At 40.2% G+C, this 51,014-nt stretch overlaps 2 protein-coding genes across 3 annotated transcripts; both read right to left on the reverse strand.

Annotated features, from left to right (window-relative positions):
* Positions 1-12,548: 12,548 nt before the first annotated feature.
* COPB1 (COPI coat complex subunit beta 1) lies at positions 12,549-28,607 on the reverse strand. Its single transcript, XM_062495985.1, has 21 exons — positions 28,467-28,607; positions 27,571-27,800; positions 26,694-26,863; positions 26,374-26,488; positions 25,740-25,832; positions 25,055-25,192; positions 23,952-24,071; positions 23,408-23,515; positions 23,169-23,315; positions 22,601-22,746; positions 21,505-21,601; positions 20,745-20,905; positions 20,087-20,207; positions 19,502-19,729; positions 19,145-19,324; positions 18,204-18,348; positions 16,674-16,793; positions 16,207-16,352; positions 14,894-14,983; positions 14,036-14,191; positions 12,549-12,884 (listed from the first exon to the last, which is right to left on the reverse strand). Exons 1-21 carry the CDS (start codon positions 28,555-28,557, stop codon positions 12,825-12,827), a joined length of 2,862 nt encoding a protein of 953 aa, XP_062351969.1. The 5' UTR covers positions 28,558-28,607; the 3' UTR covers positions 12,549-12,824.
* Positions 28,608-32,879: 4,272 nt separating this feature from the next.
* PSMA1 (proteasome 20S subunit alpha 1) lies at positions 32,880-41,369 on the reverse strand. 2 transcript variants are annotated; one of them, XM_062494973.1, is made up of 10 exons: positions 41,272-41,369; positions 40,253-40,297; positions 37,997-38,098; positions 37,398-37,501; positions 36,538-36,626; positions 36,234-36,304; positions 35,242-35,371; positions 34,507-34,586; positions 33,714-33,818; positions 32,880-33,232 (listed from the first exon to the last, which is right to left on the reverse strand). In XM_062494973.1, exons 1-10 carry the CDS (start codon positions 41,272-41,274, stop codon positions 33,176-33,178), a joined length of 786 nt encoding a protein of 261 aa, XP_062350957.1. In that variant the 5' UTR covers positions 41,275-41,369; the 3' UTR covers positions 32,880-33,175. The 2 variants fall into 2 exon arrangements, with proteins under 2 accessions (XP_062350957.1, XP_062350958.1); XM_062494974.1 differs by lacking the exon at positions 41,272-41,369 and adding an exon at positions 41,150-41,167.
* Positions 41,370-51,014: the final 9,645 nt, after the last annotated feature.

Genomic DNA, 51,014 nt, shown 5'->3' on the forward strand with positions numbered 1-51,014 from the left:
GCACGTGCAAAGGTGTGCTACCCCCCACCCTGAAAACTTAGAAAGGGAAAACATGGACAGTCCTCTCTTACTTGTCCTTGATGGGGAATCAGTTCCATGCCAGCATGATCAGAAGAGAAGTAGTTGTTAAAAACAACAGAGGAGTCAGTTGCCATCTTTTTGAAGCTGCTGTTTCTCCCAACAACGCACAGAGCACATAATTTCTTTGGGCAGCAGCCATCCCCATGCCAGGACCTGGCTCCCCTCAAAAGAGAAAAGGAAAATCTCAGAGCAAGAGGCTTCAAGCAGCAGTGCTCTCCTTTCCTTCATGGCACAGGCAGTGCCCTTGTGCACAGCACAGCCCTTGAGGGAACTGACCACTGCCTTCACTGCACTCTGCTCAGGACCCCAGCTGTAATTGCCTGGTGGAAGAAGAATCATTTAATTCAAAATGCAGTAATATCTTAAAACCCACTAGCTATGAAAAAAAGGACACTGCCACAAGATTCCTACCTTCTATGAGGCATTGGAGCAGTAAATCCAGGTCCTTTTCTATTAAAAACAAAGCAAAAAGCAAACCCGACAAAGTAGGTGCATGAAAGGGTTTTCCCCTATGGCTGACACTGAATCTAAATTAAACCAAGTTGTTTTCATAATTTGAAACCTCTGGTTTCTCCATAATTACAATGTTGCAAAATGAGCAGGAACAGCTAATATATACCCACAGGGAAAATTACATTTAGTGACCCTATAATGATCCAGGATAAAGAAGATGCAATAAAGGAACCCACAATATTCACTAATGAATAAGAGCAGTAAGAAAGGAGGAAACTAAATTTAATGAATGTATATAGGATTTTGATATAGAACCTGCAGGCAAAAGTAGCCAACAGTTTTATTCCAGCAATGGTCTGAGCCATAAAACACTTCATTAGTGACAACTCCCCCTCTGCAGAATGCTTGACAAAAGTCTACTTCAAAAATATATTGCCTTTATAATGTGCTATAAAGAGATCTTAACATCTATTAAAAATGAAATATTCTGCTAAAAACTAATGTAGAATCACCTGATTTTAGAATGGCTGCTTCCATCTGCTTTCCCTTGCATTGCTGAAAAGTCTTTCTGTTGACCATTAAAATTAAAAAAAAATCTCACAGTGATACTCCAGAGTCTTTTTTTTTTTTGTTTTGTTTTGTCTAGGCCTTTATTATTATTTGTTAAGCGCTTAGGAAAAAAAAAAAAAAAGGTAAAAGCAAACCACTTACCACTTACACAGGTGATTATGGAAAATCAGAGAATTACAGAATGTTAGAAGAAATTTCCCTTCCTATACACAATCTTTCCTTGTTTCTTTTTCACAATCCTTTGCTTCTCATAGTATGAGAATATTCATGACAGTAGGTGATGAGAAGGTAAAAGTAATTTCAAGGCCTTATTATGGTATGGCTCAGCTAATGCAGTGTTAGCTGATGGCACAGCATATCATGGTCCATACGTGTCTAACACATATTACAAACATACCATGCCTGTCTCCATAAAACCTACCTGACAATCTACAGAAGATTCAAATGACAATTTTACAGTGGGAATCGTTGGTCTGTAGTTAACACAGTGTCCTGACTAAAGCCCAGTGTGCAGGGTTCCTTTTGGGAAAGGCGAGTTCCCTCTCACTGACACAGTTTGCATGAATTTGCATTTGCACATCACATTTGCACTGTACCAACACTGATTCATGTTCATGCTGTGACAAGTAGAGACAAAAGCAGAGATGAAGCTTTAGCCTGCTCAGTGAAGAATGCAGTAGTCCGTACAGGCAAACTCTACCCTGCCTACCTAACACTCCTATCCTTCAGGATCAAATACACACTTGCCTCTAGAGTATACCTGGTATCAAAACTTGACATTCTATCCTAACAACTTTATAAAATTTCTGAGAAGGGTGAGCATCGTGGCTGCCATTTTCATCCAAGTCCATGAGAAACCCTTCTCCCACCTCTCAGGAACTATGAATCCACCAGTGTTCTTTTGAGCTGGCAGAAAAGATTGATTGTTCAGAAAATAGAATTCCAAATAATTTCCTAAAAATTCTAATTTTTAGAAATTTACTCTCAGAAAATTTGAATTCTTTATTAAAATAGTCTGATGTTACAGAGTTATAGGCAGCAGACAAATAGATGATTGGCATTTTGACTGTGCATTAGAAACTCCTCACTGATAAACAAAGTGTACAAAAGTTTCTGTACAGAAGTTTCAAGCACTTGCCTTTCTTATATTCAGAGCTGCCCACAGAAGTTAATAAATACCTCAGAGACTCATTTCATCTCTCAGCAATCTGCTAGATGAAGAATTGTGAAGCCATTTATTCTGCAAAATCCCATTAGTTTTTGATAAACTCTTTCAGACAAACGGTAATTTTGAGTGATTCACCTGTACAAAATAACGCACCCACACTTTCAAAATGCCATTGGGGTGAGGTCAGGCAGAGAATGAGTCTGCCAGGGTAAATGACTGCATTTGTCTCCTGTCACAGTCCTTCTCTTTGGGCACAAAAAGTACTTCCATAAGATTACAATTTGACAGAGATCGAGAAAATGGATTGATTTTTAATTTTCAGGAAGTTTTCAAGAAATTTAGAGTAACAAACCCTTTTTAAAAGCTTCAGAAACTCTGAGAGTATGTGGGGCTGTGTGTGAATTGGGAAGTGCTCATCCCTGTGGGTTTTGATGTAGGGGAACCAAGGAGCATCCTTGCTCCAGTTACACATTGCTACATTAGGGACAGTTGTGAACATTTGTGGAAGGAAGCACACAGTACCTGGGTTTCAAAACATAACAGTCCTTGGTAGAGATCCCTAATCCCTGGCTGCTAAGCTTTTATGCAGAAACAAGCTTCAGCAAATCTGTGAGAAATACAAGAGGTTTGTTCTAAGGATGTCAGCTGTGGCCCTACCCCACCCCACGACAGACAGGAACAACTGCTACTCCCAGCATGGTTAGCACCTGCCTTTAGATTCTGTAGTGAATGCACTAGAGGAAAAACCATCCCATTGGTCCAGTCCTCCTTGTCCTTCTGTGGGGAGCAACAGCCCAGCCTCAGCCAGCCCCAAGACTCTCATGCTCCAGGTTTCAAGATTCCATCTTGCTCATGTTTCCAAGAAGCTCTGACGTGGTTCTGACCGGGACACCAGCAAAGTTCCTCATCACTTCAGACCAACTTCTAGGGAATGACAACCTTCCTTGTCTGCCTTATCAATGATCTGATGTACTAGCCCCAAACCTAGCACTGAGAAAACTTCAATTCACACTCAGTTACTGCTGTACAGACTTTACAGCATGGCTGTGCATATGGGGATACTTGCTTGGATCCTATCAGGGAAGATATGATCATCAGTCAGTTATTCCCAAGCTCAAATCCTGTTTTCATCACACAAATTCTGCATGGAAACAACTAAGACAAGACCCATTTCTCTAAGTAGCTGCCTGATATATGAAACCTGAGGTTTAGTGGAACTTCAGAGAGACAGGTATCATTTTCTCAGTCACAAGCACCAGAATTCATTTCAGACATAGGAACATCACATAGATACAAGCAGTGAAACAAAATTGCATTGAATCTCCATTGGGCAATCTACACAACCCAGCTGGATTTTGAAATGATTCCATTGAACTCCTCTATGTGAATGGCACCAATTCAACATACTTTTGAGATGACTGAATTTTTTTGTGATAATCTACAATTTTAGAGCTCTATCACATTTAAGGCTGCCATCAAAAAACGTGACTAGACAAGTGGTTGGAATACCTGCATCACTTACATCACCCAGGAAAACTCTGATACAGACCTCTGCTCCACTGTCATTCACACCCTCCGTGTAGCAGAGGTTTAGGACAGAAACATTTGTGAACGAGCACTGCCAGGAGTTTAGTGGACAGCAACGTTTCATCAGATATCATTGCACTTCCAGCTCTTAATCATTTAAGTTCATTTTTAGGTTACTTTAAAATGCATCATATACTGCAAAACATAGAGCTAAAAGGCTCCACCTGAAATTCAAATAGCTACAGTGATTGCACATAACACATTTTAGGCCAGCAAAGTACATATGCCCTTGCTTTGGTAAGATTTGGGCTCTCTGTGGCAGAAGACAATGCCATTAAAGGATTCCTGAACAATTTGGGGCTACTAACCTTTTTCACGAAGGTAGATATAGAATAGTATCACAGAAAGATGAGGAAATTACCTCTCCCCAAAAGTTTATCATAATCTAATCAAACAGGGTCAGCTAACCTTTCAGTGGGCATTTAAGAGCTCTTAGGAGGAAGATCCAATTCCACTACTCTTCCCTTTTTCTATGAATACAAAGCCCTTCTGTCTTTCCTTGTGTGAAGTGTATGTCAATTTGAAGATTTTCCTTCAAACAACAAAATCTGGACCTCTAGGCTTCCCTTGGTCCACTTGGTTCCTTGCAACCTGAGGCAACAGAAGACTGGTGGAATATACTGAAGCATTGAATCACGGAATGGTTTGGGTTGGAAGGGATCTTTAAAAGTCATCTAGTCCAATGCACAGCCCACACCACCCTGGCAATGAACACAAGGATTGCTGCTGCTGGCAGGTGGGCTGGGTGAGCATGGCCAGGGTCAGAGGCTGGGATGGGTGCTCCTGTGACACCAGTCCCAAGGTGACATGGAAGGGACGCCTGGCACGGAGTATAGGTGCCAGGGAAACCGTGCTGGATGTGCACCCTCCTCTGTGGGCTCCACACCATCAGCCAGATGGTCCATGGGGCTGATGCTTTCCCCATCCCCTCTTCTTTCTCTGTGCTTCCTGCAGCCACATGTCTTCCGTCCCTTCCCACAAAGATGGGGCAGCCGCGTTTTTTTGGTTTTGGACCTCTTGGTTTCGTGCATCCTTGGAACCTCAGGGCTTTAACTCAGCCAACTCTGGGCTCACTGCTGAGGTTCCTGTATTTTTAGAGCCCCCAAAAAAGAAAGCAAGACGGCTTGTGACATCAGGAGACCACTCCTATGGCATGTATGTGGCCAAACATGGCTGTTTGGGGTCTGTGGCCTAAAGAAGGGGGAGAGCTGAGGGTGCCAATTCCTGAGGATTGCTCTCCTGCCTCCCCTTCTTGCGCCTGGGTTCCCTGGGACAAAATGGTGACAAGAAGTTTGGGGTCCCTCAAAGGCAGTGAAACAGACAGTTGGTGCAGCCCTCTAGAAGTGGATTTGGCCCCCTACATCCAGGGATATGCACGTGATTTAACAGGAACAATCTAGCAAGAAGAGGAGCTTCCAAAGCACTGCCTACAAATGTCAACAGGATGATTGCATTTGCCTCCAAAAGCGGCTGTGCCTGTTGCTGTTAAAGACAAACCAGAAAGCAGAGCTAGAAAATATGCTTTCACTGTAACAAACAAGGTGTTGCTCAGGTCTTTTCACACCTGGTGGCATGGGGGCAGCAGAACAAGCTGAGAAGCCCACCTTCCAATTATCTACCCCTTTCCTTGCCTCATGGGAAAGGTCACTTGAAACACACCAGGCTGTCTCTGTTGCAGCTTTGTCCTGCCACTGCTAAGCAACACATCACATACCTGACTGCTTATTAGCTATTCATGTCAAAAACTAGTCTTGCTGTACTGAGAACTTACTGTCTTCACATGAAACTACAGCAAAATGTAAATTATATCATGGAGCTGGCAGAGCCTCTGTTCTTCAGTGTGCTGCTTATCAGAGCAAGGTGTTCACAGCCATCCAGCTCCTGGTTCTGCCTCACTGTACTCAGCCAGAGCTGTCTCTGAAATCTCTCTAAGCTCAACGACCTGCCCATTTAGCGATGAGGAAGAAAGTGGGGATGGCTGACTACATTTTCAGAAGCACAACAGCAACTGAGCTTTTATACAGAACTTTACACCAGCAGATCTCAGAACACTTCTCAAAGGTAGCAGCCTACCTCCACAGCTATGAAACTGAGGTCCTATGGTGACTTCCTGTATGTATGAGAAAAATTGCCTTGCTCCCAGGTACCATCTATTAAATAATGCTACAAAAATCAGTTACAAGCTTTTGAAAACATGGTTGCCTAAATTACAAACTCCAATAATTTCCAAGAAAAATGGCAATGCAAAAATACATTGTTAAAAAAAAACAAAAATCAAAAAACAAAACAAAACAAAAAACCCCACCAAAGTTTAAACAAAATTTTCAGCTTTGTTATTTATGTGTTTTAATATATAAAGCTTGGGAAGTTACAGACTACATTGCTTCCAGGAATAAAAGTATACCTTTGTTAGGACTTGTATCTTCACGCTTTACAGCAATATGTGGGGAACTGGCAGGAACACACACAATTCCTGATTTTTCACTTAATTAAGAAATGCATTCCATAGTCTCACACGATTCGTATTTTCCATAAATATTAAGTTTGACTGATTACCTGATAAATGTCTTCACGTGCTTTTAGCACCTGCCTGTTGCAAGAGCAGGTTTCTGTGGTGTTCTATACCTCTCCCAGTGATGGTGTTTCTATGGTAACATTCCCATTCCTTGAGGCTGGATATAGTAGCACCGCTGAACTTGTGCGTCTGAAAGTGCAAGTGAGAACAGGCGTAGGAAAAAAACACCTGTTCTTATTTATGAATCAGGCATCCAAACCCTGGAATAATTGTATCTCTTAGCAAAGATGCATTAAGGTAGTGTTACATGCTTGAAAACACAAGCAATAAACCATCAGCTCAAATACATTAAAGTTTTAATAGCTTCTTTTCTTGCACCATTAAAATAAAGTTTGATATGGCATTCAAAAAATCCCACTTAAGAAACCAAGGCAATACCTGAAAATCTGAGAAAAAGGTCAATCTGTTTTTCATGATGGAAATATTTCATTAAGTAAACTATAAGAAAGTTGGATGAGCCAGAAAAGAAGAATGCTCCTACACCAGGGGTTTTGCTAGCAGGTAGGTGCTCTCTGAGCAGGTAAACAGCTACCTGAATGCAGCCTGGTAAACTGGGGAAGACTGGATTTACAGAAACTTCACAGAGGTTTATTTCGAGGGGTATATTTGTGGAAAGTTTATGGGGTTTTAGGAGTGCTCAGCAGGACACAGGTGTGGGACCTTGCAGCCAGTCTGAAGCCACCAGTGATATGTGCTTTTGCTGCAAGCACTACCAGTTGCAGATTCGAGCTCCCTTCTCTTCTCCGTCAAGCTTAAGCGTGAATGAAGGCATATGGAATCCTTGAAGATGACAAGACTTCAAAACCCCACTCCTTCTCATCAGAACAACAATTCATGTCAATGTGGATGTAATTGTAAGGAGCCAGTGAACACCCTCACTTTCTAAAAGGTGACAACACCAGCTGCAATAACCAAATAAACCGGGTCAATTGCCTTCCAGGCTGGTATCAAACCTGTGCATAACACACAAGAACTTAAGTGGACCATTTCAAGCTGCAGTTTTCAGATATTAGAGTACTGTAAACAAGCAGACATGGCACTTAAGATTGAATAGATTGAAGCCCAAAGCATAACTCCCATCCGGTACAGACAACTGTGCATTGGTCTCTTGACAAGATGCCTGACAATGTAGAACAGCCTCTTACTGACAGGAATAGCCTGAAAGGTCTCAGAGCATGGGGTAATGCCTCAAGCAGGCAGCTACTTCTCTGCATGAGGTAGGGAACATAGAGGTTAGTTCATAGCTGAATTGAAGCTCAGACACAAGACTGGAGATCAGCTTTGATCTGGTCTGACCTGTTGCCATTCTGGTACCGCAAATCTAGGCTTGGTTTTGGCCAGGAATGAAGCAGTTGCCAGGTCCTGGTCCCAGGTGCACATCCCACAGACAGACCTAACTGCTGGAGGTCCTGGCAGCCACGGTGCAGGTGAGGCACAGGGTGGTGACCTGGGTCACAACCTCAGGTCCCAGCAGGAGAAAAACTGCGCTGAGTTCGAGCCCGTCCCAAAGACTACTGTACGTGCAAAGCAGGTCACACCTAAAACCATGCACATTAAAAGAGATGAACCCAGAGGGTTTTCAGTGCCCACAGAGCTCTGCCACAAGTTAGGACACCTCTGAAGTGAAAACTATACTCTCCCAAATTTGAGGGGCTTAGATAGGCCTGTCATTGACCATTCCTGGCCTCAAAAAAGCATCTCCTGCTAAATGGTGCATGCTTCTGCACACGAACAACCCTTTCAACTCTTCTAGTCATAGCTCAGAGGCAACTGGTCCACCAGCACCATAGAATTCAATGGATATTAATAAAAGACAGAATTTCACTTGAAAAAACAGAAGAAGGGATGCCTATACAACACATCATAGTAGTTTTGGACAGATCATCTGGAGACCATTGTCAGCAAAAAGTATTTAAAATCCAGGAAGGAAGAAACAAAATTATATGGGGAATCCCATCTAAGTGAAATTTCTACAAAGTAATAAAATATTTACATATATCTTAAGAACAACACAGCAGAAATAATTGTTTATTATTGCGTCTAAATACGAGTGACAGAAGTTATTCAGAAAGATCAGATTAAGAACTCATTACTGCATTTTGAAATTCATCTCAAACTTTGGACATAACTAAAATTAGTAGCATGATGCAATTCTTACAACTCTTTCTGGTACTGTAAGACCTTATAAAAGGAAGAGACCAGATTTTTAGTGAAAAGATGTAGTGTGACCATCTACTATAGAAGACTTTAATCAGCTATTACAGGAAAAACCTAAAACATGATACCTGAAAACCACTGTGAATAAGATGAAGGAACAGTGAGACCCACTAATACTGCTTCTGTGTTGGGGTCAGGATAGCAAGCAATAAGCTTAGTATGTTCTGCTTCCCCTAAATTAAATTCCAGTGAAAGAAAGAGCAAAATAGGCACTTATAAGCCACAGAAACTGCAGACCTTGTACCTGTCTAAAGTAACTGGTTTAGACAAGTATAAAGTGCCTACAAATATAAAATATTTGTACTTTATAACCAAAGTATAAAATACCTACAATCTATGGCTGGAAGAATTGTGCTCATCTTTCAAAACAAAAGAAATCACATTTTGGTAGCAATTCCATTGTAGTCTTAACAATTGTGGATTACTGATGAAATAAAAAAAAAATATACACAGAGTTTAGAAAAGGTTAAAATCACAAGTTACAGAATACACACACACAAAAATTCCAAAGAAATATATAGTGAAACAGTGGATATTTTATGGCTTTGCTCAAACAGAAAATGGCCTGGGTTAGTATTACAAATGTATAGGCAAAGTTATAGCTGGAATTTCTTATATTTCTTATATCCCTTTCTTAGTGAATTCATTTTCATGTCTCTCAAATGGGAGATCCTCCCTAGGCCAGCTGTGTACATCCAAATCTATCTCACAGTGCTTTAGAAAAGTAAAATCTCTAGAGAAAAGGCAGTGTTTGTACAGATGTACTGTATTAGTAATCTGAGCTGTGAATTGGTGTGCACTGCTTACATTTAGCTAGGCAACCCAAAAATATACAAAAGCCAATGGAAAGTGACCCTAAATGTGGGCCAAAATTACTCTCTAGTGCTTATATGACCAAACTTGCAGCATATCCCTGCATGAGATCCTTTACTTTCTTCCTTAACACTTTAAAAACAAAACACAAAAAAACAAACAAAAAAAAACCCAACCAAAAAATAAACCTAAGACCTCTGAAAATTTATCAGTTACAAGACAGCACCCCCTGGTGTAACAACACAAGAAAACTTGGAAGAATTTATAAAATGCTTTAAATTGGTGCTAGGGTGCTGCTAACTAACAGGATTAAGTGACTGAGTCTTTCAGCTGCAGCTTTGTGCCAAAAAAGCACACGATAGAGAGCAAACACCTCACACAAGGCTTCACAATTCTCAGAGGTGCATAAAGCTGTCTCTACAGAACCACTTATAAATATTTCTGAAAGTCAGCATACAAATTATATTCCTCTGTGACCTGATTTTTAATTTATCTTTTTACATTACCTATGAAGTTCCTATAAATCCAGTCTCCCTCTTCATGCTTTCTTAGGATGAGCCCTTCAACTCCCAGAAGAGTTGCTCATATCTGCCTGTCCTCAGATAAACATTCCTGCTTTTCATGTTAGCATCTAAATAAGACATAAATACAAATCCTCATGAGGCCCTGAATAAAGAAACCTGGCCCTGATTCCTGGCAGCAGGGACATAGTAGAAACTGGCTTCCTGCTATTCTAACCTGCATCCTGCAATGACTTTCTGAAACTTTTAATGGAAAAGCAGCAAGCTTTCTTGCTCCATTTACTCCTCCTGGCAATTTATTCCTGTTCTTACAGAAGTTTCTGAAATCAGCACTGGAATAACACTTCCCCTAACCCTAGCACAGTGCATGCAATACACACTGCTGTGTAGAAGACAGGGTATAACAACTTCCTGATACCAAGTTTCAAGGAACAATTCAGAGCCACAGCTGTACATCAGCTTTTACTGCAGTGAAAAAGTTGAAGTGGATCCTGAAGAATGATGGTCTGTGCAAGATATTCCTTTGTATGCACAGGACCAGAATTAATTTGTTATCTGAGCTGCTGAGCAAAATCTCAGCCAGAACACAATAGGATGGATGTAGAAAAGGGAATTTCATCTCAACCACAGACATGAAACACAGATTCAACATTTTTAGTGTTCAGGCTACTGAAAAAATGCATGCCATCAATGAAAACATCCATACTAAACCAGTTCTGCAGGAGAGCTACTGAAAAGCATGGCAGGTGGGAAATTAATCCCAAAGTCATGGCAGCTCCTGCTGCACAGGTGTTTCCATGTCCTTCCATAAAATCCTGACAGCAAAAAAATATCCCAAACAAAATTATGTTCCCCTCCCAGCTGACTAAGAGCCACTTGAAATATGCACATGCCAGGATGTTTTTCTATTCTCCAATGAGGAGAGCAGATTGTGACTGAAACATGGCTTGGATAACACATACTGGAAATGCGTCTCCTTCTCCAAAAAACATCCTTTCCTTGGCTGTGGTCAGCAAATCCATCCCATCCAAACCAGTCAATGCCCACAGAGCTATGACTCAGTCTCTGTTAGTGTCTTAAAACTCACAGTGCCTTAATGAAGAGATGAAACCATCCTTTGGACTCCTAGGATTTTCTTTAATCTTGATTTGGCTTGAAGTGACAGCAGAATGAAATCCTCCACACTCACCCCAGAGCAGCATGCTGATGTTCATGGAATTTCCCAGGAGATCCCATACAACACTCTCCTAATGCTTTTCTCCCATCAGTACCCCTCACCCCCAAATTATGAAGTATTGAGCAGTTAAGATGACAATTTGATTATATCTACTACATCCTTGTGCATCTGCATAACTTCCAAGAAAGGAATACAGCTGCTGCAGGATCATGCAGAGACATAAGGACATTATCAAGGCAGTCCTGCATACTCAGGGCTTCAGCTCTTGCTTTTATCATGTTATGCATGAGCTAGAGCTCTCACTAAAAACCAAAACAATGGCAGAACCAAACAGGGATTTCAAAACATGAAAAATAAGTAGGTCATTCAGCAAAACCATGCTCAGGTTTTGCACTGCACTTCTAGGGCCATCTTTGAGCCAGATAAAATACAGTAGCCCAGACCCTCATTTCAGAATTTACATGTGTGCTCCCTGTGCTTATTCAGAATGAAAAATAGGTCTTTTCACCACTGAGGCCTTAAATGTTTTGGCAATCAGCTACTCGGAATATTCTCTTCTGTCCTTCTGGAGCAGGTCACAGCTGTGGAAAACCAGCAGCAGGACCTTCAGCCAACTGGAAGAGCACTACTGGCTCTGGACACTCTACTGTAGAAATAATTGCTTGCAACAATTTAACAGATTCAGGATTAATGCTGAATAGATACAGCTGACAGTATTTTCAATCTATGGTTGTATGTTTTAATCCACTACTAATTTGCATAAGATTTAGTAGCCAAATAGTGTTAACTCACTTCAGCATCCTGACCTGACCTTCACTCACAACTCTTCCTTTTCAACATAGTTCAATTCATTGCAAGCTCATAATGAGTCTGAATCTTTCCTTCCAGAGCTCACACATGTGGCCAGTGGCTGCATTCACTGAAGAACTGCTTATGCTGCTACAGCTTTAATGCTGCACTTGGCTGTCTTTGCACATTAAATGAAAAATAAGAACACCACCAGCAATGTTACGTTACTCATGATAGTAACTCACTGTTAGGAAAGCACTTCAGAAACAAAGTTTAAGGTTCTATGACTTGCTGGACAGAGCTGAATTTTGACAATCTCTTTTCTGATACTACAAGCTTGTCTGTGTCAAGTTATTACATTACCATCTAGAATATACAACCTTTAATTTAGTTGGCAAGCTTATATTCTCCTAGGTATACCAGAGTATTTTAAGAATCATGACAACATATTCACATATTCAGGCCTAATCATTACTATAAACACTTAAGCTATTACAGACTCCCACTTTCTCAGAGTATCAAAGTACTCCTGGACAGATATTCAATACCGATCAGGTAACACAGAGATTATAATTTAAAGACAAAACAGTACTGGCATAACTTGTTTATATGTTTATTGTACTGTGAGCATCGGTATATATTAGAGACAAACAAAACATGACTTCCAGGACAAAGAAAAAAAAAAACCCGGAGATTTAAAATTTGCTCAGTATCAATCATGGAGAACCTATAAATTATCTGCTGGAATGCAATCAGCTCAAAAGCTTGGCTTCTACAATTACAGAACACTGAAGAATACAAGATGTTCTGGATCCCAAAAGCCACATACCTAAGGTTAAATTGTAAAAGACCTGAAAAGACGTTAGGTAAAATTTATAAACTTGTCTTCTTCTGAGACAGATTGATCTTATCTCCAAGGCTCAGGGCCATTCCCTGTAAGGAAAAGGAAGACAACAATTATGTCACAAATACTTCATCTGAAAATGACTTTATCTCATCTGTATTAAAATGGAAGTTCCATATATAGAAATCTACAAAGTCAGTGGCATGGAAATTTCCAGCTGTGCACTTCTGTGTACATTTCTTAGTGCTCACTTCCTTATCACTAGGCAAAGGCTAGGTCTACATATATTATTGAGACAACAAAACTTAAAAGAGCTGGCAATTCTTACATGTGTCATCAATATGAAAAGAAGAAGAATAAAACAAATTTTAACCTTTTGATCTCCCACCAATTGAAAGAGAACTGCCAGGGGAGAAATTACAACTGCCTGTCCAGTTACTGAAATTCAACTGTTGAAAGTCACAGTGCTGACACCAGCACACTCAGTGCACCACAGCTATGGAAAATAATTTAATCGCAGAGCCAGATTAATATTGCACAGAAACTGCAGAACCATCAAAAGCAACTGCATGAATAAATCCACATATTCAATAGCACAATGATTTCAAAATGAAACCATGCTGGCATATGTAACTGAATGCAGTCTTATGTAAAAACGGCACTGTAACATATGAGGAACTCTAAACTAGTCCAAAACCTTTCTAGTGACATCACATGAACTAAATGTTTTCTTTGAATATGAAAACTCTCAGGTACTCCATTACTGTACACTGTTTAAAATACTTCTATTTCACACTGGTGTACATGCTTTATTTACTCCAAATCCCAGTCTTTTTTTTTTTTTTTCAGTTGGGAGGTAGAAATTCTAAAATCCAAAGCAGACTCATATATCTACAGAAAATATTCCTACTAAAATAACTGGGGTTTTGTTTTGTTCTTTAAAAAAAAAAGAATCAGTGAACAGCAATTACACGCTAAAATTTCGTTGTGTGACACTGCAATGTGCAACTTGCTAGGAAAAACATCATGTAACCCTGGGGCATATTTGCTTTTTATTTAAAAGCAAATAAATATAACAATCCTATTTACAGCACTATGGACAAAACTGGGAAATCCTGGCGCAAAGGCCTATTTTATGGTAACACGCCAGGAGAAAAGGTTGCAAAAAACCCGTAAATTTTGAGGAGTGCTTGGCACATTGTCCTAAAAGTGGTGAGGATGGCAAGCAGACATGCATTACCTGACTCTTGGCCCGGATCCGTATGTGACCCGTGACTGGTGCCTCTGGCCCCAGGTGAATTGGCTTCTCAATGCTCACGTTGGCCAGGGCGTCCTCCCCAAATATGGAACGGGCGTAAAGATTGGCTGCCATAAAGCCACAATAGCCTGAAAGGGCCTGTGGAAAGCACATGGCAGCTCTTAAAAGACCAAAAAAACCTCTAAACACGGTTTAGTTCACCCTAAGTTTGCTAGGCAGTTGTCAGTGTATCACGTTTAAACTTCTTTCTTCACCTGCAATGTTTTGTAATGTGTGGGAACCATGCACCTTTTTCTAGAATTCATATTGGGAATTATGGAGTCAACTGAATTTATCAAGACAAGGCAAGAGGGCATTTTAGGGTTTGTTTTAACCAACAGCAAAATGGCAAAGAAGCTGAATAGCTACTATACTTACACACGCAAGAGCTAACAGCTATCATATGTGCTATATCTTAACAGCAAGTAGCTATAGTATACATTTATTTTGCTTTACAACAAAGAGGCTAAACTGGCAAAAGAAAGGTAAATTTTGTCAGAGAAGAAAGAAATATGGAGCTACTAAAAAAACCCCATCCTGTAAACAGATGGTCCCATCAAGTCTATGCTACAACGTAGCTACTATGAATCAAAAATGGACATTCTGATTTTTCAGCCTGGGACAACAGAGAATTTTGACAACACTTATCTGCTTTTACTCATTTCAGTGCATAACTTCCAAGTGTATGTACTACTTCATATTGTAAGCAGGCATTTCTAAGAATCGTAACAACAATTGTTGAACAAATAATACAGCACAGGAATTTAAAAAGTATCTAAAACTCTCCAAGAAATAGCTCACCTTCTCTGGAGTCAGGCATTTCATATTGGTTGACTTCAGTATGTGCTGTAAGTATTCATTTAAATCAATGATATTTGTGTTCACTGTTACCTTCAAGAAGGGGAAAAAAAAGGCAATTACTTTAATTAGCACCTCAGGTATTTCTGAAATCTCTTCTTCAGGGCTCTGTAAAGGAGATCACTTGCATTCCTCCTTGAGAACAGCACTCTCAGTAAGCTGGATGCACTTCCCACTATGTGGTGGCATCACAGGAAGTCTTCCCCTCCTGCCATCCACTTGTTAAGATGGAGAATCTCATGCTATTACCATGAGTTCTAAAATCCGTTGGGTTGAACGTCTGGATTCTCTACAGCAAACAGTGGACTCCTTGTCTGAATATAGTTTACACACTGCCAGAATAAGAAAAAGCAATACCTAGTCCAAAGTTTGCTATTAACCACTGATAAAGATTCCTTTCATCTTCCCCTTCTAGCAACAAAGCTCTCTGGGCTGCCTTGGCCATACTGCATATTATGTGCCTTGTTCAAATTATTTTTTAACATACCTCTCAGAAGGAGTTTACAAACTGTTAAGGCTTCATATATCATGTATTACAATATATTGTGCACAAGTTCCCCCTGAGACATTTAAACCTAGTCTCTAGTAAGCACACCTATGTACCACACAAGGCTACAGTTCATATAAAGAATCTCCCATTCTGGTTTGATGTTTCTACTCTATTCTTATATTACCTCCCTTAAACCCTTTTTTTAGGTTTGGGCACCCTCAGTTACAAAAAAGTGCACTCACTGCCATGCTGGTCTTACACAGCACCCAGAACCTTATGCTACAGCTGTACTATGAATTAGCAAGGTAAAGAAAGATGCTCCTGTTCCCCTGGTAGGGGACTGGACTAAACAACCTTTAAAAGATCCCTTGCAACCCACAAGACAACGTGATTAAGAACTGGAGAGGCTGAGCAGCATGAGTAATTCTGCAGCCTCAGCATAAACTTAGACTTGTTGCTATCTCACCTTTGACCCAAAATACACAGCAAGCACCAGTCAGTTTGGATAGCTTCCATACAGGAGGTAAAGCTCAATGCACACAACCTCTTTTGCAGGCCAAAAACACAGTTATTGCATTGCTAAGCTTGTGAAACTGATAAGACAGCTGTAAGAGAATAAGCTACTTGAGGCAAACATCCAATGAGAATGTTGAATGAGGTTTATGTGGCAATAGATAATGCTGCTGTAACAAGCTGCTGTAGAACAAGAGATAGAATTGCATCTCATCAACAAAGTAACACACAAAACAAAAAAAAAAAAACTAACTTTGTTCTCCCACTCAAATTCTGCCCACATCTGTCTGAACTCAGCATCTGTACAGGAAGCAGGCTGGATATAATCCATGATGTCAATATGAATATCACTGAGGACCACACAGTTTCTGTCGCTGGCTGCTCCAGAGACATCATACACTGAAAGAGAACAAAAAAACCCCATTTTTGAATGTTCCAAAAAGTAAATTTGCACTTAATAAGGGTGCTGAGTTACTACCTGCCAGTTAACAAGTCAATCCTTGCTCAATCTCATGCTGCCAGTCATCCTAAAGGTAGCACATTCTACAATGGTTTTAAGTAACAGTGATATGCTTGTTTCAGGTTTTTTTTAAATCATCACAACATATTCTTACATTGCAATTTAATTTCTTCTACCAATATGAAGGCTTTCACTTATTTTTAAGCAGTTGAAAATGCAACACATTCATGCCAATTTAGCACACTGAATTGTTTACTTACCAACATTACCAAAAATGATTCCATTTTCTGTTGAAGCGACTTTGACATTGGCTTTAATGTTTGCAAAATCATGTGGAGCAAGGGTCAGAGGAGATGGTTTTTCCACAAGTTTCAAGTCACCTATGTAAAGAAATTGGGAGATGGGAGTTCAGGGAACATTAGCAGCACAAAATCAGCTTAGCTTTCAGAACAACAGCTTTTCATTCTCTTATCCTTCAATTTTTCCATCTACAGAGTTGCACTAAACACCACCATGAAGATATTAGTTGATTTTGAATTGGTTGTTCTTTTTTTTTTATAGTTTTCTAATTGCAACGTAACTTACATTGCCTGCAAATTTCAGTTAAAATATTGTTGTGTTCACCCACTGAAAACAAATGCAAATACTGAATTGAATGGGCTTTGGATGGGAGTTTAATACTAATTTTTTAACAAGGAGATGGTTAATTCTACCTTGTATTTTAATCACTGACATCATCATAAGGCCTAACCCTACAGTCCAGAGCCTCAAACCCAAAGTACAATGTCCAGCACTACAGGCACTAAAGTATTTATAAACAGGTCAAAGTATCCCCTTGATTCTGAATATAATTGCTCCAAGGAAACACCAAGGAATGCATTTCTACTAATCCTTCAGTGAGCAATTGGAAAGACTCCTTAGTTCTATTAATCTGCAATTTGAGAACACAGCATGAACAGCATGAGCTCTACACATGGGAGTGATGCCTCAAGTCAGCTTTTGCAGTACATCAGTACTGGGAAATAGAGAATTCCACTTTACTGAGCTGACAAATAGAAAAACACAACCTATTAAATAAAGCATCCATTTGATTTATTCCTATGATTAGTCTCACCAAATGATTTACAAAATTTTAGGAGAAAGGTTATGCCCCTCTAGTCACATTTACAATAGTGAAAAGTACCTAATGTGAGTTCTAGCATACTGTAAATGTATTTCAGCTCCTGACTGCTAAAGCAGAGGACAGCTAATAAGAAACTGGTTACTGTTCTTGAATTATCTGCTCCAGTGACTCCTCTGAGAAAAGTTAATGAAGCCTCAGTATTGTCCAAGCAATACTCTGGTACAGCTGTTAGAACAGGGAAAGGTTTCAGTTGAGTAAATGCAGTATTTAAGTACTTCAGGCTGAGTGCAAAAACCACCTAGGGCAGATGGCCTTCTGCTTCATGTCAGTTGGGATTTTGACCTATTTTTATTTTCCTGTTTATGGTAGCAGCACAATGAAAAATAAGTACATCAAAAAACCTGTTTATATTTCAGGAAAAAAGGAGAAGGGGAATGTTTTTAGTGATAAAATCTGGTTATAGGTTTTATAGTCAGATTGCATTGCCAGTGTCAGTACATACAAAACTTCCACCAAGTATTTAAAAAAATTGTATTTTGAAAGGCATTCAAAATGGTGACTAACTGGCATCACTTTGGAAGCGTTTCAGGAATTCCTTATGGCAGGGTAATGCCCAGTTCCCAAAACCTCAGAGCTGCTTGGTTTGCACCAGTGCAGCCCTGCTTACCCAGCGTGGCCAGCTCCAGCGTGCAGTTCTGCAGGGTGTCACTGGTCTGGTTGACCACGAGCACATCCAGCACGATGTCGTACTGATTGACGTGGACATAGGCTTCTGCATACACAGGGTCTGAGAAACCTGTCAGCTGAGTAACCTGAGATACAAGCCAAGGGATTCACCTTCTCAGAAACCAATTTAAAACACAGAATTATTCAAACAATGACAAAAAACAAGAATAAAGTACACTTAAATTGCTTATTCCTTAATATGGGCCTCCAAAACAAGTAGCCTTCCTTCACATGTCCCTCTGCATACACACTACAATTATAAACCCTCTCCAGACCAAATGTGTTCTGAACTGTAAGTTCCTAAAATATGGACTGCAATGGAATTTATTCTTAAGATGATCAGGAGGACAAAGAAATGCTGACTTAAAATGAAAAGGTAATTTTAAGCATCAAAAAGAATCCATCCAGTCTGTTAAAGTCTGAGGCTTTAACTCTTAACTAATGAATTACTCGAGTGATTTCTTCTCTTTAAACCTCCTTAGCAGGTTCTGCTAATCTGCAGAAAAAAAAAGGCGTAACAAGTGAAATAAGGATGCATTGCACTTGGGAGCAGGATATAGCAGACAAAGAAAGGAGTTCTTAATCACTTCTGGCATCCTTGCTCCATTCCCTGTGAACTTTATTGGGATCTCCAAACCAACAACCCCTAATTTCTTTTCCATGTTCCATAAGCTCAGCACTTTCCAAGACCCCTTCTTGCTCTTCCTCTTTCCATTTGAGAAGGTAACAACTATAAGCACATGTGCTTTTCTTTTTCTCCTGATCCCAACCAGGATATACCTGTGTCTTCCCAAACAACCAGCATAGTCTGGTTCATCAGTTCCAGTCTGCAATTACCAAAGTGATCCCATATATATAATTAAAGCACAGATCTCCCACTACCTTATTAAGTTTGGAAGCAAGAGGATCAGCAGCCTCTTTCCTCTGTGTGTTTCCCATTGCTGCAAGAAGGCTAAGCTGGAACTGGTCTTCTTTTGAGCTCATTTCATTTTTAGCAGTAAGCTGCATGAAGGAAATGGGATCATCTGGCTGAATCGTCACATTCCTCTTCTCAGATTCTTTCTGCAGGAAGATAATAATTCAAGAATTCACAGTGAATTCCATTCCCTAGCACAGAAAAACAGTCAAATAATGGCTGACCTACTGAGAGTCAAATGGTGACATTTCTGGGACCAGCCTGGATGTGAACATCTGTAAAATCTCCAAGTGTTTATGGTCCACACACTTATAACAGCTCACCTTCTGGGAAAGTTTCTCCTCTTCCAGCTTGGCTGACAGCATGTGAGAGAGGGACTGCCTGCATTCTTTGTTGAAAATGTCATTCATGAGAGGAGAACATTCTGACAACACTTTCAGACACAACGAAATACGATCCACATCATCATCTGTAATTGGCTTCTTGGGAAGAGAAGACTTTCCCAAGTGGAGAATAGTGGCCATCAGCAGCATAGCTTCAGCATTAAAGGACTGAGAAGGAGCACAGAGAGAATGGAAGGAGGTTATTGCATTTTCCACAGCTTTAAAGAAACGTTGACTTCTGACTTGTTTAAAAAAAACAGGTGTGTATTAATCAAATTGTAACACCTCTGAACAGATTACTTAGCTTTTTAGTGCTCATTATCTGAAACCAAGCAGAATGATCTAGAGACTGTTTAGATAGAAGGGCTGGAAAGCAGCAGCCCCTGCCTGTGATCCAAACTATTATTATTATCCAGTCACACAACTGGCACTTCACTTTGGACTTAACCCATTTTGCATCTGTTTAAAAGAAAAGAGGCAACAAGCAACTCCTCCTTGGATGTGAAAACACAAGAGACAACTCACATTTTGTTTCTTCTTTTCCTGAACTAGGGATACATAACGTAAAGCAATCTTGGTTAAAGTTGTAGCAAGGGAAGCAGCAACAAAAAAATCTCCATCCAGCAAGAATCCTCGTAAGGGAGGTCTGCAAAGACAAATGATTCTCATAAAACTACTTTTGGATGACTTCAGCTCACTCCCCTTAACTTCCATACTGTACAAGCAGAACAAGCTTGAAACACCTCACAATGCTGGCTTTTTTTTCCTTCTCAAAGTAATTTTATAGATACAGATTTTCACAAGTCACACAGTCATTTCCACATGGACTAGAGAGAAAGAGGTGTAGGAGTGCAAGGTGATATAAAGGGAAGAAACTGAGTCTGAAGGCAGTATCTCTGTATCCAACTAGAACTGTGGGAGAGCTTTATATGTAAAAAAATGAACTAGAATTTAGGATATCATAATTAATTCTTATTTACACAGTAAGCTTTGATTAAAAATCCTAAGCAATTGGGCAACCTTCTATTGGATAATATCTAGTTGGGATAATACCTTAAAACAGGAAATTCCCTCAACCACTGAACTCTGTATGAGAGATAACACCACTCAAAAAAAAAAAAAAAAAAAAAAAAAGATAAAAATTAACCAAGTCTTTCCTGGCCAACCATGAAATCACAAATACCTGTCTTCTTCCTTTTTGGCAGGTCGGGAACTGCTAAGAGCACTCTGTGTTGCATAAGTGCCCATCTCTGTCACTAATTTTTGGGCTGGACCCACAGAAACTTCTTCTTCAGGTTTGAGCTCACCAGATTCTTTCTTGATCTCAGATTCTACAATTGGGATCTAGAAATGAGCAGGAAACAACTGTTACAATTAAGATAAAATATATATTTTTGTTCTGCAGAGGATTTTAATATAAATTATCTTCATTACTGAAGATTTTTTACAATCAAAAGGTCAGCTACAATGCATCGGTTTGGGGAATATCTGAGGAAATAAGCAGATATTGAAATACATACAGAAGCTTCCTACACATGCAATAAAGCTCTCATTGCAGAATTAGATTTTGTCAGCGAAGTCTTTCTTTCAGAACAACCCAGATTTAAAGCACTTTTTCTCTGCTACTGGATGTAATTAAATCATATCTTAAAGCTGCCATAATTTTCTGAAATAAGGACTTTCTCATCTATCTTCTTAACAGGTATCACTTATTCTCCAATCAAGCATTGCTACTTGAAAAAAATTAATACTGAATGCAAAATCCTGACTGCTTTTTACTTAAGATTTCCTTTGCACATGCCATTACACATCACAAGTTCTGCAAAACACTGTTGCATCTTACTTGATCTTTCTAAAATACCTTTTTCTTACCAAACCCACTGTATAATGGCTGGAAAAACCACGAAGAGCCAGAAAAGAGAAAAACCCCAAAATACACACACCTCTCCGAGTGATCTGCGAACCTCTGTCATTACACTTTGTATATCCTCTTTTGTGCTGCAATATTCTCCCAGGATCCATAATGCTCCTCGATAAATCCTAAGACAAGAACAGTAATTTAAATCATGCTTTTGTGATATACTCAAACTAGCATCAAGAAAAGTGATTTGTGGTCAGGGAGTAAAGGCCAGTCTTGATAAACTGAAAAGGACACAACTGACAAAAGCAGGTTAAATCTAAAGCAATTATCCTTTCAGCCTCAGTAAACTCATGAAACAAGTCAATCAAATTAGATATATTCTCTGCTACGTATTTATTTCAATCTGTGTTAATCATGACATATATAAAATTAAATGTCATTGTGATTACAATGAAATACTTTACTGCATGTGAATAAAGTCAGCTCTAAATTCTCCATTTAACTGAGACAAACTAATTTTTCCATTATATAGGAGAAAATGAAAAAGCAGAACAAGAATGAAGATTAGGAAAAGAATAGCAAAGCTTCAGAGACCTTTTCCCCCCACTTAATGAGATTACAATGGAGATGGGATTCAGAATTTTCTGTATATTAGAATGACAGATTGCTCTTCCGATACAGAGAAATTCTCATGTGACTTAACTTTTACAGATCCATCAGCAGCAAAGTTTTTAGAGCCCTGAAAGGTACTGAAACAGTTTCATAGCTTGGAAAGCTCAGTCAATGTTAGATTAGGTTTTCCAATAAATGTACAGTCTTTCCAGTTGCCTACAAGTGCAATTCCTTCAGAATTCTGTTTGAACAAATACATTACTTTATGTTTGGCCTTCATCAATCACGCTATTACCTAGCAAGTGGAATCACAATTATCAACTGCATTATAGAAATTAAAACAGAATTTATTTTCTCTTTCTCAATGCAACAAACCCGATTTATCTCTTGTACAAGTAGGCAAGAAGAAAGCTGTACCTAGAAATCCTCTACACCAAAATATCTCCATTTCAGTCACTCTCTGTGTGGGTCATGTGGATTTTGGTATATATTTAATGACAATATACATTCAATGCAGGTGAGCCACAGGTGCTCCAAAGTCTGTTTGTTATCAATTCTGGACTCACTTGACAGATTTGATAGCGTGAAAGACTTCAAGCATCTTCTCAACAATAAGAGGCCTGAGGTTATCAAATCTCTGGATCGCTTCCCGCACAAACTCCAGGACATCGGCGGCTGCCGCTTCGTTGTTATCACTAAGGAACTCCATCAGCTGCCACAGAAGGGTGAACGTCAGCACAAACAGCAGCACAGAGAAGTTTGTACAATAATACTTCCCTTCTACACTCAGAAGAATAAAACTTCTTACGTAGCTCCGATGAGAAAAATCTGAAGTCAAACAACCTTAAGCACATTCCAAACCAGGACCAGTTATCATATTCCCAAACTGTTTTTCAGTCATACAAATTATTGCACTTTTTAAAGTCCTCTTCAGCTCATGTTCTTCAAAAACATACAAAAATAACCTCAGAAGACAAATACTTACAGCATCAAAAGTCCTACGCTTCTTTAGGAATTAAAAATAGCATTGCTTCTGTGAGGCCACAATTAGGACCACCTCAGCTTCAGCAATTCTGCAGGTGCTGGGTATAGGTATAAGAAATTTAATGACAATATAGTGAAATACTTGCATACCACTGGAATAACATTTGCAGCCATGTCTGGGAAGCGAACACTGCAGGAATGCAGTGTCCGAACCAGGAGTTGTCTGTACTTGTCTGTATCTTCATGCTCTGTCACATTATTAGTTTTAATCACTTCCTTCTTCAGAACAATCACGAGCTGCAGAAAAGATCAAATCAAATTTTATAAAAAGTGACATTTTTTTAAAAGAAAGAAAATAGTGTGATGAATCAAAAGTACATGTAATTTACCTCCTCCACATTTCTTGAAGACACAAGATCCAGTGCCAGCTGAAGGGTTTTTTTGCGCACTTCTAGATCTGGGGTGCTCAACACTCTGAGGATGTCCATAACTAGATCCTGAAACAATAACAAACAAAGTATTTTGCCATTTTAAATTACTTCCTCTTCATACAATCATAATTTTCATTCCTCAATGATTTTCAAAGCCTTTCTGGATACATAATAGATGATCTTCTGACAGGCAAGCAATGGGCATTAGAACTTCCCAGTGCTCATTTAATACCTTCTACATTTACACAGAAGTCTCCTATGCAGCTACACTATTAAACCTTACAACCAGGACAGCATTTCTCATTTTTAATCCTTATGCAGAAAATAAAAGCAGCCAAGTCATAAACATAAAAGTCCATCCAGTATGTTTTTACCAAAAACTTATCAACTGGAAACTGAAACTTCAGAAGTTCTTCTCCCCATACATTGCAAAAACCTGAAAGTTTTGTTATTGAAGGCTTTTCTTTCCCAAGGCTTACAGGAAAAGAGAAAGCTCACATACCTGCAACACCCGTTCGTGGGAGGGATGCTCCTTTAACTCAATCAGCCGATCCAAGACAATCAGTTTCACATTATTATCACTTTCTTTAATAATCAAATCTATGTAGCACTGGGCAGCAGCCTAAAATTAAAAGGATTAAACCCATTTTTTTAGTCATGAAGAGGACAAACTGGAAAATTACTGAAACTGAGAAAAAAACTCCTTCTATTATACTATTAAAGCAGCTACTCAGAGTTAGCACAGATATTAACCTGATAAACAGACTTCAACATTTTTTGTCCACCATGTTACAAAAATCCCACGTGAAGGCTCACAATGGCATCAGTTACAGTACACAGCTTACAGTACACAGACTTGACTTCAAATTCAAAGATGCAAGATAGGTTATCTGATGTGCTTTGGGTCAGCTGTGAAATATGCAACAGGGCATGAAAACCAACTTAAAGGAGTTGGCAGTGTTAGCCTATCCAGATCAGGTTTTAATAACAGCTTCTATGTACAGTCTGTCTACTCAACAAAAATGAGCTTACCAAACCAAGAATGCTGGAATTCATACTCCCCCCCCTCCCCAGCCTCTGGAAACTACTATTTACAATGCTGTAAATCTATGCATAACCTGTTTTTTAAATTTCCAAACAAATCCAAAATTTCTAAGTGATCTTAAATAATCAGCTGTGTAAATATAAAACTATGAATCCCAGGTGAATCAGTAATCAACACATATCTTCACTGCTTTATGCGTCTATCCTGGTCTGAAATGAGTCATATTCACAAGTTAAAATTTCCTCCAATCTCTGAAATCTTCAGCTGTAGTCTGCTTTGCTAACTAGGCCAAGTAGAGTGCAGGCTGGTCCAACAGACTGCTCAGTACTAAAGCTTGGCCCCTACCAAAGTGACAGGAAGTCGACTAGCTCCAGATCTGCTCAGTCTTTTTTTGTGACCAGTTCTAAGAGATACTTTAGTACACTGAGAAGTGTCACATGAGAAGTGTTTCACAGCCCACTTTACTAAAGCCTTCACTCCTAAGTATCAACATGCAGCACATAGTGCTCACTTCAGTGCACTAGAAGCTACTGAAGAGCTGAAAAAAATCCCTTTCATACCTTGATTGCTGTGGGTGCACTGGAGAGTGTAACCAGGGTACCTGCAGCCTCATACTTCACTGCAGGACTCGAGGACTGCAAGAGGTTGTAGATGCAGCGAATGAACCGAGCTCTCTCCGATGGATTTGCGTGACAGACCTCGATAAAAGAATGATCCACAGTTGACACAGAGAGAAAAGAGCAATCCTACAGCTCACCTGCTCCACTATCTTACAGAGAGGAGAAAATTAACCAAAAGGTGATAACCTTTTCTGGTGACAGGAAATGTCATTCACAGCTGTAAAAATCTAATTGCAAAAGCTCTTCAAATGCTGTTCTGAACAACTCTGAGCAATGCGACAGGGCCTTAAAATCTCCCATCAAAAGGAAGGGAAGAGCCTCTAACAGCTTCTGTAAGAGATGCCCTGATCATGCCCATGAAGACCACTCTGATAATACACTCCCCATCACAGCAAATCTGGTGGGACTTTCTGCTCTATACAGTGCACACTTGAGCTCTTTATCATTTCAAGAGACAAATCTTATTCAACTGTATTGAGCAATGCCATATTCCTGACATGGACAAGAAGCCAGCTAAAACCCTTTTCCAGCAACATTTTATCCCTTTTTAAAAAAACAGTCTAATACAATTCTGTAAATTAACATGTGCCTTTATTTTAAATGTGGCACAACATTTCCCTTTTACCTTGTAAATTAGTTCAACAATAACCAACTGCAGTATGTCACCAAAGGTCTGCACTTGATCAATGCAGGTACTCAAATAATCCAAAGCTCGATCCTACACAAACAGAAGATAAAATTATTTTACATTATTCACAGTTTGCTCATTCAGTTTAAAACACAGTCTAAAAATCAAAATGCAAAACAGCCTTTATGCAATGCTTCAACAATTTAGGAAAACACTGTAGACCTAAAGAGCAAAATAGTCCATCCTGTCTATAGAGGGCAAAAAGAGAGACAAACTAATGGTAATTAGGCACAAAAGACAACTGCCAGTAGAAAATGTGATCCAAAACACTAAACAGAAACTGCAATTTCTTTCTCATGGAACTAAAAAAGCTTTAGAATAGCAGATACTGGAGTGTTTCTCAGTGTGGTTACACTTTTCAGCACCTTCACCAAATAGAGCAGTTCTCCTTTAAAATAGAGAACCAAATACCTACATTATCTGTACCAAATATCACACAAAACCATTAACACTATCATGCATGGGGGTGTTTATGAATACAAGTAGTTTATACTACCAAGAAACTACTGGCTAGTTACCCAGCATATTTACAATTATTAAACCAAATGGCTTTGAGGGCAGGTATCCTTACTTGATCTGCATGAATCAGCATCATAAATGCATTTCTTTTGCAGCTTGCATCTTTCTCGTTCACCAAGAAATCATGGATCAATTCAGGAGCATCAGGTATAAGATGTTCAAAGTTCCTTTACAAGAAAAGAACATAATTAAAAGAGCTACTGACAAGGAGTAGAACCCAAGGATGCCCATTAGATAGAGGAGAAAAGGCATACATAACGAACATAAAAATTCTAAACACCACACTAGGGAGTGATAAATATTTGAGAGCTCAAGAACTAAAGGCAGCCTTGGTCTTGTGGGTGCAGGACTGTGCCTTGTTTCTGCAGGTACCTGTAGATGGTGTAGATTGCCAGGACGGCGTTCCGGCGCACGTAGCTGTGCCGGTGCTCCAGGCACGCGCGGATGGCCGGCATCAAAGGCTCCAGCAGCTCTGCTTCCTTCAGCTTGCAGAGAAAGCGCAGAGTGGAGCCTCGGATAAACTCATTTGGGTGCTGGAGATCCTAGAAGCATCAGGAAACGTATCTGAAATGCCAGACTCTCCAGATGAATGCACTTGCCACCTTCTCCTACACTCAGCTTTCTCAGGGTACAAGTTCCCAACACCCGCAACGACACCTCACTGTTTTCTCAATAAATGCTTTCCTAAAGCACTGCTGCCCCACAAGATCTAAAAACACGTATTTATGTACAATATAACTTAGAAAGCCTGTAGGATGTTTTTCTGGATTTTGTTTTCTGATTATCACAGCTGTGAAAGCTCAGCCTGTGGGCATTCCTGCACATTGGATACCAACTTCTTGTACGTATTAACTCATCTGTTTCCAACCCATTCCCGAAGTTGAAGGCCCTTAATATCTTTATGAAGGTGTTTCCCAAATATATCACAATAGTGTCCTTTTATGACCCATGGCTTGTCCCAGGATGCCTGGAAGATGGTAATTATGTTACCCCTCACCTTTAATGTTCACTGACAAGGAAACAGAGCACTGAATTTTTGTTAGGTCGTACCGTAAAAGAACACAAAACTGCTTGGTAGTAGGTCTGCTGCTTACCTGCAGTTATCCAGCTCTGAAACACTGAGACACAACTGGCAGGAAGGAAATGCTGAGCATAAACAAGGTTTATATTTATTCAGTAACACAAAACGACACCCCTTCTATAAAGACCCAGCAGAGGAACATAACCAACTAAATAAACAAGAGGCTACCTTTCTGTACGCATCACATACGAGGATCATTTCCTGCAGGAGCCTGCCATCTGGAGTGGTCTTTGGCACTATCTCCCAAAAAACAAGCAGCAGCTTTTTGATAGTATGGTCTTGGAGAGGCAGCACAAAACGTATGATGGTCATCAGGAGCCCAGGTAGTTTCTCACCATTCAGAATCATAATGATTACTTTCTTCAAGGCCTCCGTCTTCAACTTGACATCTCCTTTTTCTAGAGGAGGAAAGGAAGTGAGGAAGGCTGACATGTCACAGCTAATTTAACAGGAATATTGACCTTTAGTGTCAGAAGACACAAACCCCTCTGAAGGAGTGAAATACATCATATCAATAAAATCCATGCCTTTACTTCTATTGAAGAATAAAGAGGAAGCAACATATTTAAAAATAAGCACAGAATTTAGACTTAGTCTGAGATCAATATATTGGAATTGACAAATTCCAAGGCTGTTTTAATGCTTAAATTTATACCAGGATACTACAATGTGCTCTGGTGTCACACATATACCAGATACTAACACTGCTGTTTTGGTCAGCACAATCCACAGTGCATTGAACAAGTGACAACACAATTTGTTGCTAATGCCAAAAAAATCTGCTCAAATTTGCCTTAGCCCGAACAGGTATTATTTGAAACTATAAAAAAAATAAATTCAGATTTTGCACAGACTGTGGAGTACACCAAAGCACATAAAATAATATAATGAAGTTTCTCAAAACACAGCAAACAGAGGAACATACTTCTTTCACAACTCAATAGAAAATAAACATCAAACTGACTTGTTTTAGCTTATAAAATGGAAACAATACTCTAGAAAAGGCACAATAAGAGAATACTTCAGGTAAGATGGAGTATCCTTCAAGCACTGTCAATACTTGCCTAGGTCATTTTTTAAGCTGATTTCAGATGGTGGCTCTGAATCCATGGGAACATTGATCAACGTGTAACACACATTCTCTGCAGCAGTCATGGCTCTTGGTTACAGAAGCTCTCTCAAGGGATGAATTATTTTTACACAAATGTCAGACAACCTAAAAAACAAGCAAAAACGAAGCCATCCCAAAGTTAAAAAGACTTATTAACAAACACAAAAACATTACTGTAACTGACTTAATGGCTTGAAGGAATTGCTGGGCTTCTGGAGAAGCTGCATGCAAAAGCCTTCTTGCTTTGCTGTTACCCTAATATTCCTGTGGACACCACGAAGATGAAGAGCATGACATTTTTCAGGGACAACAGAAAAAGAACAAAATGTTTCCAATACTTTGGGCACAGTCAGGAATAACAGAAGTGTACAGGGCACCTGACTGAAGCCAAATCCATGCAGCAGCTTCTCCCTCCTGGAGTCCCTGATCCCAGCTCTATATTCCCACTACCCTCCCTGCACTCCTGTGCTCCTCCAGGTGAATGACCCAAGCTGCAAAATCAGCTGAAAAACTTCACAGAAAAAAAGGAAAAATTAAAAGATAAAGTTCTGGACTCAATGAACAAGTGAGTGCAGGAAGCTTTGAGAGAGTGCAGGAGATGAGCACAAGATCCAACAGAGCAGAAACCCTGGATGGGAGAAAAGACAATGTGATGGAGAGAAAGAAGCATTTTACCTGCCAGGGATCATCAGATCAGCTCAACTCTACTGTCTCCACTACACACTAATGAGGAAACCAAACCTTTTTATGGTGAAAAAGGACAAGAAGGCTACAGATCTATCAAAGCTGCTGTGTGCCTGGCAGTCCAGGTAATGAAATATGCTATTAAGCTTGATTCTCATTCTCATGTTTTGTTTTTCCTTATATAATAGATATCCAGGATCAAATGAACCATTTTGTTGTATCAATCCTCATTCTTCTGTTTGTTTACTCTTTATAAAACATACATCTAGGATCAAATCAAATCTTTTTATTCTATTTCTAAGTAATAAAAAATGCTCAAGCTTGGGCTTGCTTGGCTGATGCTGTGATACTACACTGACAAGCACAGCAAAGAATATTATTACTGTTTATTTCACAAGCAACTGTGTACTTTCTATAGAAATTGTGTCAAAATAAATCAGCTTTTATTTATATTAACTGTCTGGAAGTCTTAGACTCTCTTTTTTCATCAAATGGGCACCCAGAGAACCTCACCCTGAACAGGAAGCAGGGAAGTTGTGCTGAGCTAGGTTTCTGCCTCTTTCCACACAAGAAAATAACTCATGTCAATCCGCACCACAACCACCCCAAAAAGTAACTGCAGTACAAGTTTTTAAGGAAACACTCCTCTTTCTGTTATGAATTCTGTATTTTAAGGCCCAGATCACTCAACCTTGTTGCTAACAAATATCTACATATCTACATGAATCACTTGCTCATGAAATGACTGGATGTGGCACTCAGTGCCATGCTCTCGTTAAAAAGGCAGTGATCAGCCAAAGGCTGGATTCGATGATCTCAGAGGTCTTTCTCAACTGCAACAGCTTTTTAACTTACTTTTCCTATGCTGTTACCCAGAATTCCTGCCTCAAAGCCCTGCAGCCAGCACCTTCACCTAACAAGAACTCACACGGGCCATAAAGTAGATCCCTGTGAAAGCAGGCCAGGTTTCCTTACTCATACACAGACCTCAGCTGCAGAAATTTCCAAAATCACGGCCAAACATGTCGCTGAAGCATGATAAACAAGTGCACTTTAGGCTCTGAAAAGCAGTGATGAAAAACAACTTTCCTGGAACACAGAGCTGGGAGATTTGGCAGGGAGAGCCACCACTCAATTTTCCTCCTTGCACAGCACAAAGCCTTGGAATCAGTCTGATCGTTGAGAGCCCACACGGACACAGATGTAGGTGCCGTTTTAACTCTTCAACAATAGTATCTCTGTCACCTGTGGTGAGTCACAGAATGTCTGGGTCGCAAGGATCCCTAAAGAGGAATTAATTCCAACCCCCTGCCACGGGCAGGGACACCTTTCACCAGACCACGTTGCTCAAAGCCCCATCCAACCTGGCCTTGAACACTTCCAGGGGTGGGGCATCCACAACTGCTCTGGGTAACCTGTGCCACAGCCTCGGCACCCACAGAAATCGAAAGTTACAAAGTTTATAGAGCCCAGGAAGGAAAAAAAAAAAAAAAAAAAGCCACACCTGCTCTCCACCTATATCCCTGGGCAGCCCTTAGGAACGGGGACACCTAATGAACCCAAACGTTGAGAACGCACCGTTTTACTGATGCACAACTATAATACAGAGCGTTCGAAATGTCGACTAAAAAATCCCGACAGATTTCGAGCCAGCCGAGGGGCATTTCTCCCTTAATATCCCAGTTCCTACTTCCAGTCCAAACCCGGGCTTTTGAAGCTGTAAGGCAAAACTTCTTTCAATGCCCGCGTCCGCCTGCCATTGCCCTGAGCAAACCCCGAGACCCGCACACCCTCCCACAACCGCCCCCCGGTCCCAGGGCCCTGCCGGGGGCCACCGGGAAGATGCCGGCGGGGCCCTGAAGTCTCGGGCCTTGCGGCGTCCAGCGGAGAAGCGCTGCCCGCCGTTTCCCCCCGGCCCCGCGAGGCCGCCGCGGGCCGGCCGTACGGCTCCGTACCGGGGGGCGGTGGGGTGGGGTGGGGTCGGGCCGGTCCCGGTGCGGAGCTGAGCCCGCGGCGCTGCCGCTCCGGCGATGGCTGACGTGGAGCCGCGCCCGCCCCGGCCACATCGCGCGTACGGCGGCCGAGGAGGGACACGCCTCCCGCCAGCGCGAAAGGGGCGGCGCCGCCGCGCGGGAAACGGCGGCGCGAGGAGGGGCTGCCGTGTGACGTCACGGCGCCGAGCGGGCTTTTCCCGCGGGGACAGGGGACCCTCGGGATGCAGGAAAACCAGATTAAAACCCCTAGATAGACAGACAGATTATATAACGACAATAAAAGGGGTGTGGGAAATGGTAAAGAAACGAATAAATGGGTGGGGGGAATAAAAAGCTATTGTAAAAATTAGTAAGGAACTGGAAAATAGATTACGGGAAATGAATAAAAGAAAAATAAGACACCGAATGGGTGGGGGAAAAAAGTTGCTGTAAAAATTAGTAAGGAACTGGAAAGTAGATTGGGGAAATGAATTAATAAAAGGGTACAGAAATAAGGGAAACACAAAGGGAAGGAAAACGGGATAAACAAGGGGAGAGGGAAAAAAATGGGGGGGGGAGAAACAAAGGGAGAGAAAAAAAAATGGGAGGTGGAAAAACACGGGGCGGAAGCAAGGGGAAGGAAAGGAAGGAAAAAAACCCAGCGGGGAGGAAATAAATGATGAAGGGGAAAACAAATAATGGTGAAAAAGTAATTAAGGGGGAAAATGAAAATGAGTAAGGGGGAAAATAACCAAGGCAAGAAATAAATAGAAAAATAATAGGGAAAAACTAGAATAAAAATAAATTTAGGAAAAATAAAAGCAGCTTTGTCTCATGCTTAAAAACCAAATACGCAGCCCTGTTTGCTATTTTCATGACTGAACTATATATATGGATTCAAGACAGCATTTAAAGCCTATTCAAAACAGCACCATGATTTAACAATTTTTGTTTAATTAATAAAAATTAATAACTTATTAATCTGCTGTTAGGTCTCTATATGGGTCCACCCCAGAAGGTTGTTTCTTATCATTTTCAATGCAATCATTGGGGAGAATAAGAACATAGTAAAAGACTGAATTAATTTTGCTTAAAGTACAGCATTGCACCCAGGAAGCACCAACTCACTGGGCTTCCTGCCAGATGCCCCTGGGGAAGTCACTGCTGGTCCCAAATTTTGTGGCATTCAGCTCAAATCCAAAGAGCACCAGGAGCAGACCAAGTTGAAAGCACAAAGCCCTGGAGAACCTGTTTGTTCAGCAGCAATGCACAGACTCCACAGTTCATCTCAGGAAACCTGTCATGGGAACTTCTGGTGGCTTGTTGTTAATCCAATTTATTGAGCTAAAGCCCTGTTCTGCCCCAAGGCTGCCTGATGGCTCTAAAGAAACACTGACAGCTCTAAAAGATAACTAAATCCCCCCAGAAAACCTGACCACGAGCTGGTTGTCAGCTTTGTGCTTCTTCACCCTCATAACCACAAACTCCTTTTCAGCTGGGATAAGCTGACACAGGGAGATGCTGTTCCCTGTTTGTTCCATGACTATTTTATGGTGTCATAGGCATTTTAAGACCCTCTCAGTTCTACACAGTACGCAAACACTCATTCTCACACATGGTCAAACACACAGTGGCACCCTGATATGACACTGGTATTTGTGAATAGCTGTTTTCTAAGACTAAAAAAAAAAAAACAACTCACAGCAGAGTCAGAGAAAGTGATTTATTTCCACTTGTCCTTATGAGTTAAAGACAGCATCTTTTCTTTATAAAACAGTATTATGTACTATTTAGAAAACGATTACACCTTTCTTGTCCAAGCAGTTACACCCAGATATGTCCTCCTGTCTATCTTTTAAGGATAGGTGGGTTGGTTGGTTTCTTTCTTTGCAAGCAATCCTCAGAATGCAGCATCAGAAAACATATATAGGTGAGGATAAAGTTACCAGCAAATGGATAAATGTTCCTGGATAAGAATACATTAACAGAGGAACTCATCCACCAACTAGTGCTCCATTGGCTCCTCTGCCTTCTCCACGGTTTCTTCAACAGGTGGAACCGGCTTAGAGAGAGAAAAGAAATATTTTAGGAAGCCAGAAAACAGCACTTGACAATTCATCTTTATCCCCACTGGAACACCACAAGTGGTAAATGCAGCCTGTGTCAACAGCTCACAAACTACCAAATTAAGCACAAGCAGGATACAGTTGGTAATGAGGAGACTACGGAGGTGTCTTGCAAAGGGCATGAGAAACATATGCAACCACTTCTGTTGTAAAACAGTGAAAACTCGTACTTGATCAGAGATGAGGAAGGAAGAGGACATTGGAATAGCCTGGCATAAATCCATCATAAATTGATTTAATAAGCATCTGAGTTACCAGTTAAGGTTATACAGTGTTCATATAGTAACTTCATATTTTAAAAATCACCTTAATAAAACTCTGCAACAGCAGTAGAGTTAAATTTATTTTAAACATAATAGATAGTATCTAATTACTGTCTATCAACTAAGCCTATTTAGTCATATCTGAACCACTCACCTTTCTCTGTGGTCTCTCCTCGAGACCTTCTAGGAATGGTGCTACATCATCATCATCATAGATGGTAAACTCCATGTCTTTGCCCACAATTCCAATTGAAACATTCTGTCAAGCAAAGGGTTGGAAGCAGTGAGAAGCATTTTCCTGCAATTAACTTTGGCTTTACAGCTTTCACTTACAAAAGCCATCATGTTTCAAAATCTTCTAAGTAAAGCTGCTCAAGGGCGTCAATTTCCTTCATTCTGTTCTCTTTTCAATAACACTACAATTTCTCAAAACTGCCTATTTTCATCTCATTTTGATTTAAGACTTCTAAAAAACATGCTGAGCTAAGAATAAAAAAACAGGGAAAATGGTAAATCACTGGATATCCTTGGAATTTTCATCTTCAACAGTTCCTCAATTCACAGTCCAAAGTTTGTACAGCTTCGTGATGCTGGATGCTCTATAAACTGTTGGTGAATTACCTTCACTCACTGCCCAGGTGAATTACTGACTATGCATACAAAGCAAAGCTGGGATTCTACAGCTACATGTAATGCAAACTCTGATCAAAGCTTAACAGAGAGTGAAGACACCAGGGAAACAATGTTTCATTTAGTGAAAGCACCATTTTTGTGAAGAAACTTAAATCTGACATGAACACAAGAACAGGAGGTAAACTGGTGGCATGAAATGAAGACTGCATTATCTACCAGTATTCAGCTTCCAAACTTCAGTGCCAACCATACTTTTATAAGAGTTTTGTCACAGTACTTCCAAGTAACAAGGGCAAAGGAAACCTAGTCCTTACCTTGGTGGTCAGATCCTGTTCAGCAGGAAGAGTCTCTCTCAGGGCTCGCAATCCATGTTTAACTAGCTCATTTAGATTACCTTAATATGGAACCAGAAAGACATTGACAAACGTCACAGTATCATCTCTAGACATCATTCCCCTTCTTCCTAATCCTAGCTGACAACTACAAAATCAGCTTGTCTGCTAGGGCACCTCTCCCTTCTGAGCAGAGTTGATTACAAAAGTTTTCCTTGAGAAACCAGCCTTTCTCTATATTTGAGGTCAAGTGCATCTGATTTTGACCCCTGCCTTGCCTTCAGTGCCTCCAAGTTTTTTTTTTTTTTCCAGACAGGTATTCAATGGTTCCTCAGCATCATCCCATACAAAAATAATTTCAGCACTTTAAATGTAGCAACTAAATACCTGCCCTGGCATACTAACCCTGCTCTGCTATGGAAACAACTACACTTTCCCTGGGTTAAAAAGGTCAGAGGTTTTTTATGTTTTTCACAGCTTTTCTGAGCACAGCTTCTCTTTCCACTAAATGTAATAGACATCCACATTTTAAGACATGCAAATCTCAACCATATTCTCTATAATTTTGTCTTTGTGCAGATTTACAGTTATGCCAAACTTGGCTCACAAAATTTATCTTCATCTCACTAAATGCAAAAGGATGGAGATGGAGTGGCAGTAGGAGATGAACTGCAGAACTGATGAATACCAGTGGATAGAGAGAGTTTCATTACTCACAGTCAGTGAACTCAGTCATGTGCCTCTCCAAGTAAGTTCGTGCTGACTGTGAACGAGCACCAATGGACATAGCTTTGCAGTCAAAATAGTTTGCAGAGGGACAAGTCTGGAAGATGTGAGGACCCATATCCTACAAGGAAAGAAGAAAACCCCCAGAGAATGTTAAACAAATACATAAAAATCACACCAACTCTGCTGCTGGGAGCACAAAATTTTCTAAAGTTTTGCTTCATGGTACATCACACCTACATGTGTGCACAGAAACATATTTTATATATATTTTATATTGTTGATCATACCACTGTTCTTACACAGTTCCTTCAAAACTGTAACAATAATTTTCATAAAATCCCAAAACCCTCTTTTTTCCACTTTGTTGATCTACAGCTTTTAAATTAACAGGATGGCTGGCACAAAAAGGCGTTTCTTTGTTCTACAAATTGTACCGTGCTTATGTATGCTCCCTGCTTCACAGTTTGCAGCATATTTTACACACATTCTGTCTCATCTACAAAAAAGTAAAAACTTGCTGTGGACTAAACCATGCCATCCAAAATTTCAGGCAGTATCATAATTTCCTCTAACCATTCTCACGTTAACAGTCTTGAGGACAGAGATTCTGTGTGCTGCATTAAGCAAAATGTTGTTGCTTAGCAAGTAAGAGAGAGGCCAGCGGTCATTCCCACATTCATTTTTTTACTGGAAGTCTTTAAAATAATACTTTGTAAGTATCCAAAACCAACAGCAAAATATTTACAAAAACAAATCTTGTATTTACACCTAGAAATATTCAGTAAGTGTAGGTAGGATTAGCTATTAATTAACACTTCTGAATTATGTTTCAGAGTAAGATACAGAAAACTATTTCCTCATTCAGAGTATTTTGACGAGTCTGCCTCTTCCACCTTTCCCTCACAACATCTATTTGCTGCATAAGGTTTCCCTGAGCACATTTTCCTGCAGATCAGTAGCAGCCAGAGCAGCTTACTCACATCATAGCCTGCGATGAGCAGTCCTACTCCATAGGGTCTCCTGCCGTAGCGCTGAGTTGGAATCTGGGTTTCTTAAGAAAGCTAAGGAAACAGTCTCAAAATTATATGATAATTACCCAAGAGTTTTCCTAAACCAAGCAGAGATGGACCAAAATGCATCCTTATCCAAAAGTATATACACAAGCAGTGTGAACAAAGAACTGTCCAATAAACTTTTTCAACTTTTAAGTTGTGAGAGATAAAAGTCACTTTATGAAGGAGTAAAAAGCTATAAAAGTATAACAAGTGTATTAAAAAAGGATACTGCTTCCAATTAGTGACACTAGGCGAGAAACTGGAAGAGGCCTATCAAACACGAATCTAGAATCCAAACACTCTTGACGCATGAAATTGCTAGGGAGCAAAAACATTAAAAAAAAAAATTAAAATTCAAATCAGTGCATAGATCAAAGACACAATGAGGTTTTGTCTCAAGACTTGTCTGTTAAGGTAAGAATTTTTGTTTCAGCTCTGCTCATTGAGAAAAAGGGTCAAAGGCTTTCCATGGTTTCATTTCTACATGACCTGTCATTATTATTGAGAAAGTTGACCACAGGTTTGATAAAGTATAAACTGGGTATTTCAGCCACACAAACGCAATGAAGGTAGAAGTTCACGCAGGCAACAGATGGACCCTCTAGAAAAATGGCAAGGTTAAATGGCAACATTGCTTTGTGACACTGCAGCTATTGAAAATAATTTCAGAAATCTTTCCCACCCCTTTTGATCAAAGTTCCTAAAAGCAAGCCCCCCTGGAGCCCACACAAACGGCACTGTATGTGTTTAATAACTTTCTCAAATGTGTGTACACAGAAGCAGCTGCCAGATGAAAAGAAGTGATGGAGTTTCTCAGACTGCTTGGAAACCCTATCACACTGAGGAAACCAGACAGGACTGTTTTACTTGTAACAAAACCAAAGAGCAAAATTTTAGGCCAAACAAATGAGATTTCTGCCAACAAGTTAAAAACCTGCCAGAATTTCATGCTGAGGTCTTTGGCATAATACAACAAAGCAGCAACTCAAGACCAATCCTTAGCCAAGCAGAAAATGTCATTTGCAATAGTCTGAATGAACTTTCCCTCATTATTGCAGCACTGTGTATGTCAACAAGCAGGATACTCACCACAAGAGTCTTGCATCGGCAGTAAGTCCAGCAATTGAGATACCAATATGGTTGTCAACATACAGGATTTTTTTCTGATGAGCTGCCAGCTCAGACTGTGCTCTCTATGCATAAAAGGAGAAAGCTATGTCTCAAACTGAACAGTCTGCCAAGCACTGTGGAGAAATCTGCTAACATTTATAGCAAGAACTGAGTATGTTCATGCAACAATAAAAAAAATTCAATTTATAAACTTTCAGCAGAAGACAAGGAAACCATAATTCGACTTCAGTTCTCTCAGAACAAAAGAAAGAAGAGACACTTACTCAAGTTTTGGGAAAATAAAAGTAATAGATTTACTGCTTAATGACAAATTGGAAAAAAAAAAAAAAGAGGAACACACTTCTTAAAGAAAAAAAATTCTTCCACTCATTTCTTCCACTATTTTGTGAAGATCTGCTTTGCACAGGTACTAGAAATATTTCAGCACTCAAGCAAAGGGAATCTGCAATTGCATTTACATTTCATGCATAAGTACAGACTCCACAAAACTAATTTGCCAAACCAAAACTTTTCTATGGACCTTACTGTCCCCACTGAGACCAGAGTTTAGAAGTTACCTTGAGAGCCACCAGAACAGCGTGTGTTTTTGACTTCAGCCCCACAGTAGCTGAGCCTTGTTTCACAGCTTCCATGGCATATTCTATTTGATGAATTCGGCCCTGCAAAACCAAGTTGAAGATTGTCAATCATTCTCCAGTCAATCCTCTGAGTCAGTTTCCAATGGGTTTGCATTTTCAGATCTTTGATTCCTCACCCCAGCAGGGACACTTACTGCATAACAGGTTAAATCACTATTTGACTCAAAGACAGACAGAACTTCCAGCTGAAGCTGGACATGTATCTTGTAATCGGGTTTGCTGAAGAAATGAGTCTTACACAATTGTTTTGTCTCACCAGCCATTCCCCAATAACTTCTGAACAAGTTATTGGCCAACTGCAGTCAAGTCTGAAACAGGAGTAGAGGTCTCAAAGAAAATGAAGTCCCTGCAACTTCTGCAGAGGTGGCCAGGAGCTTTAATGTCCATTTAAGAGAACCACTGAGGTTTCCCCATTTTCAGCACTCCAGCCCACGTCAGACAGCCAACATGGGCACTCCTATCCTGCAAGCACAGACACCATGGAGCTGCATCCCACCACTTGGGAAGGAAGGGACTGCAGTTGCTGTCATGGTGGACGTGCAAGGAATGATCTACAGGACACTACCTTCCCATATGTTGTTGGGGATTTTTGGCAAAAGGTTCTTTATTTAAGTCTACTAGAAAGACCCTAATGTAGAATCCCCTGTACATCCCCTGCTGTAACTAGAGTCTCATTTACATAGGATATTTCCTGCCCAAGAGCAGCACTGAATCTTTGCGACTTGTCCAACATAAATTTGTCAACTGTCAGGAATAGCATGAAAGACTGTAAAAGTGTGAAACCACTTCAGGTTTTTAAATTTCCTATTTACTTTTCCTTACTACCATATTCAAAAACATCTCCCAATAAAGTATGATTAGCTCCTGTATTAACAGTGCCAAAAACTATTACGGCATCACTGCCTCACTTACAAGAATGGATGGAATAGCAGATGCAGCACAGTAGCAATTCTGATTTTTTTTTTATTTTAGAAAAAAGCCCAACACTATTAATATTTTCAAGGCAATTTAAGAAAAACATAGAAACTTGTGCTGCTGATGATTTTGCAATATCTGCTAAAAGTCTCAATAGAATGTTACGGTTTTGAAAGTAATTTATAAGTAACAGATAAGATTAAAATAATTAAAGTTTGTGATACAAAACTTGCCAGAGAAATACAATCATTAAGAGGGATGAAAACAGTTCAAAGGCACCTACACCTATCATGGTATTGACTGGAAAAAAGGAGAAATATTCAAGGTTGTCTTCATAGAGAATGGAAAGAACATTCTCTGTTGCACTGTATGGAAAATGTATCTCACATGCAATAGTACTACATGATTAAGAATTTCAGTAGCAATACAAACCCACAAACTAATGATACATTAGCTTTATACTAATAGGATTTGCTAGTCGTATTTTAAATACATCTCTAGCTTTGCTGAATACATAAACCAGCCTTTTTCCAGGCTCCGGTTTTCTGTAAGTATCCTGTCTTAAAATATCCATAGTGAGAGAAGAGGCAATATTAAATACCTCAGCTGATGGTGGCTTTTAAAATTCTAGAATATTTATATTCAACATGACCTATGTAAGTTTCAGAACACACAATGTATGTTTTCAGTAACAATACACAGTGTGAAACTGATTCAGAGGTAATAAAATTTCAAATTCAAATGCAAATGTCATTTGAATTTCCCCACTATAAATGAAATAGTTCCTCTTCCATATTATCAACTGGACAGAAGAAAGAAAGACCTAGCAATGGCCTAACACTGGGGAGATTGAAACTGTTTCATGCTTTGTGTACCTTACTTACCAACTTATTGTAGCTCTGTAAATGGATCACAGAGTCATGGAATGGTTTGGGTTGGAAGGGACCTTCACAGATCATCTAGTCCAACCACCCAAAGATGACAGCATCTCTTTTGTACCTCACAGGTACATTTAGAAAACAACTGCCTCAAGCACCTGGAGGGGACAAGGCCCAGGTAAGTACCACTCATGTTCATACACCAGCAGACAGGGATGTGCTGAGGGCTTTCTGGACACCTACAGCCTACAAAGCGAGAGGGAAGCAGCCTGCAGGAAGCTTCAGGCACCTGAACACAACCTCTGTGATGGTAATACCACTGCTGTGAGGTGGAGAAAACCCAAAAAGCAAAACCATAGTGAGCAAGTGTATAAAAATTTACCTGTGGGCTCCAAACCGTGACATCATTGTCATACTGGTTGCGAAACTGGAACGAACAAAATAAAACTCATTAGTATCTCCGATAAGCTAACAGAGTGTTCCTGAAGGAAGCCCTGGTTGCTTCCACAGAACCCCAGCACCAAAGAACCCCAGAATTAATAAGGTTGAAAAGATCTCTGATACACCGAGTCCAATCTATGACTGAACACCACCCTGTTAACTAGACCACGGCACTGAGTGCCACGTCTAGTCTCCCTAGACACCTTTCGGGATGGTGACTCCACCACCTCCCCGGGCACCTCAATCATCACCTTTTCCGCGATTAAGTTCTTACTTTGCTAAATTCCTTTTGCCAAACTGTTAGTTGGAAGGGACCTTTGGAGATCACCCAGTCCAACCCCCGTGGCAAGGCAGGGTCACAGGAGCAGTGACACTGGAACACATCAGGTGGGTTTGAATGTCTGCACAGGGAGACTCCAGGATCTCCCTGGACAGCTGTCCCAGTGCTCTGACACCCTCAGTGTAACGAAGATTTTCCTCACGTTGAGGTGAGACTTCTTTCGTCTCAGTTTATGGCCATTGCTCCTCGTCCTATCCCTGGGCACCACTGAAAAGAGTCCGGCACCGTGCTCTTAGCCCGCCTCTGAGATCTCTGTGTGCATTGGTGAGATCCCTCTCAGCCTTCTCTCCTCCAGACCGAACAGGCCCAGCTCCCGCAGTCTCCTCCTAACAGAGAAGCTCCAGACCTCTGGAGAGATATTTACATGGATCCCCACAGGGCCTCGGCAATCTCTGTCGCAGGACCGAAGCAGGCCCCGCTCCCCGCTCCCGTTCGTTTCCACACCGGCAGCAAGGCCCAGTCCCGCCCGCAGCCCCGCGTGGCCCGGGAACTGCTTACTCACGGGCCCGCTCCCTGCCGCCCGCTCTCCCGGCTCCCCCGTGCCGGCTGGTCGGGCCGGGCAGGCGGCGGGGTTCCCCTGTCCTGTCCCGGCCCGTGTCCCCCGTCCCGGCGGCCCTCACCATCCTCCTGCTCGGCGGCGGCGGCGGCGGCTCCGGGCGGCGCGGGGCGGTGAAGGCGGCGGGCTGGGAGCGGGCAGGCAGCGCCCGTCGAGCCCCGCCTCATCGATGGGCCGCGCCTGCGCACTGCCTCCCGCGGGGGGGGGGGGCGGCCCGGGCCGGGCCGGCTTCGGTGGCCCGACGTGCTTTGTTATTTGTAACCGTTCTGATGAATAAAAAAAGGGTACTCGGTGGGGAAACGGCTTGGGGATTTTTATGTGTGTGGGAGCAGGATATATAAACACCGTGTGAAGCGGGATGAACAGCTCTCAGGTCTGACGGAGCTTCCAAGTAAATACTCCAGCAGGCTCTCCTCCAATGTCATTCCCCAATAACTTCCAGCAGCAGTGAGGGACTCCCTAAAGCTCCATTCACCCCGCCCACGGTGACCGAGTAGCGCACTGATATTTCCCCTCTTTCTGGGGAAAAAAAAAAAAAAAAACAAGAAAAAAAAAAAAAAAACAACAAGAAAACCCCGCGTTGGTTTCGATGGAGCGCTAAGCCACGCCACTGACCTGCACTTGCACACCGAGTCACGTCAGCAGCCGCGATTTTAGCGACAGGAAGGTCGCAAAACCACTCGGAGAATATTTGTAATAGCTGCATAAATGATGAGCTCGTGGGAGCTGTGCGAACTGTTGTAGGTTTTATCAAATAGCAAGTATTTTCCCGAGTAATCTTGCCCACTTTGTTGGGACGGATGTAACAAGACACAGTCGAAGCCGGAGTCACCAGCTGTCCAGCTATTAAAAATTAATTCTCAAGCGAAGGGGCTGGGGTCACAGGTGGCAGCAGGAAGGGTGGCAGGGGACGGAGTTCCTGCTGGCCCGGCGCTGCAGGCAGCACAGCTGCTCTGTATTCCCAAGGCAGCAGCACCAGAGGATGCCGGAGGCAGGAATAATCCCTGGAACTGGGAAATGCTTACCGTGGGGGGAAGTCATTCACTTCCTTCTGGATGCTCCTTCTTGCCCTTTAGGCTCAGGACGAGACCTCTGCAGGCAGGGCTAAAGCTAGAGGGCTGGAGGTGTATTTCTGTTTTCATCCCAGTGTGCTGGTGTTAAAGAGCACCCAGCCTATTCCTCGTCGAAGTATTTGAATTGAGGGTGTAATGTGTCGATTCAGAAGGTGAGAAAGGCAAAATCAACAAGGCAAAGTCAAATAGCACTTTTTCAGATAACAAAGGCATCACACCAGAAAGGAAGTGTTTTGCATATGTTACGAATTTAATTGCAGAGCGAAAAAGTGAATGATGAGCAGCAATCAATATATTGCATTGAAACAACACAATATAGAAGAGCACAGGACTGAAAAGTAAAGCTAAAACTGCCCTCACATTTAAATGAACTACTTATTAAAATGTCTAAGTTAGGAGAAGATAATATGTTCTCCCTTTTAGTTTCACAGTTGGCATCCTGATAACCAGAATGACTTCAGAGCAATGAATACCTAATTGATAGCTCTATGAAAACAAGTTCAGTGCTCGGTAATGTCCAAATTAAATGTAAAGAATTATTAGGAAGGAGAACAAAACATAAGGCGTTGCTGTGCCACTGTATAAATCCATACTGTATCTGACAACATGGAACACTGGTGGTGACTCCTGTTTCCCACCTTGAAATGATGTGGCACGGGGAAAGGTAGAAAGAAAGATTCAAATTGCGGAATAGCTTCATATAAAGGATGACAGTGAAGAGTAGAAGTCCTCAGTCTAAATAACAGATAAACGAGGGAAGACTTTGAACTCTTGCCAAATCACAGCTGGCACAGAGATGCTGACTGGATCCAAGGCTTCTCTGTCCTGCAGCTCTGGTATGGGCTGTCATTAAAAGCAGCAGGCTCAAGCCAAGCCGAGGGGGTATTTCTGAGTCATGTCATACCTGTGCTGTGGAAACCTCCGCACCTGCACACATCGTGGTCTTTTGGTCACGTATTGAGAGAGCGACTGGACAAATTCGCAGACCGAACAACTTTCCTAGCCACCAGTACTGCTGCTACAATGTTTGAGCTAAGTTCAGCAGTGAAAGCATAGCTAACCTAAAACATGCATATACAATCTCAAGAGAAACTAATGAGCCTGTTTTATTCTATGCTGTGTTTCCAGCAGAGTTATAAACAGCATCTGACATCTGAGCGATGACAGGCACTGCTCTGCAGAGATTAATGTACAACAACTGAAAGGCAAGGCCATTATGTCTCCGCTTCTGCTGATTCACAAGAGGAAACAACATTCCTGCAAGTCCCCTTCTGGGATACCACTCGCCATCAGCCCACATTAACTCCTGTGTGCAATGCTCATGGACCTAGATGGAGTGTTTTTGGCAAAAGATTGTCTCCTCTGAGGTCGGTGGTAACACTCTGGAAGCGCTCCCAGGGGCTGCACGTTGTGCTGCTCAGGCACAGCAGATTGCCAAAGGAGAAGAAAGAAAACTGTTGTGCCAGAGTAAGAGCCAGGCTGAGTGAAGGCAGCGCCTCCGTCCCCTTGGAGAAGGGGAAGGATAGATCCCAGGGAGATCACTGAGCCACTCCTGTCAGACGGACAAGTGGCTGCCCACAAATAGAAGTGCTGTCATAATGTGTTCAGGACTGAGCGTTTTGACTCAGTTATTTTGAGAACTGTATTACTGCTTTGACAATGAGAACAGTCCATATTTGGATTTAATGCAGGTAAGAGATTTGTTTTGTTAATAGATATATGGTGACAAGACTACTTAATTAGAAGCCTTGGTGTTATGACATACATAGTATTTAATGACATTTTCATCAAGTAGGATAAGGCTAAAATAAAAATTTGACAGCTGCTATAAATGTACATACTTGTCTTTAGAATCTCTTAAAGACAATCTCAGAAGTTCTTACAAAGAAAAAAAAATCTATCATTTTGTATTAATACTGTAAATAGGGAAAACCTCTCTATATAAATTATACCAGATTTCTTTATTATTCTTTTGCTGGCACATTAGTAGAGGTACAGACAATTCAGTCTTGATGACAAACTTGCATTCATATTGCCAAAGGCATTTTTTACCATTTTTAAACCACTGACCAATTTAAATCACTGGAATATTTTGCCACAAAAGATGTTAACTACGCACATTTTAAAGTCTACTCCAAGCTTTTTTTAATCCATAGCTTTTGTGGACTGACGTCAGTTGACCTTTTCAGGACAGGCCTACAGGGCAACCGACATTGCTTGATCATCAAAGCTGGCTAGGAAAGACCAGGCAATGCTGCAAGCAGGCTTAAATAATCCCTGTGGAAAGAGAACTGCAGGAAAGAGGCTGGCTCTTTCTGTCCAGTTCTGGAACAAACAAGGGCATGAGGTTCAACACAGCAGAGCTGTTGTACCATATCCTGGTCATGGAAATAGGTTTTATTTGGAGGTTCTTTTTTGAATAGAACAAAAATATATTTAGAGATAAATTTAGGTGGATGTTATTGCTAGCTATTTCTTGGAGCTGAAATTTATTTCTTCACTCGGAGTGAGGAAGAGTTTCTGTATAATATGCTTCTATTGTATAAGAAAGATGTATTTTGAGCTGTAAATTGCTTGCTAGCCTAGAAGTTATGATTTAAACAGCATACATAGAATTGTCTGAGTCATCAAAATACAACTGAAGAATTATTATCATAATTTATGGAGAATTATGAAAGATATTGTTGCAGTTATCAGAAAATCTGCTAAACTTTTCATTTCAATGAAAAGGAATGGCAATTATTAAGTTTCTGTGGATAAAAGATCCATTTCAGTAGGCATATAGCTGCATAAGCTCTTTCAAATACATTAACTGCTCTGTCGATTCATATTGTTGGAACTATTTTTGGGTATAGCTGAATCAAAACCAAAGCCTCATCAAACCTTCAGCAGTGGATATATAACATTTTGAGACAGAATGGTGAACAGATTCACGAATAAACACTATGTCTGTTAGGTTCAAAATTTCTCCCTATGAAAGACTCATCACAGATAGGAAATGACAGTGTGGCACAGAAATAAAGCCATGAGACCACTAATGGATCCCATTTCCTTACCACCAACATTGTTGTCATATTAAATTAATGACTAGACAAAGTATTGCCTTCTTACTTATGCATTTATATGCCATAAATATTTTACAATGAGTGCTTATATGTAGATCACACAATAAAATGTTCACAATATTTTTGCCACATCTACCAGTGCCAAAAATTTCTACTAGAAAAATGGAAAGACATCCACATACAGAAACAATTTTTCCAGAGGATATTACACTAAAAAAGAAAAAAAAATCAATAAAAAGGAGGGAAAAAAAGGGAAAAAAAGGAAAAAAAAGAAAAAAAAAAGAGAGAGAAAAGGCCCTAGAAATGACGTAGTATCTGTGGCAAAGCATTAAGGATTTATGTGACAATTCTCTTTACAGCCATTTTCAAATTCTCTGGGAGAGTTGAACATTGTAATAGTCAGTTACTGTTCAGGCAATGGTTCTGGTATTTGTAGACCATATTTTTAAAAAAGTGACTCAGCCTATTCTTACTGTGGATTCAGTTTTTGATTAGGAAAGACAACACCAGAGAATTAATATGCGGGAAAAATAGATGTTTGATTAGGCTTTAGTCTTAAAAATTCTGCTGTCATCAGCCAGTTTTTTTTGGTTTTTTTTACTTTTTGCAAGCTCCTAATTTTGCTACATGGATTTTAACAGGTTTGTTGTCATGCATATCCCAGTTTTCATAGAACAAGTTTCATTTGGCACTGTCACCCATATTGCATGTATTCCTAAACTAACAACAATGCAAGCAGAAATTTAATCCTGTCCTGACAAATGTGAGAGAGCTTCTGGCACTGCTGTGTCTGTTGTCTGCGATAATTCTGACAGATCACGGAGCTCAGACACTGCATCACACATGCTTAAATTATGAAAAAATTCCATTGATGTTGGGATAATACTAAATCCAGAATATTTGGCGCAACGCTTGGCTTCTATGTCTGTTCCCTGGAAGGATTCGGTGATGGGCCAAAAGGGCTCTAAATTAATTCCAGACCACCTCGATGTAACCCTGCCTTGAATGCAGTGAGTGAGTATCTAAAAACCTCTGCATTTGTTATTAGCATATCACTATATAGTCACACATGTGCACTCCTGGTTTTGATTTTAAGAAGTATGTATCAAATGAATTTGTGCCTACAGGTGTCTCATTCACAAGAGATTTCGTGGCACAAAAATATTTTTAAGCTGTGTTTATCACATCATTAAGCAAATGGGAATATTTGGACAAAAGTTGTTACAAAATGGAAGATTTCATACTTGGAGCATGGAAATTAAAAAATAAATAAATAAATAAAAATAATGGATTGTGAAATCGGAAGACTGTTATTGTATCTATGTAGACCCTTTCAAGTGTGTTATAGTACTTAATAAACACAGGAAGATATTTTCCAGGTTGGAAATTGAATACCTGCCTTAGGATTTTCAAGGGACCAGTGGTAGAGGCTATCAATTTTTTGTTATGCAATTAGAAATACATTATGGCAATACAATTACCAGAAAGCCCTGGACACCTTCTTGCCTGACAGTGAGCAGTGAATAGGAATGGATTTATATTTCTTTTTGAATTGCAAAAAATCACATGGGTGAAAGTTACAAAATAATCTCCTCTCAGACAGAATGCTCCTTTTATCAAATTCTGTATTCTCACTATTACCTTTACTCAATAGTGAACATGTTATTTAGATTAGTTTCAGACAAAAATACTCTTCTTACCATTAACGCAAAACATTAAGTTAATTTCTTTAGGATCTTATCCAGAAAATCACTTATACAATGTAATTTGAAGTATTCCCTGGTGCTGCCTCCCTACCAGTAATAACCAAGCTTCACTCGTGTATGTAGCTTGCCCTTTCATATTGTACCTTTCTTCTAAAGTGACATCAGTATATATTTCTGATGCAAATTAGACTAATTAATCATTTCTTCAGAATATATTCAGCATGGATTTTAAAATCCAGTTTCTGGGTTACACTCTAGGGAATTACCAATGGTTTTTTTTGACTGACTTACTTCAGTACAGCCACAGTTTTACTTAGATCTTAGATCATGAACAAATTTAAAACAAGGTAGGAAAGTATATAAACTATATTTTATTTCTGCTTTTATTGAAAGCTGACAGTTACATGATTAAATCTCTAAATTTCATGTCATAACATCTGCCTAGAGAGTTTAAAGGATTAATCTAGATACTGAGTATCACCCTCCAGCAACATATTAGTGAATGGTCTTCTGGGTTTTGGCCTAAATCTGATTAGCCACAAAAAAGGAAAGAAATTTAAAAATACGTCAGGAATTGACACTGTAACAACTTCACTATGCATATTTGTGTTTTTACAAAGTTTTTTGGCAGCACAACATTGTGCAACTGCAATATACCAGTAAAATGACAGCAGTATTTAATTCTCAGGAGGGGCTTACCTCTCCTTTAGCAGATTTTTGAGCATTGAAATGTTAGAAGTTGATCAACTTTCTCTGGTTTCTAGCCAGGGATGAACTCATTATACACTCCTGCAAAGTGAAGCAAATGTGAATTTCAGAGAACGTTTCTCAGCTCAGGAAATGACATTTCTTAATCTGCGCTGCTGCATAAGCATTATCACCTTAAAACAGTGAAACAAAAGAAACAGAAGAAACAACCATGATATTCAAAACCTACTTGCAAACTAGCAGATAAAGAAGAAAAATATATTAACAAACCCTTCAAGCTACAATTACTATTGTAGCAACAAGACCAAGGAGGGTACTGGCCTGGAAGTGCAGTGCAAAAAGAGCAGTCAAATAGATTGAGCTGATGGAGGGATCCAGCACCATCCAGGAAATAGAGCAGAATTCCTGACAAGGAGGACAAGGAAAATAAAGTAATCTTTTCTGTGTGTCACATGGAAAATTAAGTCTACTTGGCTGAATACATTTGGCTGTTACTTGTTCTTCTATTAATTATGGTGTCTCTCTGAAGAGAAAAAAAAAATCACTCTGGGCAGTAAAATAAATAATAAAAAAAGGACATTATTACATTTGTCTCCTTTAATAATTGGTTCCAAAAGAGTCTGGAAGCCACTCTGGAATAAAAAGACTGGCATTTCCTATTCACATCCATGGGAAGAATAGGTCTTGGTTAATCACATTCCTTGTAGAAAAGTCTCAAGAACATTGGCATGGACTTCCTGCATGTGATATGGATGATTGACTGAACTAATCTGTTTCCCAGCTCATTCAAGAACGCTGGCAGATTGCTAGCAAATGTGTCTGATACCTCATATATTTACTTCTGGAGAGAACAGCATACCTCCTTCCCATCTCAAGTCTCTCAGGCATAACTTCTAGCCAAGGAAGCAAGAGTCTGCTGCAAAAACCTGGGAGAATGGATACTTAGAATAACATTCAAATAATAAAGTTTCTCAGACTCATCCATGAAAAAGTCTACATTTTTAAAAAATGACAAAATTTGACTAAACAACCAGTAGAGGAGTAAATAATTTCCTATCACTTCTGTTTACTTCTGATATGATGTTCCCCTTTTGCAAACTGCAGTGGTTCTTTGGAAAGGAGGCTCAAGAATCTCTTTCTTTATAATGGCTTTATTTTTCCTGGAAACATGGAAGCCAAGAAACTTCCCCAAGAAATAAGGGGGCGGTGAAAGCACAGGCTGATGTCTCTCCTGTGTCAAGTGAGGCTTGCAGGATTGTTCTAGATGATATATGACCCTCAATAATTGGAGTGTCAAACTTCTGGCAAAAATCTTTAGGCAGTAATCTGATAAAGGTCACCAGATGGTCAAAGATAGTGTGGATATAGTTTGAGAAGCACACAAGGTGGTTCCAAATGTGGAACTGAAATGAGGCTGGAGAGTCCAGTGTTTTATGGAGCACAAGTAACTCCTGAGTTTTGAGAGAAGTAGCCTTGGAAAGTACTTCTGATGCACTGAGGGGAGATGAAGATGTTGGTCACAGGGAGATCTTTTCCTTAAACTATATGATAACAGGCCATTGCCTGTTTTAAGGCTCTCTGGAAAACAGGCAGTGTGATGTTGCTGATCTGACAAGCTTCTCCAGTTGCCACAATGGTCATGGAGCTGACACACTACTAAGGTCTCATTCAGGAATCATTCAGAGTTCCAGGTATGGGGTTTTGTCTTTGGAATACTGCTCTTTTCCCCCATTTGATTGAAACTGAATGCTCAGAAGCAATTCTCTAGTTGTGTTGGTGGGATAATAAAGTATTTTGATATTTGGTCCCGAAGAACCCCAAAACCTAATTAACAAATGCTCTTGACACTAGTTTTAATGATCTCAGTGGGTATAAAGAGAAAGTTGCCAAGGAATATTGGCTATCAATGCAAAGGGAATGATCATCTGAAATTAGGAAACAATTGCCAAGGTCAGTGCACCTCTCAAGACCCCAGGGCAGAACCCAAACCAAGTAGACTATAAAACCCTCTTAGCTTCAAGAAAACTGAAGAAGTTTCCAGGCTGGGAGCCAGCATTCCACAATGTATAAAATGAGGAATCATTTCAATTCACTGGATGATTCAACTCCATTAGTAGAAACAGGTTTGTGCTTATTGTTCCGTTGTCATTATGCAGGGGGCTGATACTTGTGCCCTTCCCTGCAGCCCCCAGTAAGATTATCTGGCCTGGAGCACTGGTACAGATGGTGGTGAACAGAAACAGATCAGCTGGTAAAGACAGTATGGAATCTTTGCCTTATTCAAACAAAGTGTCTTTAGCTTACTCCTAATCATCAAGAAAGCTTTTTAAGACTTGAGCTCCTCAACCCTGTCCATATGGAAAAACGAGGTGAAAAGTGTGGGGGGGAAAGGTGGGGAAGGAAGAAAAACAGATGGCAGGTTTCTGGAAGGAAGAAAGAGCTTTTGACTCTTGGAACATATTGTTTGCATTCCATAACTAAAAATGTTACATTTGCATTTGTGAACTATTCCTGGTGATGAAGCAATTAACAATACATGGGAAATACCCCATTCTACTGGTTAAGGTTCACATAAGTTAAACGTCTGCAGGTCATTTTGTCACTTAATACAAACTTTTCAAGTAACTTGAAAAGCTTGGCCTGACTTCACAAACATCTTCTAAACCATCATGTCCATTTATAAAAATAGTTTATCTATGTTTCAGGTTAACACAAACTTAACCAAATGTGCTTGTGGATACTGCTATGGCAACTGGAACCTTATTACCTTCCACACAGTAATCAATTATATATCCATTTCACTTACGTCCTAGGTCAATATGTTCTTGTATCTACTATAAAAACAAAGGCTTTTAGCTAGACCTCTCAGAAGCATGTTTATACGTAATTATCGTGCAAAGCCTGAATATAAAAAATATAAATATATTAAAGCAGTAGTCCTGCCTATGCTCTCTAAGGCCTTTTTACTTTGCTAGGCAGCAAAGAATCAGGCCTCTCAACTCAAAAGCTGAAAACTACCTAGTTATTTAAATTTACGTGCCAGATTAATATATTTTATAGCAATTCACGGTCTTCCTGTTCAGAAATATGTTATTTTCACCATTAGATTTGGTACAGATCTGTTTGTGGAGGAGACCTGACTGGGGAGGTAACTAAATAGGATACATATCAGGATTTCAATTAACACAACAGTCCTTTTAACAACTCCTAAACTATTCAGTCAGGAGGAAAATTATCTTTTTTTTTTTTTCTAGT

This window comes from Cinclus cinclus, chromosome 6 (genome assembly GCF_963662255.1).
Source record: "Cinclus cinclus chromosome 6, bCinCin1.1, whole genome shotgun sequence".
In the NCBI taxonomy this organism is placed as follows: Eukaryota; Metazoa; Chordata; class Aves; order Passeriformes; family Cinclidae; genus Cinclus; species Cinclus cinclus.

Bases quoted from the DNA above. Each gene is read 5' to 3' on its own strand.
- COPB1 (XM_062495985.1), bottom strand. From the start codon at position 28,557: ATGACTGCTGCAGAGAATGTGTGTTACACGTTGATCAATGTTCCCATG. The intron at 26,489-26,693 runs GTACCTGCAGAA...TTTCTTGTAAAG, and splicing joins GCAATCTACACCATCTACAG to GAACTTTGAACATCTTATAC. The intron at 21,602-22,600 runs GTGAGTCCAGAA...TTCTTGTCTTAG, and splicing joins CACGCTATCAAATCTGTCAA to GATTTATCGAGGAGCATTAT.
- PSMA1 (XM_062494973.1), bottom strand. The intron at 38,099-40,252 runs GTAAATTTTTAT...TTGGTTTTGCAG, and splicing joins TCACGGTTTGGAGCCCACAG to GGCCGAATTCATCAAATAGA. The intron at 33,233-33,713 runs GTGAGTGGTTCA...TCTCTCTCTAAG, and splicing joins AGGAGAGACCACAGAGAAAG to CCGGTTCCACCTGTTGAAGA.